Raw genomic sequence first — 72,089 nt, 5'->3', positions numbered from 1 at the left:
TGGATTTATAGAAGTACTAGCAAGAAAAATCAGGAGAAACAAAAATTGATTATGAGGTGAATGAACTGAAAATAATTATAGTTTTTGTAATTTTTTGTTGAAAGAATTGCTTATTTTTAAACATTTTGTTTTCATACATAACGAAACTTATTTTCTTCAAGCAATTTGGTAAATTATATCTTTTTCTCCCTACCTGATCAAAATTATATGTTTTTCTCTCTATCTTATCCCTCCAGAATTTGGCAATTCTTAATGAGTAATGTAATGGCAACACATTTCTTCTCACAGCAGTGGCACCGGATTGCAACAACAATATTCACCTGTGGAGCCCTGCTGAATATATTGCTTTACCATTTTTGTCATGCCAATAATGGTAGGCTCCCTTAATGTAGAAGTGACCCAGCTAGCCTATAGCATGGGAAAGCCCTGAATGCCACTTCCAGGGCTAAACATGGTATAAATCAAGACTTGAACCAGAACAGGGAGGCACACTTTCAAAGAATCATGCAGCAGCGGTTTATTTGCTATTGAAGCATGACCACAGAAGTGAGGAATTCAAAGGAATGTACTGCTTTAATCTTTCTGACAATTCTCAATTGATAGAAAACAACATTCAACAAATTAGAGAAACCATCTCCAAGCTAATACAATAAGAAGGATTTTTTTTTGGATTTTTACTTATTCAAGTTAACCTCTTGGCTACCCAGCCTGTCTAGGTTGCAGGAATTCTTTTAAATTTTTATCCTATTTATTTCTTTTTAAAATATATTTTTATTGATTTCAGAGAGGAAGGGAGAGAGAGAGAGGGAGAGAGAGAGAGAGAGAGATGATGAGAAAGAAGCATTGATTGGCTGCCTCCTGCATGCCCCCTGCTGGGGATCAAGCCCACAACCCGGGCATGTGCCCTTGACTGGAATCGAACCTGGGACCCTTCAGTCCACAGGCTGATGCTCTATCCACTGAGCCAAACCAGCTAGGGTGTCCTATTTGTTTTTTTGTAATCTGATTGCTTGCTGCTGTACTTAATGTATTCCTCTTTTTAGATCCTGCATTCTCTGTATTCTATCCCTGTGAATCGCTTTCAAGGCAGAAGCAAAGGCAGTCTAGCAGGATGAGACTTTTCACCTAAAATTAATCTCACAGATACGAGATGACAGAAATAGCAGTTGGGAATGTTAGGGGCAGAAATAGAATAGTGGGGACTAGCTAATAGTTATAAGAAATGTTAATCGTGATTGCTCTGTTCTGATTGGATAAAGCACATTCTAACCTGGCTGAGAGTTGTATGCCCTGGGACATGGGAGTTAACCTCAGAATGCGGTCCATTCTCCTTTTCCAAGAACTGCCTATCATCATACAAAAATTAACAACCTTGTTACCGAAACAACCTGGTCCCAGATGTGCCCACCCTGAGTGCCTGCATTGCCAGTAACCTGTAACCATTATACCTTACCTACTTCCCCATGCCTGTAATTCTTACTTTCTCATGTAATCTTTGTCCTTCTACCCAATATAGGCAGCTGGCTTATCAAGCAGATTTTCATAGATAACCTGCTGCTCTCCCATATGCCAGAATTATTGGAATAAGCGCTCATATATGATTCAACACTGCCTCTGCTTAATTGTCTCAAGTAGTGACAGGCAGCCCGAACCCATTCATTGTCCAGTTTCAATGTGACATGTCTTCGTCTTTGCATGGCTTGCTCTCTTACACAGCTTCCAGGCATTATCTCAGTGCTTTGGGTCTGGGAAAGATGTGTAAGAGCAAGCCTCAATTAACCAAATGATAAAGGTATTATGTACCATATGGAAGTCACCAGGAACAAAATGCCTTTCAATCCAATATGTCACATAATGTAATAGCTGTTCAATATCCTTTTGACCATATAGGTTAGGTATGTTTTTTAAAGAAGTCCAAACAGTTTTGTGATCTGATCCTATCAGGTAAAAATAACTTAGTCTGGATTAGGTAAAGGCAGCATAAAAAACATGTAGTAGAAGAAAAAAATCAGTTACTCAAACCAGCTGTTCAGAGAGGCTCTTCATCAACCCTCACTCTTTCAGGCAACAGCTTGAATCTCAGGGCTGAGCCTCTGGTACATAATGTCATTAACATTTTGAAGTTGGAGGTAGATGATCTAGATCTTGATAAATTGGATCTAAGTCTGGATCTCAGTAAAATCCTGATTTATCAGTTCCCCAAGGCCTTCTACATGACTCTCTATTGCAAACATTCTCCCCCACTTACTTTCATGTCTTCCATTTAAGCATCTGACATTGCTTCTTGTATGCTGGCCTATTTTCAAAATGTCAGCCCCAAGAGAATTCTCTGCTACTCATTACCGCCCTATGTTAGAGCAAAAACAAGAGTAAAGGAGTCTTACTGGTAATGTGCACAGCATTAAATAAAATGTCATTCACTTCTTTGAATTGGCCATTGGCTTTAAATTAATCACTGAGGATGGTACAGTACCTCCCCCTGGGACAGAGAGAAGGGGGCAGGCTAGAGGGGCTCAATGGGGAGAAAAAAGGAAATACATGTAATACTTCCAACAATAAAGGTATTTCTTAAAGTCTGTAGAATAGAAATAAAAATACAGTAGTATATCAATCATAACACCGCCCAAGCAAAAAAAAAAAAAATTTAATTAGATTATTTATTTATTTATTCATGTTTTCATTTATTTTAAAGTGAAAGGAAGGGAGAGGGAGAGAGAGGTACTGATGAGTGAGAAATATCTATCAGCTGCCTTCTGCATGCCCCCTGCTGGGGATTGAGCCAGAAACCAGGGCCTGTACCCTGACTGGGAATCGAACCTATGACCTCTTGGTTCATGGGCTGATGCTCAACCATTGAGCCACACCGGCGAGGCTTCTTTTCTTTTTTTTTTTATCAGCAATCTTAATTTTTTACCACATTAAAACAAAAGACTCCATAATGCTCTCTCCCAGATACAAAAGAAAAAATATTTTCTTCTATCTCTTGTATTATTCTCTACTGTAAATAGGAAGGATACTGTTTGGTGAACTAATACTGTCAAGAAGCCTTGAAAATCATTTTTCTAATCATCCTTGAAATGCATCGTTGACTTCTAGGAATATTTCCCAGTCTGAATGGCTCATCCCTCCTCCACACCCAGCTCCCAACTGCCAATTTGTAGTTCCTCATTACTTGTGGATATCTTGTTTCCAAAGCCTTCAGAGAAGAAAAATTGATAAATTGATAAACCTAAGGAAAATCACTAAGCAAAGCAATCAGCCTTAACTTACTGCCCCTATTTGTTTTTTCTCTAAAAAAAAATCATAAATAGCAAGGATTACCTGGTGTCAAAACTCATTTATTTTTAATTTTGTATTTTTTTAAATTACAGTTCACATTTAATATTATTTTATACTAGAGGCCCGGTGCACAACATTCGTGCATTGGGTGGGGGAGGTCCCTCACCCTGGCCTGCGCTCTCTCGCAATCTGGGACCCCTTGGGGGATGTCCAACTGCTGGCTTAGACCCGCTCCCCGGGGTCCTAGTGGCTGCTGACTGCCAAGTGGGTACTCCCTTCTTCCTGCAACCTGCAACCTGCCACCACCACCACCACCACCGCCACCACCGCCACCAGCCGGGACCTCCCTCCCTCTGGCCAGCTTGCCCCCTGGAAGAACTCTGGTCGAGGGAACAATTTGCATACTATGCTTTTATTATATAGGATTATTGACAGTCTTATGGGAGCTCTCTTACAGGTAACTAACTGCTTTCTCTTGCTGTAGTTACATTCTTTCTTTGTCTTTAACCTTTGCCATTTTAATTGTGATGTGTCCTGGTTGGGCCTCTTTGGATTCATCTTGTTTGGGACTCTCTGTGCTTCTTGGATTTGTATGTCCTTTTCTTTTTCCAGGTTAGAGAAGTTTTCAGTCATATTTCTGCAAATAGGTTTTCAATTCCTTTCTCTCTCTTCTACTTCTAGTAGCCCTGTGATGCGAATGTTGTTATACTTGATATTGTCACAAAGGTCCCTTAAACTATTGTCATTTTTTATATATATATTTTATTGATTTTTTACAGAGAGAAAGGAGAGGGATAGAGAGTTATAAACAACGATGAGAGAGAAACATCGATCAGCTGCCTCCTGAACATTCCCCACTGGGGATGTGCCTGCAACCAAGGTACATGCCCTTGACCGGAATCGAACCTGGGACCTTTCAGTCCGCAGGCCGACGCTCTATCCACTGAGCCAAAATGGTTAGGGCAAACTATTCTCATTTTTAAAAATTCTTTTTTCTTTTTGTTGTTTTGATTGAATGTTTTCTGCTACCTTGCCTTCCAAATAGCTGTTTCAATCCTCTGCTTCATCTACTAGTAATCTGCTAGTTGATTCTTTCTAGTATATTCTCCATTTAAATTATTGTTTTCTTCATTTCTGACAGATTTGTTTTTATGATTTCTATGTCCTTTTTTTATATTTACTATCTCTTTGTTGAAGTTCTCACTCTCACTGAGTTCGTCTATTTTTTTCCTAAGTCCCTTGAACATGCTTATAACCAATGTTTTAAACTCTCTATTTGGTAGATTGCTAGCCTATGTTAGGCAGGAAGCTAGACATGAGCGGCTGAGGTGGGGCCTGCCCTGGGGTCCTGAACAGGGGTTGGACCAACATTGCCTTAAGACTGCCTCTATATGGGAGGTCCAGCAGCCAGCAGACTGCCAGCGGTCAGGTTCGGAACCAACCAGTAACCTAGCCTCCCCTAGCATATCACTGGTCATGCAGTTTGGACCCCTTATCTTTCATATTGCTGGTCAGGTGATTTAGATCCCCCTGACCTTTTCCTTCCTAAAGATAACATCTAGGCCTCAGTTGTATTTCATCTCCAGGCCCAGAAAAGCAGCAAACCAGACAAGTGACACTACACCTGCCTCAGGACCAGCTACATTGACTAATGACTCCCTGCCCTGGCACCAACCAATCAGTGGAGACCATGACCCCAAAAAAGCACACCTCAAAAGCTGATGAATATTCTGTTAAGATTCTCCCTGATAGCTCCCCTAAGATTTCCCACAACCTCTAAGGGACCCCACAAGACTTGCAACTAGGGGAGCCATGGGCAGTGGCAGCTCATCCTGGGCTTTCCCCCTGAACCTGTCTGCAAGGCCACCTGTTCTCTGACTTCCCAGTAAGTTAAAGCAGCCCAGCCTTTCTCTCTCTCTCTCTCTCTCTCTCTCTCTCGACTGGCCTGCTCCTCATTTGCAGTGTATCTTCAATAACCCTAATTTGCTTTACTTTCATTTTCATTGACCTTAAAATCTATTCTGAGTCGACAAAAAGAACTGAAGTCTCAGCCAATAACCCAATCAGTAACACCTCCATTTCATTTAGTTATTTTTCTGAATATTTGTTCTGTTCTTTCACTTGGGATTGTTTCTTTGTCTCCCTATTTTTGCTACTTCGTTGTGTTTATTTCTATGCATTAGGTAGATTTGTTATATCTCCCAGTCTTAGCAGGGTTGCCTTATGTAGTATGTGTCCTGGCGGCTCTCTGGTTTAGCCTCTCAGATCCACTGACTTAAGTGCTCCAGCAGTGTCTTTTGTGTGGGCTGTGTGCGCCCTCCTATTGTAGCTGAGCCTTGATTGCTACTGGCACATCAGTGGTTAGGGTTGTCCCTCAGGCTAGCTAGCTGTGAGAATTTTCCATGACCACAGCATATGAGCTGCTGAGTAGGGGTTGACCCCACAGAATGGAATTTGCCCAGCAGGCTCTGGTGCCTTCTGAGACCTCCCTTTGAGTGGGCTGCTTATGGAGCTAATTAGCTGGTGCTCCGTTACGGTTTGAAGCTCGCCACCGGATGTATTGGTTCTGGGGCCTCTTGGGAGAGGTTTCAGTCCAGGCCAAGGTTAGTTGCTGCCTGGCGCTACCTGGTAGGAGCTACAAAATGAATTGCAATTGGTGGCTGCCTGTGATAGGCCTGGAGGCATATGGGAAAGGTAACACTGTGAACCAATGTGCCAGCTACCACCAATATCAGTCCTGGGACTGCTGAGCAAAAGGGATCCCTGAGTCCTAGCTGGTTTTTCTCAGTGGATAGAGCATCAGCCCATGGGCTGAAGGGTCTCAGGTTCGATTCGAGTCAAGGGCATGTACCTCGATTGCAGGCTGGATCCCCAGTCTGGTTGGGCCACATGTGGAGGTAACCAATCGATGTGTCTCTCTCACATTGATGTTTCTCTCTCTGTCTCTCACTCTCCCTTCTTCTCTCTCTAAAAATCAATGAAAAAGTATCCTTAGGTGAGGATTAACCAAAACAAAACAAAACAAAAGGATCCCTGAGGCCTGCCACCACCTGCTGGTTTTCCATAAGGCTCAGCCGCTAAAAAAGCCTTAGGCAATACTCAAGTGATGCTCACTAGGCAAATGCAGATTCAGGTTTGGCTGTGTCAGGGGAGGGTTCAGATAATGGCAGCTGTTCATCCAGCTCTTGCCTTGAAGCTATAAAACTCAGTTCCCCTCCACCCCACCCCCCGCCCCCGTGTGTCTCTGGCACACCCCCTAGCTGCTATCCCTTCAATGGAGCCCAAGGTGAATAACTGTGAGCAAGTGAATCTGTGCATGAGGCCATTAAGGGGACCCTTGGGTTTCCAACAGCTATCTTATACAGATAGACAGAATCTTTGCTGATTTATCAGCCAGATGTTGTAAGGGCCCTCTTTCTAACACTGGTGCTTCATGGTGTGGAGCCTGGTATTGGACTGAGTCCCCTCACTACTCAGGGGAGACCTCTACAGTTGAGATATTACCTTCTGATTCTCAACCACCACACATGGGTGCAGGGCCAGCCAGATAAGCATCTTCTGCCAGTCTCCATGTGGCTTCTTTTTTATATTCTTAGTGATAAGACTTCTGTTAAGCTAGTCTTCATATAATTCTCCAGGTTGATTTTTCTATAATTTAGCTGTAATTTTGAGCACCACTTCAATATTATCATTTTTACACTTTTGTGAAAACCCGCCTTGTGTCCCCATTCTTATTTTAAAGCAAGGTTTGATATTTCAAAGTATGAAACACAGGCTAGATTTCATTGGCAGGGAAGGCAAGCACAGGCCGATCAGCTCAAGTCAGCTTTTCCTCCTTAGCCATCAATCAAAAGAACTGGTAGCAAACACATTCTCTTCCACCTCATCCTTGTCAGAAAGCAACAACAAGGAACTCTTTTCTCCACTACAGATGGTCCAAAATAGACTAAAACTTTGTCACACTACTTTTAAAATGGCCAGGATAGAGTCAAGACATTACAATACTCAATATAGTCATTGGAATGCAACTGGATTCCAAAAAGAATATTCAAGATTCTGAACTACCCAAATAACATTATTCATACTGTCAATCAGTAAAAAATATTGAGCAGTTACTATTTATTAGACATTATGTGAGGTGATACAAAGACTAATAAGATGGCTACCTCTCTCTAGGTAGCTCACAGTCTAGCAAAAAAAAAAAAAAAGATATGTAAACAAATACCATGCAATACACTAGAAATATGCACAAACAGCTGGATATCAGAGAGAAATCAACAACATGAAAGCAATCTGTGAAGACCTTTGTTGCATGAAGCTTGACATTAGGCACCTCAGGAGTTACAAAGATGAACAACACACTGGCTTTGAAGGATTACAGTAAAATCTAAAAATGGAAATAGACGTATATCTTAAACATACTTTTTCGTACTAAATAAATGAAGCAAAAGTTACTAGGGAGGGAGATATAAGCTACATGTTATGGGAGATGCTCATTCCAACTAAAATAATCAGGAGAGACTTCCAGATATAAAAGACATTTGAACAGGACCTGGAAGGCCAAGTAGCATTTTGATAAACTGAGGATGGGGAAGGGCATTTCAGAGACAGTACCTTAACAAAAGCTGTATGGGCATTAGAAGGAGGGCAATCAGGACCCATGATCCCAGGTCATGGATCATGATAGGAGGTGAAGCTAGAAAGGTTGCAGATCTCAAATGGTAACTCAAATACCAATTAAAATGCTAAGGGTTTTGCATTTTGTTCTGTACACAAACTAATGGGACATGAAGGCACAGTCAAAGCCACGCGTTGAGAATCATTATTGCAGAAATGTCGAAGGTGGGTGGATAGCAGCAACTGGGAAGAGCAAAGGTGGCTATTAAAACAGTCCAAGTGGATAACAGTGTAAGTTAGGGAATGGTAGTAAGTCTGGGAATAGGTAACAGATATGAGAGACACAGCAGCTTCTAAGATTGTTACCTGATCATAGGTAGAGGAGGGACAGGAGAGCTCATAGTGACTCCATATCTTCAAGGATAGATAGTGATGTCAACACCAGAACTAGGGGAATCATGAGAGGCTGCATTTTACTTTCTTTTCCATCGGAATCTGCTTTGCCATCAAGATCATCTACCATCACCCCTGAGATTCAGCTGCTCATGGCCTTCCTCACTGATCAGTCAAGACACAGTCTAGCTAGCCAGTAAAGCAGAAGTCACTTTAGGCATTTGCAAAAGAGGAAATTTAATGCAAGGAACTGATTGAGATTGGCATCAGCAAGAGGCAACTACCATACACAAAAGGAGTTAGCAGTGCTCTAGGAGATAGTGAGGAAACCCCTTATATCCATCCCCTTCCTTCTCTCCACTCCCACTCTCCTTCCCTCTGATTAAATATCCTTATGACTGAATACAGCTAAAAGCCAGCTGACCAGGGAGTCTGAGAAAGCAGCTTGAAGGGTCAGTTTTCTGAGATAGAGTAGATCAGGGCAAGGAGGAATGCATCTCAGGACGAACACACCCAAGATTTAGCCAACTTCTTATATATCCTAATTGTTGAGGTAGAACTGCTAGTTAGACTCCCTGAATTATATGAGATACTATCCTCACAAATAATATTAGATACCAGCTGAGAGGACATGGGAGCCATGTTCACCTCACTGGGGAGAAGGGGCAGAGAGAAGGTAATAAGTGGCCAATCACATCTGTATCCACTCACCCCTCATCTTTATCATCCTTGAGCTGGTCCTCAGAATTCCTAAGGTGGAACTATTCTCAAAGACCTGAAAGCAAAGTTCATCTCACTTAAACAGTGGACAGAAAAGGAAAGAGAAAACCATATCCTTCTCTCTTAGCTGCTTATCTCTCATTCCTCCTCTTCCTTCTTATATTTGTCATTCTCTTCTATTCATTACCCTCTTTTGCTCTACCTCCATTACATTTCTCCAATCTCTTTCTACATTTCCAATTCCTTCCATTGCCTGTCTACATCTCCGCCCTCCACCTCCAACTCATTCCTCCTGAGGAACTGCATGAGTTAACAAGTTGCTTGTTAGACATATTTTTAATCCTAAATCTCATGTCTCTTGAAGCTAGGTATTAGTTCCTTAGCAGAATAAACATTCAACAAAGCAGGTGTCAATTCAATAAAATAATATATTCTGCATCATTAAACTATTTATTTCTTTTTTGTTTTATATGGTGAGATTCTGAGTAGTTTCTAAAATGGCCTTTATAACATCAGTTAAGGAATATGATAAGGAAAGGAATTATCAAATGGGAAATCAAGTTGCATGACACCAGAAAACTTGAACATTATGTCAAACTTGTATTTTCCCATGAGCCATTAAAATAAAGCATAGCTCTTATAGCAGCTTCATATATGCCCATAAATGAATTAATATCAGCTTGTAAGTAGAGCATCTTTACTCAGCTTCGCTGAGTAATAGTTCCTTGAAGAATGAAGAGAGAAAATAGTCTTTAGAAACATAAATTTCTGTCCTTCCAAGTTTCCTTTATGATATGAAGCAGGTATTATTCGCTATGAAGAGGAGGCTCTTCTCTGACCTCATTTGAGAATGGAACTTTTAACCAAAATGGTGTCACCCCGACACGCCAACGTAAGTGACCACAGAAGGATCAAAGTCCTATAAAAAGAGAGAAGATAGTGTAACACTTCATCCATCTCACAGCAGGCACAAGCTCATCCATCTCCAGTGAATCAAGAGAATCTACAATGGCTTCTGTGAGAACTTCCTCCATGGTGAGTCCTGCACTAACGTGCAATGCTCTTATTGATTTGGATCAGATGATACTTCTGGACCTTGGGCATGAAATTCTGGATTCTGACTATGGAGATCATGTAGAATAGGAAATGAAAGCTTTGGTAGATACTTGTCATTGTGTAGCATGTTCAAGAACTGGTACTCATCAGTTTGAAAGATGAGATTAAAACTGAAAGATAGCTATATTGGGGCTAAATTACGCAAAGAAGTGTCATATAATGCCGTGCAATAAGAAAGAATGTTTATTGAAAATCTACTCTTCTGAGTACAAGTGATTTAATATAATTCTCCCACAGCATTTTTCTTTAATCCAAAATAAAATGGATCACAATCTTTGAGGATTTAATTACTTGTGGCAATAATTTTCTTTCCATTATCCTATTATCATACTACAGTCTTGGTTCACCAAACCCATTTATTATCATCAGATACAGTATAATTGTGGTTTAGAGTAAATGGTTTTTATATTCTTAAAATATCTCTTTTGAAATGTAATTTGATTATAGAATCAATATATGTAAATTTAGAAAACTGTAAAATATACCTAAGAAAACATAAGGAAAATCCAGTTTTTGGTTGGATGTTTGCCAATGGTACTAACAGCATTTCTAATACGAATACTGATACCACCTGGATTTTCTATGGCCCTTTCTTAAGGGCACATTTGCCTTCACATAGGGTTTCACACAATGATAAGACAGAGCACAATGGCGCAGGGAGACATTTCCCCCTAAAAATCAAGGTCAATATTATCCCAATGACCTGGCAGTGATGCATGTACTGACAGTATGATGACTTGTCATTTTTACTAAAATTAGCGCCAGCCAATAAATAATGTGCCTTTCCTAATTTAAAAGATGAATGTTTAGAACTGGTAAAAACTCTGTGGTCTTAATATTATTTTAGTCACCTAGCCAGGTTTTTATTTAACTGATCTGAAAATTTAGAATAGATTGGCCTGCCCTAACCGGTTTGGCTCAGTGGATAGAGCATCAGCCTGCGGACTCAAGGGTCCCAGGTTCGATTCCCCTCAAGGGCATGTACCTTGGTTGCAGGCACATCCCCAGTAGGAGGTGTGCAGGAGGCAGCTGATCGATGTTTCTCTCTCATCGATGTTTCTAACTCTCTACCCCTTTCCCTTCCTCTCTGTAAAAAATCAATAAAATATATTTAAAAAAAAAAAGAATAGATTGGCCTGGAATATAGTATGTTGTCTATGATTAGCAATACAATTGTTATCACAATTTGTTAACAAAAGCCATTTACTAATTCAATCTCCCACCTCTCTCTCTCCTTTCCCATTCAGTTCCAGTCACTGCTACTGCTGCTGAGTCTGGTGGCTATAGTGAAGGCAGCAATAGTAATTCCACAAAATCCAAAATGCCCAAATACTGAGGACAAGAACTTCCCTCAGAGCGTGAGAGTCAACCTAAACATCCTTAATCCGAATGCAAATTCTAGAAGGTCCTCAGATTACTACAACCGGTCCACCTCACCTTGGAATCTCCAGTACGTAAAGGCCCTAGATAAAACCTGTTTTCTTCTACATTTTATGCATCAGACTGCCAGTTAAATCACTTTAAGGGAAAATTTTACTCACTCAGAATCATCAGTCAAACCTGGAAGGGCCATTGTGCAAAACAATGGTTCTCAAACTTTCATTCTACAAACTTATTTGCTAGAGCACAAGACAACCCCACCCCCAATACCCATCCTATTAGATTTCGTTGTCACTGACACCAAAAACTCACCCAATTTGTGTTGTCTACATTTTAATATTTATGATACCCCAAGTCTATTTTTTATTTAATCTTAGGGATTAATGCTTGAATTCTCTTTCTTTACAAGGGCCTCCATTGAGAAGATTTCTTGTAAATTACTAGTAATTAATGGGTATTTTTATGCACTTTTTTGTCTTATTAGAACTTGGAAAATATAGCTTGAATCTCAGTGGAGGAAGAAGTATCATCTTGGGTACTGCCACCCCTTTTTAGGTTAGATAGCCTTGGTCTACATCCCAACAGATCTATATTTGATGTGTCCTTAGTACATCTAGTATTTAGACCCCCATGAAGAATTAAATTTAAAAACATATTCTGATAATTTGATTTTATGCAAATAAGCCTCAATTATTTCATTCACCTGACTGTGGAGTTTTTTCTCCTCTTCCAATTACTAAGAATAGTTTAAGTACATCAATTAAAATTCAAAGCAGCCAGCTTGGTATGGCTTAGTTGTTCAGGGTGGACCATGAACCAAGAGGTCACTGATTTGATTCCTTGTCAGGGCACACGTAGGGGTTTCAGGCTCGATCCCCAGTAGGGGGTGTGTAGGAGGCAGCCAATTGATGCTTCTTTCTCATTAATGTTTTTATCTCTTTATCTCTCTCCCTTCCTCTATCTCTAAAATCAATAAAACCCTATTTTAAAAAATAAATTTAAAAAAATCAGAGGAAGTCATTAACTCAGCTGGAGGAGAGGGAATTAAGGGTTATAGAGTGGCTTAAACTTTTGTTTCTAGCCCTTCTAATCAGCTCTGGGCTCTGTTCCAGGAATGTGTTGTCAGATAAAATTTTGATGCATTCCATGTTCAAACTTCATTAAGTCAGATTAACAACTATTTTATTCCTAGATGATTCCCTTAGTCTTTATTCATCTATCCAATGTACCCTAATAAAAGTATCCTCATGTCAAACTTAAATCCCTTCTATAATCTCAGTCATCTTTGTTCATTTTTCAAAGAGATTTGAAGATCATTGCCTTTTCTCCATAATATTTCATGTGCTTAAAAATCCACCCCTGGTTTTCCTGAAACTACTTCTTTTTCAGACTAACAGCCCTTAGAGAATTTGCAATGACTATAGTTTGTCACCCTTTGAATTTGTCTTCCTTCAATTATTCCTGTTTGATTTCCTTCCTGCTTTACCAGGAATTCACTTTCTTCCTGGCTTTTTTCTCTCCCTTTAGCCGCAATGAGGACCCTGAGAGATATCCCTCTGTGATCTGGGAGGCTAAGTGCCGCCACTTGTTCTGCGTCAATCCTGAAGGGAAGATCGACCACCACCTGAACTCCGTCCCCATCAAGCAGGAGATCCTGGTCTTGCGCAGGGAGCCTCGGCACTGCCCCCCCTCCTTCCGGCTGGAGAAGATACTCGTGACTGTGGGCTGCACCTGTGTCACCCCCATTGTCAACCGCGTGGCTTAAGAGTTTCCAGTCTGATCCCAGCTCTCTGAATCTGTTACGCTTTCTGGGAAGAAGACCTAGCCCCATTTCTGACCAACTCTCTAGGGTTCTTAAATGAGTTCATTCAACTGAAATTTCATAGGTAACACTTGGGTTCAGAGATTGACTCTGAATCATCTTTCCTTCTCCCCAAGAAGGAAGGTTTAAACTGAGTACAATTTTGCTTCTTACTTGCTTTTCTAAGGGCTTTAAGTTATTTATGTATTTAAAAGGCCCTGAGACAATTTTGGGGTGTAAGATTCTATTTTAATGAGTTACAGGCCTCATTTTATTTTATTTTTTTTTAAGAAGACAGTATTCCATACTTGGGAATTTTATTATTTAAAAGGTAAAACCTATATTTATATGGCTATTTATGGATCTATTTATGTTTGTTAAGTCTTTAGAGAAAGGTGAAATAGTGTGATTGTTCTACCTAGAAAAATCCTAAACAGAAATAAATGGCAGGTGAAAATTTCTGAGTTTGTACTACATATAGATACAGGATTTTCTCCTCTTTGTTTCTTTGGAGTGCATAACATGGCTGGGGGGGAAAAGATTATACCTAATTTCATATTTGTTAATTTAATTTTTTAAAATGTTGAGGTTTCACAAGAGACAGCAAGTCTAATTCTCTGCTCTGTTAAACACTTATAATAAAAACAATTTATAATAATAAAGTTTTGGAAGAAAATTTGTTTTCTTATTCTTTCTCATTAAAAGTACTTGGGCTAGCTCTTCCATATTTGAAAAAGAATGCAAATTTGAGAGCAAAACAAAGTATGCCTTTGAGTAACAATACCCTGGACCCAAACAAGTCTAAGTTCTCAGTTTTACATGCCTTTGAGACATTAAGGGACCAGCCTCTCATAGTATTAACCAATGCTGCAAACACAAGCATTCCAAAATGAATTAAGCAAATAAAATGATGGCCCTGGGAAAATGGCATGTTGTTATTAAAAATCATACAGGAAAAAGAAGGAACCCTCCCAAAAATGGGCCCTGAGGTTTAACAGGAAGGGGAACGTTCTGGGAGAAGATATAGTATTCAGACTAGAATAGTCAGTCTCTCCTCAAACTCAGGCTTCTTTTGAAGATAAATGCCAACCAGAGATCTAGAAACATTCTTCTCTTCCTCTGACCACATCCCTAGGATGACCGCTCCTTTTCTGGGCCTCTGTTCCAATGCATCCCAGAACACAGAGAAGAGCCATTGAGGCAAAACGAACTTGAAGTATGAGAAAAGTTCAGTCCAAGTAAAATAAAAACTGAATCACATTCAATTCCAGACTAGTTTCAAGTTTCGAGTCAACCATTTTTTCCATGCTGTAGCCCAACATGCTGTCTTGCCCTACTTCTCAGGCCCCTGGAAGTCCTCAGGCTGGTTCCACAGGCTCCCTGATTCTTTGAGCAACCACTTTCTGCACATGTTCATTCTCCTGCATGCTCCAGCCTCACTCAGAGGCTATGACTTTTCTCTGCTTCTTCTCCAATTCCAAACCCAGGGTCCACTTCTTCAGCCGCTCTGCTTTCATTGTCATTTGTGTGCTTTCATCTTGATTCTCATGATAATCTCCTGTCACAGTCTTTCAACAAGATTTTCATAGGCAGTTTCTTACAGCCTCCATGCTTCAAACCTCTCACTAAAATCCTGCCACTCAGTTCCCAATTTTCCCTGAGTGGTGGTGGTGGTGAAAATAAAAATTGAATTTTGTTTTGAGATGGAGGGCAAAAGAGGGCATATATATCCATAGTTCTGAATCATTACTTCCCACTAAATTGTATATCTGGGAATTTTGTGGTGGGAAGAGACCGTTGCCTTCCATGTCTCCCCTCCTTTTATATGCATTGTTTTTATTCTATCTTTATTTTCCCTAGTCAGCACCATTATCCACCAGGCATCTATTCTAGATATCTCTGAGGCATCCCTGACTCTTTCCTCTTTCTCTTCCTCACTCCTAACACCTACACATCCCCAAACTCATTAATTTTCACTCCCTGAAAGTTCTCAAATTAACCCCCTCCCTGTCCAAGTTTGGGACTTCATCTTTTCTCATTTCTCTGCTCAGTTACAGCGACAGGGTGCTACCAGTAGTACACTTAGCATGCATTTTACCTAGGTACAGAGCATGAACAATCTATTAGAGACAGGCAGGATATAAGAGAGTAGGGAGATTGTGAAAAAATATTCAAAATATTTTGAGAAAGTTGGAGCACTGAAACACTGAAATGCTTGTTTTTCATTCTGGCTCCTTAGTTCTGGGGATTTAGATATTTTCATGTTTTAAAAAAACTGAGATATAATTGACATATACATTATATTAGTTTTAGGCATATAACATGATTTTATATATGTATCCTATATAATAAAAGTATAATATGCAAATTGACCGAACAGCTGAACAGCAGGACAACCATCCGGACAACCACCAGGGACCACGCTATAACACCCACTGGCACCAGGCCAGCCAAGGCAGGTGGGATGCAATTGGTTGGGGGCCGGGCCATCGCCCCATGATCGCCCTGCAGAGGGAGACCCAGGCCACTGTCCAGTGGGCTGCGGCAGGTGGGCGGGGCCTCCCTCTGCGAGGGAAGTCTGGGTCCTGAGTGCCAGTGGCCGGAGGGAAGGAAGGCCTACTCTTGCATGAATTTCGTGCATCGGGCCTCTAATATATTACAAAATGATTAGCACAATAAACTTCATTAACATCCATTACCTCACATAGTTATAACTTTCTTTTCTTACGATGAGAACTTTTAAGATAGACTCTCTTAGCAACTTTCAAATATTCAATTGTTAACTATCATCGCCATGCTGTACCTTGCATCCCCAGGACTTTTTATAGTGAAACCTCAGTTCTCGACCAAGTTGTTCCCAGAAAAAATGTCTCTGTTTTTAAACAAAATGTCAGTTCTTTACCTGACAACCCTTTCAGCATGACAAAAACTGTCTCTCAGGCCACAAAGGAGAAAATGCAAGTCAGTTCACCGCTAAACCTCACATCATATACATCTCAGGAAATCCTGCTGTGAAGATTTTCAGGTTTTGGGGGGGTTTATTTTTGTTGCTGGTAAAATGAACAATTAGCACAATTTTAAAATATAAAGAGGCCATCAAGAGTACTGATGTTGCTAAGGGTTTGAAAGAAAGGATGATCACAGACAAATGAAGAAGTAGAAAAACTGTAGTTGATTTGGATGAATGAAAAGCAGTTAGCCAGGGACAGCATTTTGGAGGCAATGATGTTATAAAAAAGCGAAGATGCTGCATACTGACCTCCTGAAAGACTTCTCCTGAAATGAGTGCTGAAAGTAATTCGTTTAAGGCTAGTGGGGAGTGGGTCAATAAATTTAAGAAAAGAAATGTTTGTTTATAGATTAAACCTCTCACAAAGCTCCAAACCACATTAGGGACTTGGCCTATGCTTCTTGTTTACCTGGAATTTCCTCTCGGTCTCCCCAGTTCTCATTTCCCTTAAATGAGTGTAAATACCCCTGGAGAGCAGTAACAAGCTCAGTGAGTGACTGTGGTGCATTCTGTCTGACAACCACAGACAGAGCTCTTGGAGAGGACTAACTTGAGATGTTCTCTGGAATGCAGATGAAGAGTAGCAAAGAAATAAATGGATGGTAAGTATAAGCTGATAGTAGATATAAAAGATAGGGAGCAGAGATGAAATATGTGGAAGACAGAAAATTCAAATAAGAAACCTGAATACATTCAAGGGATACAATAAAGTTGTAATAGGAAAAGGAAAAAAGATTCCTGGTTTGGGGAAATTATATTTTGTAAGTGAATGTGAAAACTAGGTTTAGACCAAACTAATTTTAAAAGACCATATTTAAATAAATTGACCCTTTTATAACAATAAAGAAAATATAAGGAAAACATGTTTTCCTCCCAGAAGGAAAACATAAAACACTAAATCAGGAACCAAAATTATACTGATGTAAGACTTTTCCACCAGAAAGTTAAAAAAAAAAAAAAAAAAAAAAGGCACTGAAGAGAAAGTACAGGTCAGACACCACCTGCTCAAGCAAATCATCTTGACCAACAATTTGACATTTGTTAAGTTGCATTGAGTTGTGCGCTTAGGGGTTGCACATTTCCTTGTATGTATGTAATGGCTCAACACAAATTTTGCTTAAGAGAAAACAGCAATGTTTAACACATGTAGGTTCTCAATATTTGTTGAATGAAACAATAAATGATTCACCAAAAATTCCCTGTCCCATAACATTCTGTAAAGTCAACAGAAAGACTTTCCCAAGCATGTGAGAAAGGAGAAAATGCTATGTGGGTACCCTTCTTTGTAAAAACAATATTCAGAGATATACTTTAGCTGACTGAGAAATGAATCAAAGCTGAGAATTCAATACTGGGCACCTTATTCCTTATACACCAATATTTACCTTATTTCCTGGAACTTCTGTGAGAATTGAAACTTGGTATACATGGAACTATATTTAAATAATGGCTATAAATGCCTTTTAAATAAACACAAAAACTGCTCTAACTGGTTTGGCTCAGTGGATAGAGCATCGGCCTGAGGACTAAAGGGTCTCGGGTTTAATTCCTGGTCAAGGGCACATTCCTCAGTTGCAGGTTCAGCAACCAATCGATTTGTCTCTCTCACATTGATGTTTCTCTCTCACCCCCTCCCTTCCACTCTCTAAAAATCAACGGAAAAAAATATCCTCAGGTGATGATTAATAAAAAAATAAAGAAATAAAGAAAAGCAAAAACTAAAAGAAATTGTGAAAAAAGGGAGATATCAAAAAATGAGCCAATAATACAATAATAATCAGCATTGAGGGAATGAGCATCCAAAATTAGATGATCTAGCTAATCATCATTATGTATACATGCAATCCAAGATTCAATAAGCCAAGTAGAAAGACACAAAATTCCTCAGCTTTATTAAAGTAAAGTCAAAGTTGTCACTCTATTCTTGGCTTTGATAAGTAGATAATTTAAAGGTCACCTAATGTGGTAAACAGGCTAAAATTTAAAGGTAAATATCAATAGATGTAAAACAATATATAAGCCTTTTAAGACTCTGCAAAAGATAAAAGACAAACCAGTTCAGGTTAAGATAAAAGGAGTAGGTACACAGTGCTGTCCTACTCCCATGACCACCCCAAAATTATGACTAAATTAAAAAAACAATCAACCTGGAGAACCATTTGGAGAGTACCTGAACAGAAGTTCTATAAATAAGGATATAAAGAAGAAACCACCACAAGACTGGAGGAGGGGCAGAGACGTGAAACAGGCCGGCCCCACACCCACATGTGGTGGCTGAGAATCCAGAGGGATATCTCAGCTGTGTAGGACTGCCAGGAGAGTGACGGGGTCTCAGCCCCACACCAGGCTCCCCACCACAGAGCACCAGTGCCAGGAAGAAGAGCCACCATAACCTCTGGCTGTGAAAATCAGTGGGGATTCGGTGTATCTGGGTGAAATGGAAGGCGTCTGGAAACCCAGGCACCCTCTTTAAGGGCCCACACACAGGCTCACTACCTCACAGGCATTCACCCTGTTCTCCAGCGGAAGGACAGCAGTTTGAGGGGCACCAGAGACATACAGGGAGAAACTGAGTTGTATGACTTCAGGGTGAGGGCCAGAGAAACAGCTGCCATTGTCTCTGGGTCGAGAACCCCTCAACCCCCAACAAAGCACTCAGGCAGGCACCCTCTTTGCTGGGTTGAGGCCTCCCTCCACACAGCCAAATCTGAATCAGCATTAGCCTGGTGAACACCACTACACCAGTAGCCCCACCATGGCAAATCCCTGAGACCTCCCCGCAGCCAACTCACATATTGCCCAAGGCTCTTGTAGTGGCTACGACTTAGGGGTACCCAGCAGGCAGTGGCAGGCCTCTGGGTACCCTCTTGCTGAACAGTCCCTGGCCAAATGCGGGGCTTCTCCACACTCTTCCAGACCTAGCACAGCAGCTACCAATCGCCAATCACTTTGTAGCTCTTACCAGGTAGTAAAGGACAGTCACGGGAAGCAGCAGAGAGTGCCAAACAAGATGAACCCAAAGAGGCTCACACCAAGACATATCACAGTAAAAATGTCAAAAGTTAAAGATAAAAAAGGGAGTGGGCAAAGGAGAGATCAGGTTATTCACAAAATGCAACTTTAAAGTAGAAGACAAGGCAAAAATACATGATTTATGAAAATAAAAGTAATGATTTAAACAGAGGTAACAATATTATCCTTAATTTTCATACATGAGCATCATATAACTAGAAAACCCAAGAGAATCATCTAAAATATTATTGGAATTTCTCTAAGAGGACAGGAGAGTAGTTGAATTCAAGATAACATTTTAATTTTCCTGAACATCCAGCAATGAGCTCGAAAATATAATGAAAAGGCCACAAACAATTTAAAATAATATAAGTCACTCAATAATTCCAAAATTAACATGTAAAAATCTATATAAAAATGACAAAATAGCCAATAAAAAAGAAAAGTGAAAATATAAAAATATCAACTGTTCCTAAGGAGCTCATAGCATTAATGTAATTACAGTAATAATTTCAGTAAAAGGTGCGTTTTTTTCTTTTAAACCTGGCAAAGTTAATTTAAAATTTAACAAGAAGAACAAATGTGTAAGAAGGACTAAAGTACTTTTGAAGAGAGTTGAGGGGAAGTTGCTTTGCTAGGTATTAAAATTTATTTGCAAATGGCCATAATTCAACAGTGTGATATTTCCACAAGAATGAAAAATAAATGAAACCTAACAGAGTAACCTGAGACAGACATGTGTGTGCTTATGTGTATGTATATGTGTGATGTATAAAAAATTAATAATAAAATTAATAAAGGTAGTAAAATAAAAAGACAAAGAGAGAATCTTAAAAGAGCAAGAGAAAGGTAGTTAGTTACCTACAAGGGAGCTCCCATAAAACTGTCAGCTGATTTCTCAATAGCAACTTTACAGGCCAGAAGGAAATGGCACGAAATATTTAAAGTGATAAAAAGTAAGGACCTACAACTAACATTACTCTACCCAGCAAGGCTATCCTTTAGAATTGAGGAAAGATAAAGATAAAGACAAGAAAATGTTAAAGGAATTAATCACCACAAATCAGTATTATAAGAAATTTTAAAGGGACTTCTTTAAGAAGTATAAGGGGGGAAATAACCTAAGTATGAATAATAAAGTGGCAATAATTACTTACCTTTCAATAATCACCTTAAATGTAAATGGATTCAACACTCCAATAAAAAGAAAATGGATAAGAAAATAAGACTCATACATATGCTGTACACTTTAGATCAAAAGACACACACAGACTGAAAGTAAAGAGATGGAAAAATATATTTTATGCAAATGGAGAAAAATGGTGGGGTAGCAATACTTATATCAGACAAAAAAAAAAAAAACAACCTCTGAAACAAAGGCTATAAGAGACAATATAATGTCTTTATAATGGTAAAAGGATCAATCCAACAGGAAGATATAATCCTTGTAAACATTTATGGACCCAACATAGGGGCACCTAAACAGATAAAGCAAATATTGGTGGACCTAAAGGGAGAGACTGACAGTAATGCAGTCATAAAAGGAGACTTTAACACCTTATTGATATCAATGGATAGATCTTCCAGACAGAAAATCAGCAAGGAAACAGTAGCCTTAAATGATACATTAGACCAGATAAATTTATTTCATATTTTTGGAACATTTCATTCTAAAGCAGCAGGATATATATTGTTTTCAAGTATGCATGGAACCAGCATTATTTATAACTCAATGCACGAGAGGCTTGGTGCACGAGATTCGTGCACTTGACTGGGTTCTCAGCCTGGCCTGCGCCCTCTCGCAGTCCAGGAGCCCTCAGGGAGCAGGGCTAAGCCGTCAGTCGGACATCCTTAGCGCTGCCTCGGAGGTGGGAGAGGCTCCCGCCGCCACCACTGCGCTGGCCAGCCATAAGCCCTGAGCCCAGCTTCTGGCTGAGCAGCGCTCCCCCGGTGTAGCTGCCCCTGGTGGTCAGTGTGCGTCCTAGCGACCAGTTGTCTGCCATTCGGTTGATTTGCAATATTACCCTTTTATTATATAGGATTGCCAAGATATGAAACAAACTATGTGCTCATCAATGGATTATGGGACAAAGATGTGTTAAATATATACAATGGAATGTTACTTGGCCATAAAAAAGAATGAAATCTTACCATTTGGGACAACATGGATGGACCTAGAGGGTATAATGCTAAGTGAAATAAGTCAGAGAAAGATAGATAGCATATGATTTTGCTTATATGTGGAATCCTAAGAACAAAATAAATGAACAAACAAAACAGAAATAGAATCACAGATACAGACAACAGACTGATCACCAGATAGAGGGGTGGGGGGATGCTGTGTGAAAAAGGTAAAGAGATTAAGAAGTGAAAATTGGTAGTTACAAAATAGTCATGGCAATGTAAAGTAAAGCCAGGAAAAATAGTCAATAATATTATAATAACTATGTATCTTGCCAGGTGGGAACTAGAACTATCAAGGGGATCACTTCATAAATTATATAAATGTCCAACCGTTATGCTATACACCTGAAACTAATATTAAATAATATAAAATATCAATTGTAATTAAAAAATAAAATTAAAATAAAATAAAAAAGACTAAATACTGATTCAAAAGCAAAATTCAAAAGCAAGAGAAACAGGAAATTATCAGGAAAAAACACATGCTGAGACACTATTATTTAATATTGTCTGTGCAGCAATGAAACAAATGTTGGAGAAGAAAACACAAAATCCTTATTTGTAGAGGGTAAATTACATACCAAAGAAAAAAAAACCAAATCAATAGGAAACCCATTAGCTGTAATAAGAATGCTCAGAAACTGGCCAGCTACACAATACATATTTTAAAAATAGATGTCCCATTTATTGGCAATTAGTCTAAAATAATAAAAAAAATTCTGAAGGAAAATAATTTCTGACACAAAACTTCAGCGTGAAGGTGTGTTATGAAGGAAGAAAAAAAGACATTACCAGATATGCAAGACCTCAAATAATATGCCTCCCATGCAATCTTTCTCAAGAAACTATTTAAAGGTGTGCTCCATCAAAAAAGGAGAGTACACCAAGACACAGGAAGATATGGAGTACGGAAAATAAGGAGTCACAAGGGAAAGACACATTCCTGGCAGGATGTGAAAGGAGATCCCAGGATGATGGCTGTGCACCAGGGCTAGAGGGTGCACCTAGTCTAGGTTGGAGCCATATGATTCAAGAGACAGACACAGTGAAGATGGTTATCAGAAACATCTCCACTACCACTGAGCTCTCTTTCAATAATCAGGGCAGATTCTTACTTGTATTTGGCCTCTCTTGGCTATGAGCTAATGAATTTTCTCATCTCCTTGCCATGCTTCCTGAATTCGTTTAAGAAACCTATTTCCAGAGTGTCTGTTTTGGCCTGCCTTTGAAAACTGGAAATTGGACATACCAGACTGAGAAACAAAAAATACAGAGCAGCTTATTCACCTTGACTATATTTCTGCAGGATATCAAGAACTTGCAGTATCAGTTAAGCTAGGCTAAATAGCTGAAGAATAGATCCAAAATGCATAATGGCAGAACAGAAGTTTATTTTTCACTCACATGCTATAGATTGAATGAAACAAAAATTTAAATGAAGGAAAAAAAAATTTAAACCTAATTCCTAGTGTGACAATATTTGGAAGTGGAAACTTTGGGAGGTGTTAAGGTCATGAGGGGAGCTCTCATGGGATTAACGCCCTTGTAAAAGATGCCCCAGAGAGTTCACGTACCCTTTCTGCCATGTGAGGACACAGCAAGAAAGTAACTGCCTATGAACCAGGAACTAGTCCTCTGCCACACCTTGATCTTGGTCTTCCCAAGCTCCAGAGTTGTAAGAAACTTCTGTTGTTTATAAGCCACCTAGTCTCTGGTATCTATATATATAAAAGCCTAAGTGATCGAACAACTGAACGACCGAATGACCAGTCGACCAGTCGCTACGATGTGCAGACGCTCAATGCAGGAGCTGCCCCCTGGTGATCAGTGTGCTCCCACAGCCAATCTCCTGCTGCCGACCAACCTTCCACAGTCTCTCCAGCTGGCTGGCCTGATAGGGCCGGCTGGCCAACCTCCTGTGGCCCCGATCAGCCCCAATTGTCGGCCAGGCTGAGGGACCCTACCCATGCACAAATTCATGCACCAGGCCTCTAGTTCTATTATAACAGCCCAGACTAAAACATCACAAAACATTTCAAATAAGGTGTTCCTGGTCAGTGGGAATGTCTCCTCTATGTGGAGATTCAGGAAACTTGTCCCCTTTTCAACTCATATATGTAAGGGGTGCTAGGAAATGAGATCTCTGGATGAGTAGATGCATTGCAAATACAGATCTGCACCAGATTCTAGGGGCAGCCAGCCCCACCGCACACCTCTCAGGTTTCCCAGGTCTCACTCCTGCCCTCCCCAGGTGCACTTGCAAACTCTCAGGGAAGCTGAATGCAGACTGTGACAGAGATAAAGGATTCAACTGGGCTCCTGGGGCCTCCCCAAGCAATTGGAGTGTTGCTCCTCCTTATCATCGAGGTTTGTGTTTACCACTCGGTTTCTCAAAACTAAGTAATATACCATTTAAGGGTACAAATGTAAGTGTGATACAACTATAGAGAAAAGCAAGAGGAGGATGAACACTGAAGTCAGGATAGCGGTCCCTTCTAGAGGGGAGGGAGGAGCACCAGGCTTAGAGTCCCAGCAGTGTTTCACTTCTTAACTTGGTAGCCCGGTTTTGGGTGTTTGGACTTCATTTTAATTTAATTCTTTAAATTGTACGCATACATTTTATTCATTCTTTTGCACATATGATACATTTCACAATTAAAAGTTTTTAAAAGATACAGGGGAAAAAACACAAAAGAAAAAAGTAATAGATTCACCTACAGAAAATTGTAAATCCTCTGTATGTTAAAATATTTAACCAAAGGGCAAACAACTGAGAAAATATGTGTCACAAATACTGGAAGAGTCTAATACCTAGATTACTAACCTGAATACTAGACACAGTCCCACCTCCGGGCCTTTGCCCTTACTGTTCCATCCACCTGCTACACTCTTCCACTGTAGATAGCCTCAGGAACTTCCCTCCCTTATTTGAGTCTTTGGGCAAGTGTCACCTTCTCCGTGAAGGCTTCTCTGACCACCCTGGTACTCCCTCTTCAACTTCCTTGATTTATTTTACTCCCTGGCATTCATCCCCTTCTCATATACTATTTCACTTACTTATTCTGTTTTTGTCTATATATCCTCACTAGAACGAAAGCTTCTTCTGGGTAGGAATTGGTCTGTGTTGTTCACTGCTCTATCCCCAGTGCCTAGAACAATGTCTGGCACCTTGTAGGTGCTCAATAGACATTTGTTGACTGAATGAATATGAAAGGCTGATGTTAATGATAAGACAAGCATTAAGAACATCTGCTCAAAGGACAGAAGATATAAACTAACAGTGTAATAAGACATCAAAATGTCTTTGAAACACAAGCAAACATATTTACTATACTAATAAATTCATATTAAATAATTATCTACATTTGGCCTATCAAATTAGAAGTTTGCTTTTTTAACTATAATAGAAAGTGTTGGAAAGAATGTGCTAAATTGAGTAATTATTCACTGCTAATAAATATTAATGGGCACAATATTCTGACAATTTTATAATTTAATTCAAGAACCTTAAAAACATTCATGCTCTTTGGACTAGTAATTACACTTTCAGAAAGTTATCAGAGCCAAATAATGCAAAAGTATATAAACAAAACTCTGTGTACAAAACTACTATAGCTTATCATAAAATACTAGTGGCCCAGTGCATGAAATTCATGGACATTAAAAGGGAATTAATTAGAGGAAATATTTTAATATTGCTATTTGCCCTTTATAATAGAAGTGTCAGAGATGAAAAAAAAATTAGTAAAATGTGTATGAAAATCTTCCTCCTGTCAGAGTCTGGAGCACACCATGGGACCCAGAGTCAAGTCCCAGCCCACCCGTGTGCACCTCAATATTGCGCGAGATCCAGACCCAGCCAGCCCCACCCCCATTGGGCTAGATCCAGACCTGGCCGGCCCCACCCCCATCAAGCCCCGCCAGGTGGGGGATGCAGCCTCAGGTCCCCCAGCCCAACGTCAGGTAGGAGGCACAGCCTCAGGTCCCCTGATGCACCCTCAGGTCCCCCGGCTTGGCGCCAGGGCAGGGGTGCAGGTTGAGGTCCCCCACCCTGGCGCCAGGGCAAGGGGCATGGCCTCAGGTCCCCCAGCCCAGCTGGGGTTGGGGGGTGCAGCCTGAGGTCCCCCAGCCTGGCACTGGAGCAGGGGGCACAGCCTGAGCTTCCCCGGCCCGGCGCCGAGGCAGGGGGCGCGCCCTGAGGTCCCCTGTGAAGCCCCACCTGGCAGGGGGCATGACCTGAGATCCCCTGTGAAGCCCCACCAGGCGGGAGGTGCAGCCTCAGGTCCCCCGTCCCGGCCCAGTGCCACGTAGCTTCAGGTCCCTACTGATCACTCATTAAGGCTCGTTATGGGAACCCCACCTCCACTGTGAGCGCAGCCATATTGTGTTATGGGAACCCTGCCTCCATTGTGGGCACAGCCATCTTGTGACGGCATGACGGAGTGAGCGTCAATTTGCATATTACCTCTTTATTATACAGGATTATGAAACCTTTTTAAATGCTTAAAATGTAGTAGAAATACTTAGGTAAAAATCAGATGAGGAAGAGAAAACAATTAAACTTTTTGAAATAAGGCATTTCCAAATAGGAAGAAAGTACATAAAAATAGTAACAGGAATTACTTTGGGTCGTGGGGAGGGGATAATTTTAATGTTTTCTTTATAATTTCTGATTTTAATGAACATCTATTTCATTTTAAATGGGTGCCTTTATGATTTGAAAATTGGCAGCTTTAAAAATAATGGTTGTTTACAGTGCCAGATAGGAGGGGGTTTGGGGAGCTGTTTCAGAAAGGTGAAGGGATTAAGAAGTATAAATTGGTAGTTATAGAATAGTAATGGGGATATAGAGTACAGCATAGGAAATACAGTCAATAATATTATAAGAACTACACATGGTGTCAGATGGGTACTAGATTTATTGGGGTGATCACTTCTTAAGTGATATAAATGTCTAATCACTAGGTTGTATACCTGAAACTAATACAATATTATATATCAACTATAATATGAAAATTAAAAATTATTGAAAAAAACACAAACACAAACAAATGGTTGTTTGCTAATTTGAAAAAGTCATATATATATATATATTTTTTTTTTTTTACTGATTTCAGAGTGGAAGGGAGAGAGACAGAGAAACAGAAACATCAATGATGAGAGAGAATCACTGATCAGCTGCCTCCTGCATGCCCCCCACTGGGGATCAGCCCACAACCCTGGCATGTGCCCTGACCTGGAATTGAACCATGCCCTCCAGGTTCATAGGTCAATGCTCAACCACTGAGCATGCTGACCAGGCTATTTATATTTTTAATGAAGTATGTAATGAATTAATAATATGAGGTTAAATGAAAATGGCTCTAAGAAAGAGCCAATATCTGAAAACCCGGAACCTGAGGCTAAAAGAAAAGTTCAGGCCACGATGGTTCTGGCTTATTGCACCCTCTTGTGGCAGCATGTACAAGCAGAGAAACAGTAAGGTAAGAATCCACTCAAGCTGGGAAAAACTACAAAATCTAGCAAATAATTCACTCTAAAACAAAGCTTCATATTCAAACCATCAGAAAAAATATCTCACCCACAAAAAGAAATACTGAAATAAACATGCTTTCATCCTTATATTGTATCAGTACCCTAGGATTAAGACCTGCAGCCATATATTGTGTCTATACCAGCACAGGAGCCATTCATGATGAAGGGCTCAATTAGCCTACTTTGGGGCATAAATTATCCCAATGGACTATTTATCCTGATCAAGTCAGGTCATCACTGCCACATCTCCATCAATGGCATCTCTGGTAAAAAATAAATTCAACAGATTAAAAACAAGTGATGATGGCCATTTAGGCAGAGGTAGGGAAACAGGAGAAGACTGGTTTCAGAATCTTTCAAATATCAAAATGTCACAAATTGAAATGCTAAGATAGTAATAATAGTTTTCCACCTCTCACATTGGGAAATACTTTAAAATATTACACACTCTTATCAAGGCTCTCCCCCGACCCAAAACATTTCCTGTCACCAACACTGTTGCCAAGTTCCAATGCTATTTCTCAGTCTTCATCTTAGTCCACCTATCAGCGACATTTGCTAGATCTGAACATTTTCTCCTCCTGTGTCTTTTTCTCCAGCTCCCATTCCAGGCTGACCTTCCTGCAAGTAAGTTTTCTTCAGGTGTAAAAGCACTATGACTACAACATAAAGGTCACGTGGAAAGATAAAGTAACACAGTCCCACATCCATATGCCCCTTCTATGTGCCAGGCAAGTGCCAAGGTTGCTCCTTGAGTTCGCACATTTAGTTCTCACAACTGCCCTTCCTCCATCTTCACTGTCAAGAAATTCGTCTTTGCTGTGGATACTTGAGTTATGGACCTAGCCAACCTTGCCCTCAGACTTCCACTTTAGGCTGCACTGTTGAGCTCCTTATAGTGCTAGTCTGAGCTAATTTCTCAGAAGGGAAGCAAAGCTCCCACTTTGAACCTAGTCCCACAAATCTAGGAAAATTCATACACCCCACATTCCTGTGTCTTAGAAGCTTTCCTGCACTCCACCCTACCTTCAAAGGTGGCTCATAATCTCACCTGTTAACCCGGGGCACTGGCTGGACCTCCTGTTGGAAGGAACACCTGCATTCCTGGAGTGTGTGTTGTTAGGTATCTTGGGCTCTTAAAGGTGCTCCAAGTGTCTACCAAGAAGCCGTTTGTAGACCAACAGCTGGCCTGCCCTGGACAAAATTGTGAATGAGATGAAATCTGGTTTTCCCTCGGTCTGTTCATGATCCGTTTCCCCAGCTGCTTTAGAATAGGCTCCAACTGCAGTTCCCTGTGCGGACTGTGACCGCATTTCCAAAGGGAAAATACATCAAGACATGAGGTCTCAAAATGGATCTGTGTGCCACTTATGTGTGGAAGAAGAACTTGGGATGAAAAAGTGTAAACTTCAATGTGTTGACATTTTCAGGATAGATTTCATGACTTGGGGAGCAATGGGAAGAATATTTAAAATTCAGACTGAGACAAATGAAGGCTCTTTCTATGTTCAAAAGTATCCACTTGTTTCCCCTCTCCTCAACAAATCTATTTTCTCTCTATCCTTTTCTGAGCAGCCTTCTAAGAGGAGTTTCTAACCCATACTGAAATAGGAGTGATACACATTGTGTGGACATTCCATGCACATTTTATTTCATCTCCCTATTAATGCAAAAGGATTGGGCAAATGGTGGGACTCAGGCTGTGCAGCAAGTGCAGCAAAGAAGCCTTTCTCACTCACCAAAAACCAGAGAGAGCAGAGCATCCGATTATAAGCATGGACTTGCTTTTGACAGCTCTGCTTGGCACCTGGCCTCAGCTTTAGTAATTGTCACTTCAATCAATTTTTTGGATGTCCCTACACCTTGATTTTACATCTGGGAAATGAGGGTAATAATGGAAACAACCTGCATGCTTGTTTCGAGTGTTAAATGAGATCGTGCTCACTATGCTATTAGCACGGCAATGGTGCCTGCATGTAGGAAAGCTTCAATAAACTTGTGTTTGTTATTGTGCTAGGCAACTGGCTATACTACGTATAAACATGGCCAAGAGGAAATCCTGAGTCACTACTAAGCCACCACTAACAGCATGGTGGATGGAGCAGGAGCAGAGAGAGGACCAAACTAAGAGAGAGCCGAGTCATCATGGGCCGCCTACGTTTGCTCTTGTTACCGGGGAGGGTTTTCCTCTTTTGCTGCAAAGGCCTCTCCACCCTTCTGCTTGGATTCAGATGGATAAATGAATGGCATTCTCAGCATGAAGGAAGATATACTTTTCCTGAGAGAGAATAAGTAATGGCAGTAGAAATGGTGAGAGGAGGATAAATTTGAGAAATATTAACAATAAAATCAATAAGACTTGATGGGGAAGTAATGGGGGAAGTAAACAGAAGTGGAGAAAAGCAAGGATGGCTTCCATATTTCAGACTTGGTTAATAGGATAGATGGCAATGTCCTTCAGTATGGTAAGAAATGGAAGAAAGAAAAATACAGTGGACTCTTGGTTCTCAAACCTAATTTGTTCTGGAGGACTATTCAAGAAGCAATTTGTTTGAAAACTGAATCATTTTTTCCCATTAGAAATAATGTAAATTGAATTAATCCGTTCCAGACCCCTCCCCAATGATTCCCTGTTTTAACCTTTCTTACATATGGTATATGTCTAATGTACTGTTTAATCTATAAATAAACACCTCTTTTCTTAAATTTATCAAACCACCTGTACTAGCCTTACACTAATTTTTCATGTATCACTGCCTCCAAAATGCTATCACCTGCTAACTGCTTGTTGTTTATCCAATCAACAACAGTTTTTCTACCTATTCAATTGCCTGTGATTGTTTTGTGAGCACTTTCAGACCCTTAGCAACATGATCACTCTTTTTTTTTTTAAGTGAGCTGTGTGTTGCTCATTTTTTAAAATATATATTTTTTATTGATTTCAGAGAGGAAGAGAGAGTGAGAGAAAGATAGAAACATCAATGACAGGAGAGAGTCATTGATTGGCTGCCTCCTGAACGCCCCCTACTGGGGACTGAGTCTGCAACGCAGGCATGTGCCCTTGACCGGAATCGAACCAGGGACCCTTCAGTCTGCAGGCAAACACTCTATCCACTGAGCCAAACCAGCTAGGGCAACCATTAGCACTCTTGATGACCTATCTGTTTTTAAAATTGTGCTAATCCTCCATTTCACCAGCAACGAAAGACTCTCTTTTTTGTTGGTTGCCTGAGAGACAGTTTTTGTTATGTTGAAGTATCAGCATGAAAGGGTTGTTAGGTCAAAAACTGAAGTTTTGGTCAATAACTGAATTGTTCCAGATGGGAGACGTGGGAGAAACGAGGTGTGACTATATTAGATTAGTGGCCAATGAGAGTGGTGAATTAACTTTGAGCATATTGAACTTCAGGTATCTGTAGGACATCACATGGAGATGCTCAGTGGAAAAAGGAGAAGTGAGCTCAGCAAAGATATGAGTTTGGGGAAATTGTAGAGCAAAGCCCCTCAGGCAAAAGCAGGTGAGATCCAAAACACAGCATGGGTTATGTGTGTGATTATCAGAAGCCATTATCACTGGTGTCTCCTAAAGAAAAGTTGCAGCATGAAAGGATCCAGCAGCTGAAGGTTGAACCTTGCAGAACACTCACTGATGTCTAAGGAGCAAGAAGTAGAGTCCATGAAGGAGTCTAAGAAAGAGCAGCCCCAGAGTACAAAGGAAAATCGGAAGGGGAAGCCAACAGAATAAAGAACTAAAAGTTGAGGAAGTGGTCAACAGAATCAAATGCCAAAATGCCAGTCAAATGCCAAATGTCAAGGAAGTGTGACCTGAAACTGAGCTTCAAATGGACATGCTTCTCTGGAATGGTGGAGGCAAAATCAGATTAGAATAAATTGAGGAGTTAATGGAAGGGGAGGAAGTGGAAGACACAAGAAAAGGCTCTTTTCAAAGTAGCTTTGAAGGTGATAGGGTAATTGCCATGGGAACCTGTGATTTGTTTGTAGCTTTATTTGTTTTTTGAGTGTTTTTTTTAAGACTAAAAAATTTTGAGCATAATAAACAGAGAAAAAAATGGACAGAGGATGAAAACAGAGGAGTGAGTTCAAGAGAATAATGTTCCTCAGGCAAAGGCAGATAAAACCTAAAGCTCAGAAAGATGGACCTCTTCTGCTATTGAGAGGAGCCATGGATGGCTGAGATGGAGGTATGTTTGTGCCTGCCATGCTTACTGAAAGATACATCTGTTCTTGCCCTAGCCGGTTTGTCTCACTGGATAGAGCATCGGCCTGCGGACTGAAAGGTCCCAGGTTCGATTCCAGCCAAGGGTACATGCCCGGGTTGTGGGCTCGATCCCTAGTAGGGGCTGAGCAGGAGGCAGCCAATCAATGATTCTCTCTCATCATTGATGTTTCTATCTCTCTCTCCCTCTCCCTTCCTCTCTTAAAAATCAATAAAGATATATATATATATATATTCTAAAAAAGATACATCTGTTCTTGTTTTCTCCACTTTCTCACTACCTAATTCTATGCATTCTGGCTCTGACTCTACTGCTTTGCGAAAACTGCACTTTCCAAAGTCTCAAATAATCTCTCAATTTCAAATTCAGTGACATCTTCTCAGTTGTCTCCTTCTAAGCTACCGTGCAGCATTAACCCTATTGAACACCCTCCCTTTCCTAAACTCTCTCTTGCCTTGGTTTCTGTGACATTGTGACATCCTACCTCATCTACATCCTACCTCTTTGTCTTGTGCCCTAAATGTGGACATGTTCCCAAGATCTGTGGCTTTAACTCTCATCTAGATAAAGATGGCATTCAATGTTATATTCTAACTAGAGGCCCAGGGCACAAAAATTTGTGCACTCAGGGGGGCCCCTCAGCCCGGCCTGCGCCCATTCACAGTCCAGGACCCCTTGAGGGATGTCCACCTGTCGACTTAGGCCCACTCCCAGGGGAATCAGGCCTAAGCTTGCAGTTAGACATCCTTCTGGCAGCCAGGGAGCCCTCGGGGGATGTCTGACTAAAGGCTTAGGCCCCCAAGGGATCAGGTCTAAACAATTAGTTGGACATTCTTAGTGCTGCCATGGAGGTGGGAGAGGCTCCTGCCACCACCTCTGTGCTGGCCAGCCATGAGCCAGCTTCTGGCTGAGTGGCACTCCCCATATGGAAGTGCACTGACCACCAGGGGGCAGCTCCTGCATTGAGCGTCTGCCTGCTGGTGGCCAGTGCGCATCATAGCAACCGGTCATTCTGCCGTTCAGTCAATGTGCATATTAGCCTTTTATTATTATTATATAGGATGTCCTTATTTCCCCCCTTTTGCCCCCTCTACCCAGCTCTTGCCTCCCACTTCTCTCTGGCCATCACCATACTGTTGTCTGTGTCCATGGGTTGTGCATATATTTTCTTTGGCTAATCCCTTCTTTAAATTCACTTCTTTAAATTTTTATTTTCAGATAAGTGCTTATAACTGCACTATTACGTATTTTCTATTATATCATTTAGAATTAAGATATTTTTAATTGTACCCTTATAAATTTTAGCACAATAAATTATGCTAGAAGCAACCGGAGATTTTTCATGTAATGCAGACACATTTCAATTAATATTTTATTAATTTTTAATATTTTAATATTTTAATTTGAAATAATCTCATATATGTAAAAAAAAACTATAAAATACTACAGCATATTATATGTAGCCTTCACCCAATTTCTTAGGTGTTAATAATTTAAATATAACCATTATACAACTAACAAAATTTGAAATATATTTTTCTTATAATCTCTTTAATGTTACTTAATCCATTTACTTTGTTTTTGTTAATCTTCATGCAAGGATATTTTTCCATTGAATTTTAGAGAGAGTGAAGGGAAAAGGAGAGACACATTGATTGGTTGCCTCCTGCACATGCTTTGATAGGAACTGGGGATCAGGTCAGCAACTGAGGTACATGCCCTTGACTGGAATCAAACCTGGGACCCTTCAGTCCACGGGCTAATGCTCTATCCACTGAGCAAAACAGGCTGCGGTTTAATTCATTTACTTTTAATCTATATGTGTCTTTATATTTAAAGTGGGTTTTGTTTTTGATTCACCCTCATAATCTGTCTTTTAATTGGTGCATTTATGCCACTGACTTTCAGAGTGCTTACTGACAGAGTTACTACCATATCAGGCGGCTGCTGGGGCGGGCATGCCTTGCCGCCCCGGGACCCGCCCATCTCGGGCGGCAAGGCACAGCCGGCTGCTGGGGCTTTCTGGAGTGCATTGGCAGTTGGCACTGTCCTGCCCTGCCTGTAGTATGCATATTAGTCGCCATCTTTGTTGGCGGTTAATTTGCATATCATGCTGATTAGCCAATGGGAGGCATAGTGAAGGTACGGTCAATTACCATGTTTGTCTATTATTAGATAGGATCCCTGTGATATGATTTCAGTTGTCCAGGACTCTGTTGTTCAGGCCTCCATCCTAAGATATTTGTTTAAAATGGAGCAGGTTAATCAGAATCACTGGGCATTGTGTATAGCACCAAATAAGTAAGAGGAATCAGTGATAAATGACCAAAGTTTTCAATAAATGACTACAGTGGAGTGACTGTGGTACAAACATGAAAGCCAACAAAACCCAGTATCACTTGGCATGAATTCAAAATACAGATGAGCCCTAGCTGGTTTGTCTCAGTGGTTAGAGGATCTTCCTGAGGACTGAAAGGTCCCAGGTTCAATTCCAGTCAAGGGCACATATCCGGGTTGCAGGCTCGATCCCCTGTGGGGCCATGCAGGAGGCAGCCAATCAGTGATTCTCTCTCATCATTGATGTTTCTGTCTCTCTCTCCCTCTCCCTTCCTCTCTGAAATCAATAAAAATATATTTAAGAAAAAAAAAAGAATAGAGATGCATGTCAATCTACCAGGAGATGAAGAAAGGTAAAATGTGGACTCATACCAATGAAAGATAACTGGAACCAGATTACTCATTAAAGGACACATGACAAGATACCATATATTCTGTGAAGAGAGGCTCAAAGGAACCCCCACAAGATCAGGACAAGTTGGCATAAAAAGACAGGTGAAAACCAACTTTTCAGATAAAGCATGGCTGATCCATGGGACTGGCCACTTGAACATGAAGACTTCAAATAGTAACAACTAAACGAAGGGACAGAGCTTTTTGGTTCACAAATGTTTAAATCAATATAATAGGACATGCAAATTAAAAGCACATTGAGACCAGTGATTCCACTTCTGGGAATATATCCTAAGAAGCCCGAAAATCCAATATATATATATCCCTATGTTTATAGCAACATTATTTACAAGAGCTAACATCTGGAAATAGCCCAAGTGACCAGCAGTAGATGAGTGGATAAAGAAATTGTAGTACATTTACACCATGGAATACTATGCAGCTATAAGAAGGAAGGATCTCTTACCTTTTGAGACAGCATGCATAGACCTGAAAATTATTATGCTAAGCAAAATAAGCTAGTCAGAGAAAGACAAATATCACATGATCTCACTTATATGTGGAATCTAATGAACAAAATAAACTGACAAACAAAATAGGTGCAGAGAGATGAAAGCATAGAACAGACTGACAGATCTGAGAGAGAAGGGGGAAGGGGAGGCAGGAAGAGATTAAGGAAAGAACTTATATATATACTAGAGGCCCAATGCACGAAATTTGTGCAAGAGTAGGCCTTCCTTCCCCTGGCTGCCGGCACTGGCTTCCTTCTGGCACCTGGGACCAGGGCTTCCCTCTAGCCCCCAGCAGACATTCAGGACCTGGGCTTCCCTCCGCCGCAGCCCAGTGGTTGGTCGCAGCTGTGGCAGCTTGACATGGCCCTCACAGCCACAACAGCTTGCCTCAACCCTCACAGTACCAGCTTCATCTGGAAGGTCGTCTGGAAGGATGTCTGGAAGGTTGTTCGGCTGTCCAATCTAATTAGCATATTACACTTTTATTATTATAGATATGCACAACCCATGGACACAGGTAACAGTGAGGTGAAGGCCTGGGATGAGATGAGATTGGATGGGAGCCAGGTGGAAGTAGGCAAAGGGGGGAAGGAGGGGAGATCTGTAATACTCTCAACAATAAAAATAAATTTTTTAGCCATAGCTGGTTTGGCTTAGTGGATAGAGCATCAGCCTGCGGACTGAAGGGTCCCTGGTTCAATTCCAGTCAAGGGCCCATGCCTGGGTTGCGGGCTCAATTCCTGGTGGGGGACGTGCAGGAGACAGCCAATCAATGATTCTCTCTCATCATTGATCTTTCCACCTCTCTCTCCCTCTCCCTTCCTCTCTGAAATCAATAAAAATATATTTTAAAAATTATCATAAAATAGAAATAAATAAATTTTTTTAAAAAGCACATTGAGATACTTTTCTTCACCCACTAGAGCAGTGGTTCTCAACCTTCCTAATGCCGCGACCCTTTAATACAGTTCCTCATGTTGTGGTGACCCCCAACCATAAAATTATTTTCGTTGCTACTTCATAACTGTAATTTTTCTACTGTTATGAATCGTAATGTAAATATCTGATATGCAGGATGGTCTTAGGCAACCCCTGTGAAAGGGTCGTTCGACCCCCAAAGCGGTCGCGACCCACAGGTTGAGAACCGCTGCACTGGAGTGACTAAAATTTAAAAACAGGCAATACCAAGAGCTAGCAAAGATGTGAGAGCAACTAGAATTCCCATATGTCTCTGATGGGAATGCAAAATGACATGCTCACTTTGGAAAATAGTTTGGCAGTTAAATGTACACTTATTATAAGCCCAAGCCATTCTGCCCCTAGGTGTTTACCCAAGAGAAACAAAAACATATATCCACACAAAAACCTCTACATAAATTTCTAGTCACAATAGCCCAAAACTGCAAAGAATTCAAATGCCCATAAACTGGCATAGGAATAAATTAATTTTAGCACATCTGTGCAACTATCCTATATAATAAAAGCCTAATATGCAAATTTTCCCCTTGACTGGGAGTTCGACCAGGGACCGGGGCCAGCTGGCCAACTGCAAGAAAGGAGGCCCTGGCCAGCGGCACCAGCAGGCAGCTGAGAGAAGGGAGGCCCTGGCTGGCAGCCGGCAGATGCTAGGAACCCTACCCATGCACATATTTTGTGCACTGGGCCTCTAGTTTAACAATAAAAAGGAACAGACCACTGACACCCAACAACATGAGTGAATCTTAAAAGCATTATACTAACATGAAAGAAGCCAATTGCTAGAGAATATAACCTCAAACTACCTGCTTCTCAAAAAGAAACTTAGAAATTGAACAATTTTTATGTAACCAACCCACAGATCAAGATATAGAACATTTTTAGCATCCTTAAACACTTCCTCATGCCCCTTTTCAGTCAAACCTATCCTTTTCAAAAAAAAATTGTAAATTTTTAAAATATTTTAATTATAGTTTACATACAATATTATATTAGTTTCCTTGTACAACCCAGTGAATAGACATTTATATAACATATGATATGATCACCCCAATAAATCTAGTACCCATCTGACACCATACATAGTTATTATAATACTAGAGGCCCAGTACATGAATTCATGCACCAGTCCCTCAGCCTGGCCTATGAGATACAGTGGAAATGGCTCTCTGACATCCCCCAAGGGGTCCCGGATTGCAAAAGGGTGCAGGCCAGGCCAAGGGACCCCATCAGTGCACAACTGGGGCCAGGGAGGGATGCAGGAGGACTCCAGGGCATGTCCAGCCCATCTCACTCAGTCCTGATCGGCTGGACTCCAGCAGCAAGCTAACCTACCAGTTGGAGCGTCTGCCCCCTGGTGGTCAGTGCACATCATAGCGAGCAGTTGAGCAGCCTCAGCATATCACTAGCATAATATGCTTTGATTGGTTGAAGGGATAACCGGATGACCGAACACTTAGCATATTAGGCTTTTATTATATAAGATTATTGGCTATATTCCCCATGCTGTACTTTACATCCCCATGAGTATCATGGAATTACCAATTTGTACTTCTTAATCCCTTCACCTTTCACTCACCTTCCCTCCCAACTACCCTTCCACCTGGCAACCATTAAAATGTTCTCTGTTTCTATGAGTCTGTTTCTGTTCTGCTTATTTGTTTTTATATTCCACATATAAATGAAATAATCTAGCATTTGTCTTTCTCTGTCTGACTTATTTCACTCAGCATAATACCCTCTAGATCCATCCATGTTGTTGCAAATGTCCATATTTCATTCTTTTTTATGGCTAAGTCATATATGCACCATTGTATATATGCACCACATCTTCTTTATCCATTCATCTATTGATAGACACTTATGTTACTTCCATATCTTGGTCATCTACACTAATAAAAGACAAACATGTAAACTGACAGTACCTTCGCTATGCCTTAAGCCATGCCCACCAGCCAATCAGAGCAACTATATGCAAATTAACCCAACCAAGATGGCGGTCAGCAGCCACGGAGCTGGAGTGAGCAGGAGCCTTGGTTGCCCCAATGATGGAGGAAGCCAAGCTTCCCAGCTGCCACGGTGGCTCTGAGCTCCACTCAAAGCAACAAAGTTTCAATTATAGAAGGTAAATAAGCCCCAGAATAAAAAGAAAAAGAAAAAAAGGAGAGGCTGGGAGCTTCTGTCGCCGGGGGGCTTGGCCAGCCTGAAAATGGCCCTCAGCCCCTCACCCAGACTGGCCAGGCAACCCAGGTGGGACCCCCCACCCTAAAGGGGGTGTGGCCAGCCTGAAAACAGCCATCAGCCCCTCATCGAGGCTGGCCAAACCTCCATGGGGTGAGGGTCCTCACTGGGGGTGCTTGACCAGCCTGCAAACAGCCATCAGCCCCTCATCCAGGCTGGCCAGGCACCCCAGTGGGGATCCCCACCCTGAAGGGGGTGTGACCAGACTGCAAACAGCCATCAGCCCCTAACCCAGGCAGGCCAGGCACCCCAGCAGGACCCCCACCCTGATCCGGGGCACCTTCAGGGCAAACCAGCCGGGCCCCACCCGTGCACCAGGCCTCTATCCTACATAATAAAAGAGTAATATGCAAACTGACCCTAACAGCAGAACGACTAGGAGTGACTGGTCACTATGACACACACTGACTACCAGGGGGCAGACGCTCTGTACAGGAGCTGCGCCCTGGTGGTCAGTGCGCTCCTACAGGGGGAGCTCTGCTCAGCCACAAGCCAGGCTGATGGCTGCTAGTACAGCAGTGGTGGTGGGAGCCTCTCCCACCTCCTCAGCAGCACTAAGGATGTCCAACTGCAGCTTAGGCCTGCTCCCTGCTGGCAAGTGGATATCCCCCGAGGGCTGCCATGTTGCCAGAGGGATGTCTGACTGCCAGCTTGGGCCCAATCCCCCAGGGAGCGGGCCTAAGCCAGCAGGTGGACATCCTCCGAGGGGTCCCAGACTGTAAGAGGGCATAGGCCGGGCTGAGGGACCCCCCCCCCCCCCAGTGCACAAATTTTTGTGCACCAGGCCTCTAGTTGTACATAATGTTGCAATGAACATATGGATGCATAATAATTTGGTGTTTGGAGTTTCTTTGGATAAATACCCAGAAGTACAATTCCTGCTGCTCAAATTTAACAAAACCTTTGTTATAAGAAATTATATTTATAATTGAAAACAATACATTCATTCTACCATGTCATGATATCAGTGTGATGAGCAAATAATTTTGCCCAAGGGAAAGTTCCAGAAAAAAGAACAAATGTACTTGCAGGCTACAATTAATTTTAGTATACCCTATGTTTATATGTTTCTATCAGGAGGTTGCGTATTTGCAACTTGGGTATAAGCATTTGTTTAATATTTCTTTAATGAGGGATTTCAGGTTATTTGCCAAAGTTTTTGAAATGACAGAGGAGCACATAATACAGTAGCTTATTTTAACTTTTGCTCTTGAATAGATGTTGTTGTTGAGTAGAGTATTCATGAAGCTCATCACTGTCCCAGATAGCCTAGCCTCTATCTCTGTGTCACATCCAACTTAACTTCCACAAACCCTCTCTTCTCTAGACTTTAAGCAAGCCATGTGGTTAACCAGACTGTCTGCAGCCTCTCAACTAATTGATGGCTCATCATGGTGATGCTTACAGCAAAAATGTAATAACCCTGTCTCTCAGATCCAGAGAGAAAAAAGGAAGAAAAGAACTAATGTGCTTTTCATTGCAATGAAGGAGAAATTCTGATTTGAATAATAAAATGAGTGAATTCAGTACAAGTAGAAAGAGAGCTACTCCAAAGCCATTTTCTTTGGAGATTCTTCCCCTTCCTTCTAAGGCCCTCTGTGGGCCCTCAGCATCAGCTTCAAGATCAGGACTAAAGAAACATTAAGCAGAGCAAACGTTTCTCTATTTACAGAAAGAGTAAAATATTCAAGGCAGTCATGGCTCAATCTGAAATGCTCCTGAGTTGTTGCTGTGGTTGTAATTTTCCTAAATTTGTTCAAACCCTGACAGATCAGCAAGTGCAAATAAGTTGTAAGAAGGAAGGAAGGGGGGAAAGAAGGAGGCAAGGAAGGAAGGGAGGGAGGGGGGGAGGGGAGGGGAGGGGATGGGAGGGAGGGAAAGAAAGAAAGAGAGAGAAAGAAAGAAGGGAGGAAAGGGAGGAAGGGAGAGAGGGAAGGAAGGGGAAAGGAGAGAATGGAGGGAGAGAAAAGAGAAGGAAAAAGAATTCTATGGAGAAACTGCTGCTCAGCAAACATGATATTTCTAAATGTTCGTTTTGAGTTACTCCTGCTGAATACTCATATGTGAATAAAAGAATTAATGAGTTCAATCATCTATGTTTACCTCAATAGCACATATCTACGTCACACTCATCCATCATAAATGTGAGTGTAACTTGGCCACAATGTCCTTCCACTCTCTCATTTCTATTCAGATCAGTAGTAATCTATATATATAAATGGCTAAGCAACTGTCAGACTGTTCAACCGGTAGCTATTATGCACAATGACCACCAGGGGGCAGACGCTTTGACCAGTAGCTATGACGCACACTGACCACCATGGGGCAGACACTCAACGTAGGAGCTGCAGAGCTGAGGTGACTTGGCAGTGGTGGTTCTCAGATGACACGCCCTGGAACCAGAGAGGAGGGAGCCCAATTCTGTGGTGTGTCACCTGAGAACTGCCCTCTCACAATCCAGGACCCCTAGGGCAGTGGTCGGCAAACTGCGGCCCCTTGAGTGTGGCTCTTCCACAAAATACCACATGCGGGTGTGCACGTATAGTGTGATTGAAACTTCGCGGCCACACTCAAGGGGCCAAAGAGCCGCATGTGGCTTGTGAGCCGCAGTTTGCCGACCACTGCCCTAGGGAGATGTCGGAGAGCCAGTTTGGGCTCAATCCCTGCAGGCCAGGCCGAGGGACCCCACCTGCCAGAGGGACCCCACTCACTTCACAGACACCCTTTGAGCCACAGTGCTGCCCCAGGTGTGGCCCACCAGGGAGGGACCGTGGGAGGTTGGCTCCAGGGCATGTCTGGCCTGTCTCGCCCAGTCCCACCCCACCGGCCACCTTCTAATTAATTTCCTTTCAATGTGCATGAATCTGTGCACTGGGGCACTAATCAAATATAAAGGGCAAATCTCATGCCTCATCTTACAGAGTGATTTTTAATGGACAAGTGCAAATGATTGTATGTTGTTTTTATACCACCTAAATTAAACCAAACATAGTACCTAAACAATGTAAACTTAAAATGGGATTTCTAGGGCACTTTATCTACTAAATTTCCATAGACAAAGACCCGGGCTGACAAGAGTAATATTGGCTGGCTTTTTTCTGTCTCCCCTTCTAGTTCATGAACATCACAGTGGAGAGAATAGTGCCTTATTGATCTTTGATTCCCCTGCTGACACAGTGTTTTCGGAGAATCTCTGGAAAATTGAATCCACTTCACCAACTCAATGTGTCAACCCCCTGGAGCTGTGCATTTTCCCCAAAAGCCCTGAAAAGTGACATTTCAAAGAGAAGATTTCAGCAAAGTACAAAGATATACCTCAGGGGCAGAGTTCCTTCCCAGTGCCCTGCAAACCCTATCGCATAGAAAATGGTCTGTTTTGCTGAGCTTGAGGCCCAGCCATAGCGGACTTCCTGGAAGAATCCCAAGTGAGGATGGCCACAAAGAGTGAAAGGCCCCAGAAGTGAAGGAGGCAGCTTTTCCTAGAAAACAGAACGCCTACAAAGAAAAACAATCACCTGCTCAACTTTTTGCCTTATTGCCTTTAATATATCAAATCCAAAGAATTTGATGAAGACAAAGGTTTTCAAACACACTGTACATCAAATAGGACTGCCGTACGATGTTTACTTTTATGCATTTAACCTTGAACTGCTGGGAGTAAATAAAGGTCATTTTGGAGGCTGAAAATGTAGGTCAGACATCTCGTTTAAGTTCGTGGAAGGAGCACTCCACCAACACTGACTTCCTTCCCCTGAGGTTACTGTAAGAAGTTGCCTGTTTTGGTCAGATGATGAGAAGCCAGCTTTGGGTCCCACAATGCTCTTTGTATGTCTCCCACACAAGGCACACCACAGTCAAACTGAAACAGCATCCTTCTGCTCCTGTCAGACCCACCAGAGGGGTGAGTCAGAGCATTTCCCAGCCCGCACTCCTGCTGTCACCAGAGATGTTCTTCCACTGGGCTGGTCACCAGATAAAGCAAATTGTCCCCAAGGATAGAAAGGGGGCCTGAAAATAGACCGAAATTACTGTTCTGCAGCAGGGACAGTGGCCCAGAGGTTAGAAATGAGCAGATCATGCCTGATAATTCCTAGAGTGGATGCTCTTCCCAGGAGTACAATACTCAGGCTGATCCAATATCCAAGCTGATGAGGAGTTACCCATGCCAGATTTTCAAAAACAATCAGATACACACGCATTTGATTTTTTCCCTAACACAGCTATAACAGACTACCACAAATTGGTAACTTTAAACAGCATATGTGTATTCTCTTACAAGTTCACTGGGCCAAAGTCAAGGTGCAGGAAGAGTGTGCCCCCTCCAGAGGCTCAAGGGGAGAATGCGTCTTTGCTTTTCCAGCTCCTAGCGCTGCATTCCTTGCCTGGTGGCTCCTTCTTCTATCTCCAGGGCAGATTACTCCAACCTCCGCTTTCAGTCCTCACATCATGCTATCCTCTTCTGTCATCAAAGCTTGCCTCCCTCTTATAAAGACACGTGTGACTACATTTGGGGTCTACCATAATAGTCCAGGATAATCTCCCATCCTAATAGCCTTTGTTTAATCATATGGACAATAGCTCTTTGCCATTTAAGGTAACACTCACAGGTTCCAGGAATTAGGACCTAAATATCATTAAGGGTCATTATTCAGCCGACTACCCCACACAAGAAAGATTTTTAAAGAAGAAAACAATCAGACAGACTCTATAGCACTCTAAAAACAATGGGATGTTATATTCTCTTGATTACTGAGAAAAGAATTTCTGAGATCGTTCTCGTTTTGAACATCAGGTCATCGCCATTTTCTAGTAGCACAGAGTGTTTATGAACAAGAGCTCAGGCAAATAAGTGAAACCAGAGATTCAGCTCTATTCGACTTCAGAATAATTACAAGGCATGAGATCATTTTCATTCAGTAAGAGTGCCCAGAAATCTTTGAAACCTAATAGTAGAATTTTAAAATGTACATTTCCAAGAAGCATTTTTCTTGCCTTGCATTATATATCTTAAAATTCCCTACTTTTTTTTTCTGAGAAATGCACACAGTTGGGCCCTATAATTATATAAATGTAGGGGTGGGCAAAAGTAGGTTTACAATTGTGTGTATGTGAATCAGAGTTTATTTTTGTATTATTTATTTATTATTGTATTATTATTATTAAACTACTTTTTTGCCCACCCCTGTATAAAGTGGAGCAATTTGGGAAGCTGCAGTTCTTGGGGATTAAACTGCTTTGTAAAAGGTGATTTTAATGGTCATTTATACTGTAGGTAGAGTTGCATCTCTGCAGACAATGTCTTTATAGAAAAACTAGAGGCCTGGTGCACAATTTCATGCATGGGTGGGGTCTGGCTGGCCGTCCCAATGGGGGCCCATTGAGCCGGGCTGGCAGTGGGGAGGGGCCATGGGCAGTTGGTCAGCTGGCCCCGCCCCTGATTGGAGGGGGGGCGAGTGGGGGCAGGGCCAGCTCAGGGGAGGGGCCACAGGTGGTTGGCCACTGGCCCCGCCCCCAATCAAGGTGTTGGGGCCAATCAGGCCTGGATCGGGCTGGTTGGCTGCCACAGTGCGCGTCACAACCACTGGTCATTCCGGTCATTCTGGTCATTACATCGTTCCGGTCACTGGGCTTTCATATATATATATATATATATATATATATATATATATATGCCTTTCTTTTTTTTTTTTTTTTTTTTTTTAAATTAAATCTTTATTGTTCAGATTATTACATTTGTTCCTCTTTTTTCCCCCCATAACTCCCCTCCTTCCAGCTCCCACCCCACCCTCCACCCTCACTCCCCACCCACTGTGTTCATCCATAGGTGCATGATTTTTGTCCAGTCACTTCCCGCATCTCCCACACCCCTTTTTCCCCCAAGAATAGTCAGTCCATTCCCTTTCTATGTCCCTGATTCTATTATAATCACCAGTTCATTCTGTACATCAGGTTATTTATTCACTTGATTCTTAGATTCATTTGTTGATAGATGCATGTTTGTTGTTCATAATTTGTATCTTTACCTTTTTCTTCTTCTTCCTCTTCTTAAAGGATACCTTTCAGCATTTCATATAATACTGGTTTGGCGGTGATGAACTCCTTTAGCTTTTCCTTATCTGTGAAGCTCTTTATCTGACCTTCAATTCTGAATGATAGCTTTGCTGGATAAAGTAATCTTGGTTGTAGGTTCTTGGTATTCAGCACTTTGAAAATTTCTTGCCATTCCCTTCTGGCCTGCAAGGTTTCTGTTGAGAAATCAGCTGACAGTCGTATGGGTATTCCCTTGTAGGTAATTGAGCCTCTTTCTCTTGCTGCTTTTAAGATTTTCTCTTTGTCTTTTGCTCTTGGCATTTTAATGATGATGTGTCTTGGTGTGGTCCTCTTTGGATTCCTTTTGTTTGGGGTTCTCTGCGCTTCTTGGACCTGTAAGTCCATTTCTTTCACCAGGTGGGGGAAGTTTTCTGCCATTATTTCTTCAAATAGGTTTTCAATATCTTGCTGTCTCTCATCTTCTGGCACTCCAATGACTCTGATATTAGACCGCTTAAAGCTGTCCCAGAGGCTCCTTACACTATCTTCACACTTTCGGATTCTTTTTTCATTTTGCTTTTCCAATTGGGTGTTTTTTGTCAAATCTTTGGTTTGATTATTGTACTCCTCTGGTCTGCTATTGGGTATAATATTCTTTATTTCAGTCCGTGTATGCTTACTTTCTAATTTCTTTATCGTAGCATCGAGGGTCTCATTAGTTTTCGTGAGGTTCTGCACAAATTTATGGCAAGCCCTCAAAATTGCGATTCTTAGCTCCATATCCTCCATTTCTGTCATGTTTTTTTGTCTCCGCATCTTTTATGCTTTCTTGGTGCACCCCCTTGTGGTCTCTGTGCGCAGTCTTGTTCTAGCCAAGCCTTAATTGTTGTAGTTAACACTAGGGGGATTTGACCCTCAGGCCGGCTGGCTATAGGAATCAGCTGTGCGGAAAACTCTGTCTTCTGGGGAGGCGCTAATCCAGCCTTTGCCTGAGGCGATCAGCAAATGGCTGTGCGCAGGCTTTGGGCGGGGCGGGATCAACAGGGCGGGCGGAGGGAGCAGTTATGGCCACGCTCAGTCCCGTTCCCAGAGGCTCTGCTTCTCAGAACCCCGGCAGCCGCTGCAAACCTCGGAGAGAAAGCTGCCCTCAGGTTCCAACTGATGCCGGGTAATCCCGCTTCTCCCGTTTGAGTCTGGGTCCCTAGAGACTCGCCCGGATCTGGAGCCCAGAGTCTGAGACTCAGTCCCGACAGAAAACGACAACCGCGCCCTCAGCCACCAGCCCGCTTTCGCGCGCACCTCGGTACCTTTGTATTTTCCACACTGCGCCGCCTCTGAGCGTCGATTTGCTGTTCTCTTTCCTTCTAGTTGTAGAGTCTCTCTTCAGCCAGCCTTCCTGTGGTTCTGGGTGATGTCCGTTCAGTCTTTTAGTTGTATTTTTGAAATGGTTGTTTGCAGCAGCGGTCTCCGGTGTTTACCTACGCCGCCATCTTGGTCGACTCTATATATGCCTTTCTAACTCTCAAGGATATAGAGGCCTCTCAAAATATTAAACATAGAACTACCATATGACCCAGCAATTCCACTTCTGGGTATATCTGAAAGAAATGAAATTACTACCTAGAAGAGATACCTGTACACCCATGTTTGTTGTGCATTATTTACAATAGCCGAGACAAAGAAGCAATCTAATTGTTCATTGACAGATGAATAGATGCAGAAACTATGGTACATATATAATGGAATATTATTCATCCATAAGAAAAGAAGGAAACCCTGCCGTTAGTGACAAGATGGATTAATCTTAAGGGCATTATGCTAAATGAAATCAATCACAGAAAAATGAACTGCTGGTGGGAATGCAGACTGGTGCAGCCACTATGGAAGACAGTATGGAGTTTCCTCAAAAAACTGGAAATGGAACTCCCATTTGACCCTGTGATCCCACTTCTAGGAATATATCCCAAGAAACCAAAAACACCAATCAGAAAGGATATATGCACCCCTATGTTCATAGCAGCACAATTCACCATAGCTAAGATCTGGAAACAGCCTAAATGCCCATCAGTAGATGAATGGATTAGAAAACTGTGGTACATCTACACAATGGAATACTATGCTGCTGTAAAAAAGAAGGAACTCTTACAATTTGCAACGGCATGGATGGAGCTGGAGAGCATTATGCTAAGTGAAATAAGTCAGTCAATGAAGGAAAAATACCACATGATCTCACTCATTCATGGATAATAGAGACCATTATAAACTTTTGAACAATAATAGATACAGAGGCAGAGCTGCCTCACACAGATTGTCAAACTGCAGCGGGAAGGCCGGGGAGGGTTGGGGGGCAGGAGGGAGGGGGGTAAGAGATCAACTGAAGGACTTGTATGCATGCATATGAGCATAACCAATGGACATAAGACACTGGGGGGTAGGGGAAGCCGGGGTATTGTCAAGGGCGGGGAAAAAAAAGGACACATATGTAATACCCTTTGTAATGCTTTAAGCAATAAAAAAAATATGGGCAAAGGATCTAAATAGACACCTTTCAAAACAGGACATTCAGAAAGCAAAAAAAAACAAAAAAAAAAGAAAAATGAAAATACCATCTGGTCTCACATGTGGAACCTAAAAAAAATTTTTTTAATTAAAAACTTGAACTCATGGAGAATCGAAGATGGCGGCATAGTTAAACACCGGAGACTGCTGCCGCAAACAACCACTTCAAAAATACAACTAAAAGACAGAACGGACATCAACCAGAACCACAGGAAGGCTGGCTGAGGAGAGACTCTTCAACTAGAAGGAAAAACAACAGCATTACGAGGCTCAGAGGAGGCGCAGTGTGGAAAATTTAAAGGTACGGTGGTGCGCGCTCAAAGCGGGCTGGTGGCTGAGGGCGCGGTTGTTGTTTTCAATCAGGAGGGAGTCTCAGACTCTGGGCTACAGATCCGGGCGAGTCTCTAGGGACCCAGACTCAAACCGGAGAAGCGGGACTGTCTGGCTACAGTCCCTCTGAGGTTTGCAGCGGTTGCTGGGACAGAGAGGCGGAGCCCCTGGGGACGGACTGAGAGCAGCCATAGCTGCTCCCTCCACCCGCCCTGTTGATCCCGCCCCACCCAAGCCCTGCGCAGAGCCATTTGCCGGATTGCCTCAGGCAAAGGCTAGATTAGCACCGCCCCAGAGGACAGAAGTTTTCCACACAGCTGATTCTCACAGCCAGTCGACCTGGTGGTCAAATCCCTCTAGTATTAACTACAACAATTAAGGCTTAACTAGAACAAGACTGTGCCCAAAGGCCACAAGGGGGTGCACCAAGAAAGCATAAAAGATGCGGAGACAAAAAAACATGACAGAAATGGAGGATATGGAGCTAAAAATTGCAATTTTGAGGGCTTGCAATAAACTTGAGCAGAGCCTCACGAAAACTAATGAGACCCTCGATGCTATGATAAAGAAACTAGAAAGTAAGCATACATGGTCTGAAATAAAGAATATTATACCCAATAGCAGACCAGAGGAGCACAAGAATCAAGTCAAAGATTTGAAATGCGAAGAAGCAAAAAACACCCAACTGGAAAAGCAAAATGAAAAAAGAATCCGAAAGTGTGAAGATAGTGTAAGGAGCCTCTGGGACAGCTACAAGCGTACCAACATCAGAATAATAGGAGTGCCAGAAGATGAGAGACAGCAAGATATTGAAAACCTATTTGAAGAAATAATGGCAGAAAACTTCCCCCACCTGGTGAAAGAAATGGACTTACAGGTCCAAGAAGCGCAGAGAACCCCAAACAAAAGGAATCCAAAGAGGACCACACCAAGACACATCATCATTAAAATGCCAAGAGCAAAAGACAAAGAGAGAATCTTAAAAGCAGCAAGAGAAAGAGACTCAATTACCTACAAGGGAATACCCATACGACTGTCAGCTGATTTCTCAATAGAAACTTTGCAGGCCAGAAGGGAATGGCAAGAAATATTCAAAGTGCTGAATACCAAGAACCTACAACCAAGATTACTTTATCCAGCAAAGCTATCATTCAGAATTGAAGGTCAGATAAAGAGCTTCACAGATAAGGAAAAGCTAAAGGAGTTCATCACCACTAAACCAGTATTATACGAAATGCTGAATGGTATCCTTTAAGAAGAGGAAGAAGAAAAAGGTAAAGATACAAATTGTGAACAACAAACATGCATCTATCAACAAGTGAATCTAAGAATCAAGTGAATAAATAATCTGATGTACAGAATGAACTGGTGATTATAATGAATCAGGGACATAGAAAGGGAATGGACTGACTATTCTTGGGGGGGAAAGGGGAATGGGAGATGCGGGAAGAGACTGGACAAAAATCGTGCACCTATGGATGAGGACAGTGGGTGGGGAGTGAGGGCGGAGGGTGGGGCGGGAACTGGAAGGAGGGGAGTTATGGGGGGGGGGGGGAAGAGGAACAAATGTAATCTGAACAATAAAGATTTAATTAAAAAAAAAAAGTTAAAAAAAATAAAATAAAATAAAAAATCCCAAAAAAATAAAAAAATAAAATAAATAAAAATAAAATAAAAACTTGAACTCATAAAAGCAGAGAACAGATTGGTGGATGCCAGGGTGAGGTATGGGAGGAGGGGCAAAAGTACAAACTTCCAGTGATAAAATAAGTAAACTATGGGGATGTAATATGTCATGGTGACTATCCTATATAATAAAAGGGTAATATGCAAACTAACCCTATCAGGGGAACGACCGGTCACTATGATGCGCACTGACCACCAGGGGGCAGACACTCAATGCAGGAGCTGCCCCCTGGTGGTCAGTGCATTCCCACAGGGGGAGCTCTGCTCAGCCACAAGCCGGGCTGACGGCTGTGAGTGCAGCGGCGGTAGTGGGAGCCTCTCCCGCCTCCTTGGCAGCGCTAAGGATGTCCCTGAGGGCTCCTGGGCTGCCAGAGGGATGTCTGACTGCCAGCTTAGGCCCGATCCCCCAGGGAGCAGGCCTAAGCTGGCAGGTGAACACCCCTCAAGGGGTCCCATACTGTGAGAGGGTGCAGGCCGGACTGAGAGACCCCCCTGAGTGCATGAATTTTCATGCACCAGGCCTCTAGTCCTATATAATAAAAGGCCAATATGCAAAAAATCGACCGAACGACCAGTTGCTATGATGCGCACTGACCACCAGGGGACAGATGCTCAACGCAGGAGCTGCCCCCTGGTGGTCAGTGCTCTCTCACTGGGGGAGTGCTGCTCAGCCAGAAGCCAGGTTCATTGCTGGCGAGTGCAGTGGCGGTGGTGGGAGCCTCTCCCGCTTCCGTGGCAGCGCTAAGGATGTCCAACTGACGACTTAGGCCTGTGGGGAGCATCAGTCGGACATCCCTCGAGGGCTCCAGGACTGCGAGAGGGCGCAGGCTGAGCTGAGGGACTACCCCACCCCCCCAAGTGCACAACTTTCTTGCACCAGGCCTCTAGTTGTTAATAATTCTGTACTGCATATTTGAAAGTAGCTAGGAGAGTAAATCTTAGAAGTTCTCATCATAAAAAAAAATATTGTAGCTATGCATGGTGACAGATGGTAGCTAAAATTACTATGGTGATCACTTTGCAATATTTTTAAATACCAAATCATTATGTTGATGACTTGGTAACTAATACAGTGTTATATGTCAGTTATACCTCAATTTTTTAAAAAGGTACCAACCTCTAGTTATATAGATAGATAAGTTCTGGGGATCTAATGTACAGCATGGTGATTACAGTTAACAACACTGTATTATATATTTGAAAGTTGCTAAGACAGTAAATCTGAAAAATTCTTATGACAAGAAAAAAACTGTCACTTTATGAGGTGATGGGAGTTAACTAAACTTATTGTGGTAGTCACTTCACAATATACATATATCAAATCACTATGTTGTACACTTTACACCTATACAATTGTATATGTTAATAACATCTCAATAAAACTTGAAAAAAGTAAAACAACCATTTTATTTTTATCACAAAAAATGGGGAAAGGCTCAGCTGAGCAGTTCTCTCATGGGCTCTCTTAAGTGGGCTGGCTTCATGGGTGTACAACCTGGGCAGTCTCATAGGGCCCTGTGCTTAAATGGGTCCTATGCTTGACATTCTTAATAACTTTTGACAAGAAATTACACACTTTAATTTTTCACAAGGCCCCACAAATTATGTAGCCAATTTTGCTCTTGAGGTTGCATTCAGATATAGGTTAGGGCTACATTCAACTGAAGCCCCTACTAGGCTGAGTGTGCAGAATGTCTTCCTCACTTGGCGGTCGACGGGGAGCTCATCGAGAACTCCCAAGGAGAGCATCTACACATGGCCTTCCCAGCAGGGCAGTTGGCTTCCCCTAAGAGCACCCCAGTGAACCAGGTGGAAGCTGCATAACCTTTTGTAACCTAGCCTTGAAAATCATAGAGCCTGACAGAAGTTAGCAGGCCTCCACCTGCAGGTGGCTAAATGGAGCAGGGATTGGTTGTTCAAAACCAGGCAATTGCTCAGTGAATAGAATGCACTGACCACCGGTTTGGCTCAATGAATAGAGCGTCGGCCTGTGAACTAAAGGGTCCCGGGTTCGATTCTGGTTAAGGGCATGTACCTCAGTTGCAGGCTCCTCCATGGCCCTGGGGCCCTAGTCAGGGCTCATGCAGGAGGCAACCAATCGATGTGCTTCTCTGAAATAGATATTTCTCTCTGTCTTTCCCTCTCTCTTCCACTCTCTCTGAAAATCAATGGAAAAATATTCTCGGATGAGGATTCAAAAACAAAAACAACAAAAAAACACAGACTGCCCTAACTGGTTTGGCTCAGTGGATAGAGCATCGGCCTGCAAACTGAAAGGTCCCAGGTTCGATTCCGGTCAAGGGCATGTACCTTGGTTGCAGGCACATACCCAGTGGGGGGTGTGCAGGAGGCAGCTGATCCATGTTTCTCTCTCATCAATGTTTCTAACTCTCTATCCCTCTCCCTTCCTCTCTGTGAAAAAATCAATAAAATATATTAAAAACAAACAAAACACAGACAGTCGACCAAGGTAGTGAGCAACTTAGGAAAAATTGGAGGAAATTGAGTATGTTGCTCAGAGATTTCCAGAAACCTGTGGGTAACAGAGTCTGGTAAAGGACTGGACTTCTATACACAAGGCAAGGTTAAGGCCATTACAATCTGAGGTGTTTATGGAAGTGGTGAAGTCAATGACCTATTGGTTACATTTCCAATGAGCTTTTCATAAAACTTAAAATTATAATTGTAGAATTACGCAAATATCAAAGTTAATGTGCTCTCTCTGACCACTCACAGAGAGACTGATCCTTAGAGAAGATTCCATGGTTCAGAGATTCTAGTCCAGGCAAGTGACTCCTGACCGATCTCCATAGAGAGGCAATGTGGCTCGGTGATGAAAGGCAGGTTTCTACCACCAGATGACTATTGTAACCTCAAGAAAAGTACAAACTCAGTTTCACCCATACCATGACATGAATTAGCAGATCCTAAATCACAGAGATATATGACAACTGAATGACTGAATGCATGCAAGTCAGAAGACTGTCTACTGTGTTATAAACATTAAACAAGTACTGGCTTTCATTACAAAGGGTTCCAGCCTTAATTAAAATAATAGGAAATCCCTTGGTATTCACCTTTTGTACAATAGGAGTAATTAAATAATTTCTTTCCCTCGTAAACACATATGACAAGAACTTCAATTCAACTAAACTCTTAAACCCAAATCATAATACTTAGCAGATTTCAAAAGCTAAGCAACATAGTTCCAAAGTATATGTTTCTTTTATACTAAATTGCATTGTCTATGTGTTTTCAAATACACTAACCAGAAGTATGGCATCCCATACACACGTAGGGGACTGAGCCCACAAACTGGGCATATGACCTTGACCGGAATCAAACCTGGGACCCTTTAGTCCGCAGGCTGAAGCTCTATCCACTAAGCCAAACCAGCTAAGGTCAAACCTTGTTTTCTTAATGGAATCTCACTTGAGGTTTGAGATGACCGCAGAAGGAAATCAGGCACTTGACAAGTGGTCTGTGGGAGAGCTGGGGTTTTTCTCTTAGGTGTTGAAAAGTCAAGGAGTGTGGAATCAGCAGATGCCTAGGACCCCAGGAAACTCTTGTCCGATGGACTAGTATTTTTAAGATTTTTCTGTGAGCACCGTGTCCCATCTGGGGAGGCCAGTCACACTCAGATCCCACTCCAGCATTCAGCCCACGCAGCCTATCCAGAGCTGGGCCTCCCAGGTCTGGTTTCTGTCATTCATGAGACTGTGGTTGTGGGAAATGGTTACATGGCTTCTGCTGTTGTCACCACTATAAACAAGGTTGGTCCTGGCCTGTAGGCCATGCAAAGGGCTGTGATAGTTCCCTGCAGACAGCATGTAAGGAAACCACAGAGGTAAGCCAGGGGGGTAGGAAGTCTTCAAGTTTTGTGATAGCCACAACCCCAGAACAACTCATTAATCCATATTTGTCTGATGCATTGATTTACGTGACTTTGAAAACAAGAATTAGAAGGTGGAAGCATTTATCCATAGGCCCCATTTGAGGTGGCCTATGAAACTAGTGAGTAAGACTAGTAACAACTGGGCAGAACTTGGCACTGTTCTAATGCCTGACATTCATTATTTCTTTTAATCCGCACCACAACCCTTTGAGGGTAGTTGAAGAAACTGAGGGTCAGAGATACTAAGTATCTTATCCAAGATAGACTATAGATATGAAAACACACAGACAGAGAAGTTTAACATGGAAGGCAACTGTACATATATAGAGATAACCTCTTATTTACATTATATAGATCACAATAAAGTAATCAAAACCTCTATAAGAATTATCTACTTTTTATAAGTAGAGATAATTAAAGGTCCAAATATAAAGGAATAACTAAATAAATGCTGGTTCATCAACTTGAAAGGATAGTATCTAGTCACTAAAAATTATTGTGAACAGTATGTGGAAACACAGAATATTACATTAAATATAATGTTAAGTTAAAAAAATTACCAAATACAGATTGCATGTATGCTATGATTGCAGCCATATAAAGCATGTATCTATGAGACAGATGAGCAGAAGAGGAAGAAAAATAATAAGAAGTTATAGGATATTGTAAGGGGATAGTGAATGACTTTTCTGTTTTTTAATGAACTAAACAATACACTCACCATGTCGGGTGCTATTCTAAGCACCTTAGATACATTATCTTTTTCTAGCCCATCAAAAACTCTGTGAAGTAGGAACTACTGTCCTCCCCATTTAACCATAGAGAAAATGGAGGTTAGGTGACTTGCTTGTGATCATTAGTAACTGGTGCAGTTAGTAAGTGCCAGAGCTGGCATTTTAACTTGGCACCTGGCTCCCTCAGCCACATGCTTAGTGATCTCTGATAATGCTATGATGTTTGTACAGTTAAGAGAAGAGATAACCATTTTGTAGGCAACAACATCTTCATACTCAAATCTAAGTCACTTTTTTTTACCTTAGTTTCAAACTATTTACTCTTCACTACTGAGCAAAATTCTCAAAATCATGTCCACTAGTGAGCCAGCAGTAGGAGGTCACAATTTCTAAAGCACACACTTGACATAACCCCTATTATAAAATTACAAGACCAAGCACCTGGTTCTAGTAAATAGAGAGTGTTTCTGGAAGGGTAGTGAGTGGTGGGTTTCCAGTGCTCTTTGTAGATCTAGAGTTAATCCTGAGAACCTCCAGTGACTTATGTATGAAACATTTTAGTCATTCTTCATTTTCAGATAGGAAAATAGTCTGGTGAAGAAATATTAGATACCTCTCCAACTCTGTGCAAATGTACTCATTAGATAATCAAGCAATCGGGGGTCTGCCATCCACGAGACCAGAATTTAAACCTTAAAGCTAATATTTACTAGCTCTTGTGACTTTGGGCAAGTGATAAATCCTCATTTCCCTCATCTGTAATCCTATATAGTAAAAGGCTAATATGCAAATAGACGGAACAACCAGACAACCAGTCGCTATGACATGCGCTGACCACCAGGGGGCGTGCATGGAACATGTTGGGCATCGGCCGTGGAGGGATGGTGGAGCAGGTGAGCAGGAGCACCAGACCATGGCAGGATGCCAGTCGCTGTTATTGGGGCAAGCCTCTGGTGGTTACTAAAAAGTCTTTGCTCCTGCGCTCCGCAGTCCCACCTGGCATTTACACCACTGCCAGCACCCGGCGCCGTTCCCATTGCTTGGCACTGTCAGGGGGTGAGAGTGGCAGCTGATGGCCCCAATCGTCCCTCAGGAGCTTCTGCAGCGGGTGCAAGCCGTGGCTCTGGTGCCAGCTGCGGGTGCAAACAGAGCTGGTGCCGTCAGCACGTGGGAGCTGCGGAAGCAGGAGCAGGGCTGCTGGCAGAGAAGGGACTGGGGGGCCACGGCAGGAGGGGCCGGGCAGGGGAGCAGAGGATGGGCTGAGAGACCCACTCCTGTGCCCACCGCAGCCTCATGGCCCACAGTTCCTCTCAAGGTGCACTAATTCTTGCACTGGGCCCCTAGTATGGGGATAATAATATTTTCAAACTCATGGCATTTTTGTGAGAACTAAGATGCACATAAAAATAGCACAGTGCCTGACACACATAGCCAACACTCAATGTATATGAGCTGCTATTACTACTGTTATCATTTCTATTATTCAACCCTCAGTGGAATTGTTATTGAGTTTAGCTCCTTGGATCACATTAATACTCCAAGGTTCTGCTGCAAATGCAATTTAATTCTATTGCAAATATAAGAAGATGCAGAATTATAACTTGGGAAGTCATAACCTCCCTGATTATCAGAATCACAAATATAAGAAACATATAAAGGAAAAACCTTCCATACATAAAGGTTTCTTCCACTCCCCCACACTTGATCTCACTCATTGCCCAAAGAAATTCTGTTTTCCTGGGTACTCTTTTTAAAAAAAAAAAAAAGAATGTTTTTTTATAGTCTTTTTTTTATACTGGACATGCATAAGCAAGGGTTAGAGCTCATCTGCTTTGGAAGCTATCTTTTATCCAATGATTTTTTTTCCTTGGCACCAAACAGGTTGCCAAAAAATATATCTCAGTGTTTGAAAAAACGTTTGTGTTCCTTTTTACCCAAGGGGAATCCAACTGAACATGTACCATCTCTGTGATTTACTGAATTTAAAATTATTTTCTTCCCATTTACAGCAGTGAAATAGGCTACACTGTTTGGGGACCCAGAGGGATTTTTTTTTTTAATGTATTAAAGCTATAGTTTCCTTCACTCTTTTCAAATTAATTTAAAGTGATTTAAGCAAAATATCTACATAATAATAACATATCGACAATATATAGATCATTTATTTAAACTGCCTTAAATTCCAATAGTCCTCCCGCCCCCCCACACACCTTATCATGGGGGATATGGTCCAAGACCCCCAGCGGGTGCCTGAAACTGTGGATCGTACCAAATCCTAGGTGTACTACGTTTTTTTCCTATACACACATACTTATAATAAAGTTTAATGTATAAATCAGGCACAGTAGGAGATTAACAACAAACTAGTTTAAAAATAGAACACTTACAACAATATGCTCTAATGCAGAGGTTCTGAACCTGTGGGTCGCGACCCCTTTGGGGGTCAAACGACCCTTTCACAGGGGTCGCCTAAGACCATCGGAAAACACATATATAATTACATATTGTTTTGTGATTAATCACTATGCTTTAATTATGTTCAGTTTGTAACAATGAAATTGGGGGTCACCACAACATGAGGAACTGTATTAAAGGGCCGCGGCATTAGGAAGGTTGAGAACCACTGCTCTAATGAATGTGACTTCTGCTCTCTCAACATATTGTGTTGTACTGTCCTCACCTTTTCACTTAAAGGAAGCACCTTGCAGCTTCTCTTCGGCATATCCGCATCGCCAGCACCACGACTCTTGCACTTTGGGGCCATTATTAAGTAAAATAAGAGTTACTTGAACACAAGTCCTTCGGTACCTTGATGTTGACCTAGGAACACGGAGGACGACCAAGTGCCTGCGGGGCCAGAGCGTCTAAGCGTGGGGACGCTCCGCAAAGGGATGGCGCACCTCTCGCGAGGGACCGCGCGCGAGATTTCATCACGCTCTTCAGTGGCGCGCAATTTAAAACTTATGAGTTGTTTTCTTATGGAATTTTCCCTTTTAGTATTTTTGGACTGCAATTGACCCCAGGTAACTGAAAAGATGAAAAGCAAACCCACATATAAGGGGGCGAGAGAGTATATACATTTGTATGCAGAGATAAATGGTGAGTGTAAATTTCATAACCATGAGGAATATTACAGCTATAGTGTTTAAGCATAAAACTTGGTGGTGAGTTTCCTGGGGCCAAGCAAAATCGGACCCTTGAGATCTGTGCCTCTTGGGGCAATGACTACCAGCCACAAAGTGAATGTCATTTCCTGGCTACTGTATTAAGTCTTTCACATTTTTATTTCAATTACACACTACTCTTTTAAAATAGATATTATCCCCCATTTACATACAAGGAAGTCACGTTTCACTCAGAGGGACTAAATTGCCTAAATTCATAAAACCATAAAATGGTAGAACCAGAGTTCAAAGCCAAGAGCTCTCTAAATATTAAATGCCTTTTTGCAAGGGGAGGTGGGGGAAGTGTGGTTGGGGAGAGATTAACTGGGGAGCTTATATGCATATATACATAGCCCATGGACACAGACAATAGTGTGGTGAAGGCCTGGGAGGGGCGGGTGCAGGGTCAATGGGAAAAAACACACAAAGGGGACATCAGTAATACTTTCAACAATAGGTAAATTAAAAAATGCATTTTCTACCTCTCTTATTAGAAACAAAAAAAGTAAACCTATCTAATACCCATTTTTCTCACTGTAAATTACAAGTGAAAATTCTCTCATGAGATGTGGAAAGAGAGGACTAGGGTAGGGAGGGTGGGAGAGAGAGTAAGAATATGATTTTCCCCACAGCCAAGTCTTCATAAATAAGAACAGATATCAGAAGAGAAGGCTATGTGCTTTCAAGTTTCCATGTGGAAAGAGAAGTTCCTCTGTCCACACATTATGAAGGTGGTGTAATATTTGAACATGTGAACCACTCAACTTAGACCATTTCTCCTATAGGCAAAGCAAGGAACTGCTGAGTCCCAGAAAACTGAACTGAAAATAGCTTGCTCATTCAGCCGCAGCCGAGTCTTAAGTGGCTGCTGAAGAAGATAGATTCCCCATAAGGGAACTATTTGTAACCTTACGGGAACAAGTGGGCACAGTGTACCACGTTGTGAAGGGGAGAGTCTGCAATTCCTGAATAACAGCCAGCCCTCAGCTCAAGCTGGAGAAGGAAGCCATAACTCAGGGCCCCAGACTCTGGGGGAACCATGTACAATGCATTTGGAAATGTGGGATGTGTAGGTATGCTGCACCCCCACCCAGGGCCAGCCCTAAGCCACATAGAGCAGTGACTAAAATGGGTCTTTATTGAAAATAAAGTCAATATATATAAAAAGTCATGCACTTGAAGTCAGTGAACCTATTTCAACCACTAACTACCCAAGTGACCTTGAGCAAGTCACCTAATTCCTCTGGCCTCATCTGCCAATGAGCAAGATTGACCAGGTGATTGACAGGGGCCTATTCAGCTCTAACAATGTGTGATCATAGGGGAGAAGTTGTCTTCTCTCTTATCTTCTAACTGGCCTTCAGGTTTTCAACCCCTTTTGCATATCACCACCAAAAGTATCTTATGAACTACAACTGTGTTCTTATCACATCTGCAATAGTGCATACAGTACCATCCACAAGTGGGCCATTTGCCTCCTGACATGTTAATTCAATCATCATTTCAAGAAATATTACTTTTAAAAAATATTCTTTTATTGATTTCAGAGAGGAAGAAAGAGGGAGAGAGATAGAAACATCAGTGATGAGAGAGAATCATTGATTGGCTGCTTCCTGCACGCCCCCCATTGGGGATTGAGCCTGCAACCCAGGCATGTCCCCTAACCGGGAACCCAATGGTGACCTCCTGGTTCATAGGTCAACGCTCAATCAATGCTCAACCACTGTGCTATGCCGGTTGGGCAAGAAATATTTCTTATGTATCCCTCACTGTATTCATGTCCACGTTATCCCAGGCACGTGGAATGACTTGCTGCTCCCCTAACACACCAAGCTTTTTGGGGCCTCTGTTGCTTTTGCTTAGACTGTTCCCTTTGCTAGAAATGCCTTTCCCCCATTTTTCTCTAAAGCAATGCATATTCATCTCACTGCAAATGTCATCTCCTTTCTGAAATCTCCCTGTGAGCTATCATCCTCTATATCTTCTCAACATTTCAGACTTTGACTATACTACTTAGCACATTGTTTTGAAATTACACATGTACATGTGTAACAAGACAATATCTTGATACACTCAGAGGTGTAATTTTTTTCCTCTGCAATTTCCTTCATCTGTATACTTCTGCTACTCAGACAGGGGCTTTTCATATGTACTACCCTCCGGCCAGGGCTATTACTGCCAAAATGAACAGAGAAAGGAAGACACATCGCATAGTCTTGAGCATCTAAATGAACTTGGGAGATTCACGGCAAGCATGAAGGTGACAGCTATGAACGTTTTTTAAATTTCAAGAGCCTGAACATTTTAAGTATAAATACCAACGTTCATCCCATAAGCAAAATATTCTGAAGCAAAGAGATGAAGAGCCAATCTACCAAACTACTCCATACCCACCCTCACCAATAGATAAAAGTTCTCCACACTAAAGAATTAAAAGTGGGGCCAGGCTCCTGCCACTTGCCTATCCTCAAGCAGAGTTGCAGGTGGGGGTGAGAAGTTATGCCCTACTGCCTCTCTGGAACATGGAAGACAGCAGCAATGCAGATGTGCTCTGAGCCAGTGGTATGGCAGCAGTAAAGGAGAAAATGTGGTGTGCTATATCTGGGCAAGAGAGGGATAGGAGAACCTTCTGAATGTCATGGAGACCAGAATATGGAAGCTCCTGTGTCCCCAGGAAGCATTAGAGATGAATGAAAGACAACCAGTGACCCAAAAGAAGTCAGAACAAGGCAAATGCAATACTGTGGCCCTTCCATACGCATTCCTTACTTTTCTTTGTATTTCTGGTGGCTAGCACAGTAGCCAATAAATGCTCACTTTGTAAAATAATGTAGCTAGGAAGATGGACCAGTAAAGAGTTACCAGGGAACATGGTAACTGTACCATTTTCCCTATTTCTCCATATATACCTCAAGAACCATTAATAATAAAATAACTCTCCAATTCATAGAGACAAAGAGCAGATTGGTGGTTACCAGGAGCTGGGGAGGGGGGAAGTGGGGAGATGTTGGACAAAAGGTATCAGTTATAAGGTGAATGAATTCTGGGATGTAATGTATAGCATAGTGCTGTATTGTAGATTTGAAATTTGCTAAGAGTTCACCTTTAATGTTCTTATTATAGATAAAAAGGTAACTCTATGATGGAATGGAGGTGTTAACTAACCTTATTATGGTAATCATTTCATATCTACACTAATAAAAAAGAAACATGGTAATTAGCATACGACCGCTACTCTTTTCATTGGCTAATCAGTGTGTATATGCAAATTAACTGTCAGCCAAGATGGCAGCCGGCAGCCAGGCAGCTGGAAGCGAACATGAGGCTTGCTTGCTCCAGTGAAGGAGGACTCCAACGTTCCCCGCCTCACTTGCCAGCCTCTTAGCTGCAACTCTAAGCAACTATGTACTATGTTGCAAATAAGAAGCTAAACAAAACCCCAGAAACCAGCTTTCATTCAGCCGGGCTTCCGGACCTCAACATTGTATTGATGTTTTCAGCAGCGAGGCCTCAGAGCTAAAGCTGGCCCAGAATAAAAAAAGAAAAAAAAGAAAAAAAGGAGCGGTTGGGAGCTTCAGTCACCCACTTCCGGAAAACAGCCCTCAGCCCCTCATCCAGACTGGCCAGGCACCCCAGTGGGGACCCCCACCCTGATCCAGGACACCCTTCAGGGCAAACCAGCCGGCCCCCACCCGTGCACCAGGCCTCTATTCTATATAGTAAAAGGGTAATATGCCTCCTGGCACCGGGATCAGCGGAGCAGCGAGGCTCCCGGCACTGGGATCAGCGTGACAGGGGGCAGCGCCCAAACCGCCTGATCAGCCCTGCTCTGTGCCTGATGGGGGAAGCTCCCCAGTCCCCTGATTGCCCTGCGGCTCTGTGTTTGACAGGGTGTGGCCCACCAACCCCCTGATCGGCCCTGCTCTGTGTGTGACAGGGTAGAGCCATAACCTCTCCATCGGCCCTGCCCTGAGTGTGACAGTGGTGGCGCCCAACCCCCTGATCCTCCCTGCTCTGTGGGTGATAGAGGGTGGCGCCCCAACCCCCCTCCACGGGCCTTGCTCTGTGTGTGACAGGACAGAGCCATAACCTCCCCATTGGCCCTGCCCTGAGTGTGACAAGGTGCAGAGCCCCAACCCCTTGATCAGCCCTGCTCTGTGTGTGACAGGGGGCGGTGCCCCAGCTCCCCTATCAGCCCTACTCTATGAGTGACGAGGGGAGCTCCTCAACCCCCTGATCGGCCCTGCTCTGTGCGTGACATGGGGGAGCTCCCCAAACCCCTGATCGACCCTGCTCTGTGTGTGAAAGGGTATGGAGCCCCAATCCCCCTAATGGGCCCTGCTCTGTGAGTGACAGGGGGCAGTGCCCCAAACCCCTGATCGGCGCTGCTCTGTGAATGACAGGGGGTGGCGCCGCAACCTCCCCATCAACCCTGCCTTGAGTGTGACAGGGGGCGGTGCCCCAACCCCCCAATCGGCCCTACCCTGAGCGTGACTGAGGGTGGCATCGCAACCTCCCAATCCGCCCTGCTCTGTGCATGACGGGGTGGCGCCCCAACTCCCCAATCAGCCCTGCTCTTAGCCTGACCAGGGTCTGCACCTAGGGATTGGGTCTGCCCTCTGCCACCCGGGAGCAGGCCTAAGCCAGCAGGTTATTATCTCCCGAGGGGTCCCAGACTGCGAGAGGGCATAGGCCGGGCTGTGGGACCCCCCTTCCCCTCCGAGAGTGCACAAATTTTTGTGCACCGGGCCTCTAGTACTAGTATATTTGTGTATCAAATCATCACATTGTACACTTCAAACTTATATTCTGTTATTTATCAATTATATCTCCATAAAGCTGAAAAACTAATATCACCAAGCTTCCACATGCAAAATAATAATAATAAAATAATTCTAACACTAGTGCTCTGATGAGAAAATATGAAAAACAAATGACAGGTATATAGAATTTCAACATTTTTAGGACTACAAGGTCTATGAGTACAATGTGAAATGAACATCAAAAGTATTTTTAAACCATTAGTATTTTATTATATTAGTACTTGATATATTAATCTTTCTCCTAAAAGTTTATATAATCAATACATCATAAATACATGAACAATTTCCTTGCAAATATAAATATCAGGCCAACCTCATCTATATTTAGCAAATGCTCAATAAACATAGGTAGTAGATCCTTACCCCCATCCTTTCCACCCACCCCAGCCTGCACAGCTCCTCCCACACTCTTATGTTGTGGCTATATTTTCTGCGTTTTCATCCACATGGACAGAGGTCCATTTTACCAACAAAGCTCCCAGGGAATGGTGCCACATCCCAGCAACTGCATGGCTGGTCACCACACATGATCGTGTGGTAGTCATCCCAGCACTTGAACAGAGTGGACCAAGGGCTCCTTCGTTCGCCATTCATTTTCAGGAGTTTGGGACACTGGAACATCTCAGGATAATATTAGCATTCGGAAGCACCCCAGAAAGTTAACACTATATCTAATACAAAGCTTTGAGAATTACATGCAAACCACACTAAGAGAGAATCGGGGACCACTCAGGACTTGATGCAGGAGGAGGAGTGGCACTTCCACAGCTTCTTCAGCTAAGTTGAGGGGCAACTCTCAGGCCACGTGCATGGCGGACGATGGGGGTGACGCAAGTGCAGCCAACAGTCACCTTAATCTTCTCCAGCCGGAAGGAACGAGTGCAGCCCTGAGGCTCCCTCCGGAGGACCAGGACCTCTTGCTCGATGGGAACGGAGTTCAGAGAGCTGTCTTCCTTCCCCTCGGCATTGATGCAGCCCAAGTGCCTGCACTGGGCCTCTGCAATCTCGGAGGGGAACCGGTGAGGGTCCCTAGTGATGCTGCAGGAGGAGCAGGCAGATGCAGGTGGTGAGTCAGGGAGGGGACATGGACAAAGGATGCGAGCCCTGCAGCCCTGCATGCACCGCAGGGAGGTGGTTCTGAGTAACTGTACTGCAGCACAGGCTGTGGGTCAGACAGTCTGGATTCATACACAGCCCTCTGGCAGGTGCTTAACTCCCTAAGCCTCAGTTTCCTCAGCTTTGAAATGGGGATTCTCATATCTCTCTCTCATGGAATTGTTGAGAACATTCAGTGATACAAATGCATAGGAAGTGGCACACTGTAAATGTTGGCATTCACTACATGTTAGATCTTTTAGTTTATTTTTCTATACAGTGTTATTATAATAATTATTATTCATCCTTTGCTTAGAGACTAAAATCACCAGTAGGTCTCCCACTATACGGTCTACAAAGCCTACTGCTTGGAAAAGAAAACCAAAGGCTCTGAGATTTGTAAACTCAATGGCTTCTCTCAATTTCTCCCTCAACAGCCCCCTCAGCCAGGAGGATAAAGGCAGCCGCGCCAACCCAGCCAACTTGCCAGTTGTGTACATTCCCTCACGAGGAAGCAAGACAAGCAGCCCAGCAGCACGTCTCATTATCCCTGGAATTGGTTTTCATACTTAATAATGGGAGAATATAGAGGAGTGCTTGATATTGCAGGGCCCTGCACATCAGACAAAGTTACAAGACTGTCCCCTGAACATCCTGCCTAGGACCCCACTTCCCAAAAGGTTCCCCCCCCCGCCCCCACTGGGCTCTCTTCCCCACTCCTTGAAAACCAGTGTCTAATCTGAGTGGATCTCTTGAAACTTGACCTTTTTTGGTTCCCACTTATTCCTATGCAGAGATCATTGTGTGGGTTGCTTTAAAGAGACCTCTCTTCCAACACAGAAAGTTTGTCAGTCCAATCTATGGCCCCATGAAGCAGGAAAGGGCAGAATCAATGAAAAGTTGGAAACAAAATTGTAAGACTTTGGACCACTTAGAGTAGACCAAAACAGCAAGAAAACTGTGTGCTCCCAGGTAAAGTGGGATTCCTGTTTTTTTAAGAGTATATGTGAGGGGCCAGAACCGGTTTGGCTCAGTGGATAGAGCGTCAGCCTGCGGACTCAAGGGTCCCAGGTTCGATTCCGGTCAAGGGCATGTACCTTGGTTGCAGGCACATCCCCAGTGGGGGGCGTGCAGGAGGCAGCTGATATATGTTTCTCTCTCTCTCTCATTGATGTTTCTAGCTCTCTATCCCTCTCCCTTCCTTTCTCTAGAAAATCAATAAAACATATTTTTTAAAAAAAGAATATATGTGAGGGCTTTTAGTTTTTCTAAATTTTCTACTTTCTGATTAGAATAAATGCACATATAGTTCCAGAGCATGTGGAGATCTATCTCCTTTGCACTTACTTGTAATCCCAGGGGGAGCTCGAGCGGTTCTGCAAGTCATGTGAGATGGAAACAGCCCGGTTTTGATTGAGGATGCGAATGTCAACCCTCACACTGTTGTCCTCCAGAGGAGGACAAAGGGCAGTATCCCCTGCTTTGGGTTTTTTCTGAGCTGCCCCCTCCCTCAGGAGAGTGAGCCCCAACATCAACATCAGCAGACACTTGATCTGGAAAATAGAGGAGGTTGCAGTTGGTTAGGGACTGTGGTGACAGGAGACATCCCATGCTTTACCTGAACTCAGCATTCCTGATCGTCTATGAGATCAGGACTTCTCTCTGAACCTCAGAGCCTCACCTAGAAATAGGAACAGTCATACATGAAGACATCAGGGTACCAACTGAGAACTAAACTTGGTAGCCTGGTGACTGAGCCTCCATGGTGTGAGACAGAGAGACAACGAGATCTGGGACTGGGTGTAAATCTTGACCCAGCCTCCTCCTGAGCCTCTGATTTCTCTCCTTTCCAACTGGATTATTATACTGGCTTTATAACAGTATTCACAAGATTAATGTAATGTTCTATGTAAAGCTCCTGTCCATCTAACAAAAACAGAGGCTTACTAAATGATAGCTCTAGTTTTTCTTTCCAAGATCCCATAAACCTTCCACAACATCCTTCCTCCCAGCCATTCCTTCATCTAGAATACATTGCCCACCTCGATCTTTCCAATTCCTATTCTTCCATCAAGACCCCACTTGGGCATGGTCTCCTCCAGAAACTGTCCCTAAAGTAGTTCGATTAGGAGTATGTTAATTATCCTTAAATCATGAAGTTTTTACCATACACCATTCAAGCAGCATTTCTTTACTGAATGAAAATGTACTGCTTGTGTTCATGTCAGATCTATGCCTGTTAGACTGTAAATTCCTGCAGGAGAACGTGTCATACATAGAACAGGTGTTCCATAAATACTTTCTGGATGGACAAAAAGTGGGTGAGTGAATGGATAAACAAAAGAATACAGTTAAATTAACAATATAGTTAATTTCCTACAATCAATGAATTAAGAAAAATGCTAAAGCAAAGTTTCAAGTATCCATGCTCATTGAAAGAAGCAGGGACACTAATGATGCCCAACAACAGAGATATGGAAACTATTTCTTTTTAACCTTTCTATTGAAATATTGGTTTATCTGGTGTTGCAGGAATGCACAAAGAAAGAGGGTGCTCTGTGAAGACCTAACTATAAAAAAGAACTAAAAATCTCTCCAGCCTCTCTTTGTCACAAACATGCTTTGTTCACCTCACCATCACCACTGACCCTTACTGGGGATGGACAAAGCCCATCACCGACTCTCAACATGATGCAGAACAAGAGCTGAGGTTCAGTTGCTTTCATTCTCTGGGCTCAGTGTTGTCAGGCTCACACTTCCCATGAATTAAGGTAGGTAAGGCAACCAGACATGTTAGTTAGAAGGACCTCCGTTTTATATTTTGCAGGTAGTGGAGGCAAGAAATTATAAGAGTAAACAAAGAGGTTATGGTGCCAACGTGCTGTACCAAGGTAACTGATACTAAAAAGAAGTTGAAAGCGAGATTGACCTAGATAAGCCCGAATGAGGTTGATTTGCCTTCCGATAACCAGCAGCCATCTACTTTCATCTCCCACAATCATTCATTCATTCACCAACTTTTTTTTTGTCTCTATTGTGTGGTGATTCAGGACATGGGCTCTGGAATCAGATGTCCTGGGCCCATAACTCAGTTCCAAGACACTTACTCGCTATGACTCAATTTCCTCCACCACAAAATGTGAAGATTAAATGATATGGCCCATATAAGGCATGACAAGCACGGCCAGCACATGTAAATATTCAGCACAGGTGACTATTGTTAAGTCGACATTGTGCTGATGATACACAGTAGACAGGAAAGATGTGAAATTTGCCCTCAAAGTAAAAGGATGCCCGCTTTGATTGCTTCTCAGGCCCATCAGTAACTTCCTTAGATTTATTACATAAATTCCTCCTTTATGTTTTTTCTTCTGTAGCATACTTACTAAGTCACTTTTACATCTAATTATCAAGGCTTTAAAATAACTGTTCCTTGAGGTGATATGATTTAGCAAAAATTGCCATGCTTCTAATAAGTCATTATTATATTTGCTTATATTCTTTGAGTATTTTAGAAAACACTATTATATCTCTTTAAACATTGGATTCTCACAACTTTCTTATGGGGTCAGTAGAGCTAATATTAATTATCCTCATTAGACAGGTGAAGGAGTTGTGCCTGAGAGGCAACAAATAAACTTGGTTAGGTTCACCAACCTGTCAATGCCAGTCCGGGGACTCAACCCTAGCTGTCAGTGGCCAGTGCTATTGTTATTGAAGATCCTTATTACTGTCACCAACACGTAGCCACTCACCATCTCTCATCTTAGCTTTGTCCCACCCAAGTAGCCAAGCAGTTTAAGCACTGTGACAGCTGTGTCGGGAATACATGAGTGTTGTAAGTTACGTGGCCCTTTATCAGAAAATCAGATGCTGTCTGCAAATCCCTCTAGTTTGCTCCACAAAGCTGTGGTTCTGAAACTGTAGATTTTAGTGGTTATGCAGTTAAGAGCAGGAGCTCTAACAAGGCTCTTGCTGGTTCTTAAAAACGATGTCTACAACACTTCTTTAAGAGGTTCAAAATCTTGCATCTGAACCATTCAAGGAGAATACTGTACTTGGAGCCATTAAACCTAGATCCATGTCCCAGTTCTTGTGTGTATATTACTCCATGGTGTTAAATCACTTAACTTGAGCCATTGGTCACGTGTATAATGGGAAAAGTGGTTCCCTACCTACTTCATTGGGTCGATGAGAGTCTCAGAGGTAAAAGCAATATTATTAATATGAACACTTATTTAATGCTTTCTCTATCTTTATTGATTGTTGCATTTAAAATGGCCAGTTTAACTAAAAACTACGCATACAGCCCTAACCAGGTTGTCTCAGTGGATAGAGCATCGGCCTGCAGACTGAAAGGTCCCAGGTTCGATTCCGGTCAAAGGCATGTACCTTGGTTACAGGCACATCCCCAGTAGGGGGTGTGCAGGAGGCAGCTGGTCGATGTTTCTCTCTCATCAATGTTTCTAACTCTCTATCCCTCTCCCTTCCTCTCTGTAAAAAAAAATCAATAATATATATATATATTTTTAAAAGAAGCCATATCCCTGATGTTCCCCAGCATCTTTTAAAAAAATAAAAAACTACGCATACAAAGATACGCTATTTCAGAGTATAGCTTTAGTCATTTGCAATGACATCAATTAATCCCCCCAAAAATCCCACGAGGAAGATGCCATTATTATTGCCCTATACTGAAAAGAGAATAGCAATGCACAAGTGGTTAAAAACTTACCCCAAATCCCACACTGAGTAAGCAATGGAGCCAGGTCTGACTCCAGAGCCTATCCCCCAATGCTGCCTTTGCTGCATTTCTTGTCATCTCTAAACCAACATGTAAGTTTATTATAGTATTATCATCACCATATGCCATGCCGTTTTTATGAAACCCAAGCTTTTTTAAGTTGCATGGCTTATACACAAAGAACAAAAGAGATGATTTAAGCCAATAACATGGTGAGTGATTTCCCAAGCCCTATTTTCATGCTTTCCCCAGGTCTAACCTGACTGCTGCCAGGCAAGAGTCCAGGGGAGGTAAATTTCCATCACACTAACATCTCTCTCTCCTCAAAGAGGAATGAGAAGATGTAAAAAATAATCAGCCATCAGAGACATGGCAAATGTCCCTCCTCTAGGAGCTGTCCAAAGTTCATCCCTGGGTCATTCCACTTCCTCCATCCAGGGCACTCCTCCTCTACCTGTAGTCTTGGGGAGATCATTAAGCTCTTGGGACGCCAACTTCCTCAGTTAATAAAGATATATAGAACATATAAATGCTAAAGGGCTGGCTAAGCTCCCGCATGAAATTGGATTTTTAAGCCAGTTTAATTCTACAGTGGTGACTACAGGCGAGATAATGTAGTTCATGACCAAGAGCTAAGCAAGCTAACACCAACTACACAAAACCATCAAGTGAAGAGCTAGCTTACATCCCATTATAACTTCTAGTTATTTTTTCTTTTTCTCCACCAGACGTGGGTCAGAATTAAAGTCAGCTCTGTTTTTAAAAGAAATAACCCCAATTGAGCCTACTTCCTGAGAAATCTGCTTTTCTGAATTCCTAGGGCATGACTCTACCTAAACAAAAGTCATTATTATTACTCACCATGGCTGCGGGATGTCGGGTGGTCATTGTCCTTTTGCTCTGGTTGCCTGCTTCGTGCAGTAAGCTCTTTCTGTGCATGCCCTGTGTGTGCCTGTGTGTGTCAATGAGAGCACCTGTCGATTTTATAGCAATCAGATTGACCCGCTTACCATCTTAAGACGTGGTTGCCCCAGAGTGACTGACGAATGTAGTTTTTTTTTCCTATTCCACTTCCTGAAGGGGAATCAAAGGGGGATCCTCAAAAGGGATGACGAAAAAAGGACCAACCCTTCCTTTTCTTCTACCCCCATTTACCTCAAATCACAGCAAAATTCTTAACTAAGTTGCTACACAGACAAGCCAAGTTGCAATCTGCTGTCATGATCTTTTTATGGTCTTCCACTAACGGCTAAGGACTCTTGACACACATCGTATGTTCTATTTTCCAGTCATGCAATATGAACCATGATTTAAGTGGGAGATAAGTCACCCTCAGAGGAGCCCTGGTATTAAATGGCAGGCCTCTCTTGTGTTCCATTTTATGAATGGGAAAATAAAACCAAAGAAATGAGTGACATTAGTGAGAGATTCTGAAGTTACATCCCCAGGTAGTTTTGTGGTAACCTGAATTTATTCTATTTTAACCCTTACTGATACTTAATAAATAATCATTATTCATACAACATATAAACGACCACTATCTCGGCTATCTCTGATTGAGGATGGTTTTTTTTTTTAACCAAAATGGATTACTGTGGTGTGCAATTTTAAATAACCTGTGGAAAGTTAATTTATCTCAGTTAACTTCAGGTCAGCAAACATTTTTCTTTCTTTTTTTAAGAAGTACTATTGGTACTTACAAAATAGTCATGGGGAATTAAAGCACAGCATACGTAATATAGTCAATAATATTATGATAACTATGTATGGAGCCATGTGGGTACTGGAAATATCAGAGGGATCACTTTGTAAAGTATATGAGTGTCTAATCACTAAGCTGTACACCTAAAACTAATACAAAATAATATTAAATGTAAACTATAATTGAAAAATAAATTTTTAAAAAGAATTTTTATGTTCACTTAAAAAAAAGGTGAATCTAATCAAGATATGCTGCCATAACCTAAAGGTGTATATGTAGATACAGAAATTGATGCCTAGAAGTGAGTTGCTACCATATCAAAAGGCTAAAAGAGTGGCATTGTCAACAGAGGTCATGTGGCAGGCTGCGTATGACAATGAAATTATAGACTAGATAAATGATGACCCACACTATGCAATGGCAAAACATTTGGTAAAATTATTGCCTGCAATAACTTAAGAGGTAGATATAGCACCTAGCAGTACAGAAACTCAACAGGAAAAGACTGGAGAACAGGATGCTAGCTGTGTGTGTTGGATGCGATTGTCTGGATTTGGCAAGGTAATACTCTTTCTTGTATTACCTTGAGCTCAGGAAAGATTTGGCAAGTTTGCAAACAAAAAGGAGAGAATGAAGAGAGTCCAGAAATTCAGAGCTTGCAAGATTAAAACAACAACAAGTTATATCCCCCAAAAGTGAAAGATAAATTTAAAAAAACCTTTGAGGGAGAAATGCCCAGTAAAACCTTTCAACCAAATACATTTCCTATGGGCAAAAATCACAATGAAGCAGCTGGTACATCCTTTTAATTGAATAAAAAGACCCAGAATAAAAAGTGTAAATGTGCCCTAGCTGGTTTGGCTCACTGGATAGAGCATCAGCCTGGGGACTGAAGGGTCCCAGGTTTGATTCCGGTCAAGGGCATGTACCTTGGTTGCAAGCACATCCCCAGTACAGGGTGTGCAGGAGGCAGCTGATCGATGTTTCTCTCTCATCAATGTTTCTAACTCTCTATCCCTCTCCCTTCCTCTATATAAAAAATATATATATTTTAAAAGTGTAAATGTATAGTTCTAGTAAACAACCATCAAGGAGAGAGAGAGAGAGAGAGAGAGAGAGAGAGAGAGAGAGAGAAAGAGAGAATATTATGGAAATGAAAAGCTAGAAATAGAGATATTCTGGGAATTGTGCCACCATAAGAACCAATTTAAGTGAGAAGTTTACTAATTTTTGAGAGAGCTCTTGAAATTAATCATGAACCAACCCTCATTCCTCTTCAGTTTCTTCAGAGCAGGAACTAAGGCACCAAGGAAGGTCTATTTGCCGACACCATTTCAGACATGGCAAAGAGATTACTGGGGGAAAATTTCCTGCCAGGAGTTGGAGCCAGGGACCACAAAAAGTCCCCAGGAGTTGGGCACCTTTTGAAAAGCAAAATCTGGGTCTGATCAAAGAACATTCCATATGCCCTGGCTAAGACATCCCCATAATCAGCCAAGCAGGATTTCAAGTTGCCACAGACAAAACTACTGTGCTAAACCATTCTTTCTTTTTCCAAATGGAAGTATATATTGCTAGTTTCCTGCTCTATTCTACACATTCAGACCTTATGTAATGAACTATAGTATACCATTTACAAATTTGAGATGTTGAGCTATACTTCTGATAGGATGGGACTTTGGGGTGCTCTCCCTTAGTGAGGGGGTAAAGATACTATGTAGGCAAGGAGAGTGAACCAAGTATTTGGTGAGCAGAAGGGTGGACTGGTAGAAACAGTGATCACAAAAATCACTGTACTTCTCTACTGGAGATGACACTTCTTTGCCTCCTCGCTATGGGATTTGCTTTGGCCAAAGAAATGTGAGTGGAAGTGAAGTATTTCACTTCTAGGCAGAAAAATCTAATTTGTCATTCTCTGTGGCTTTTCCTCCCCTGCCTCAGATTTATGGTAACATGGGGGGAAATGATGGCATAGTAAGAGAATCTGGATCCCTGAGTGGGTACGGTGAGCTGAGCCTCCCTGCTGACCTACATTGGAACATGCAAGCACCATCAAAAAATAAGCCTTTGTTTTTGGAGACCATCGCAATTTAGAGATTGCTACTATGGTGTATCCTAGTCCAGTGGTCGGCAAACTCATTAGTCAACAGAGCCAAATATCAACAGTACAACGATTGAAATTTCTTTTGAGAGCCAAATTTTTTAAACTTAAACTATATAGGTAGGTACATTGTTATTAACTTAATTAGGGTACTCCTAAGGCTTAGGAAGAGACACACTCAAGGGGCCAAAGAGCCACATATGGCTCTCGAGCCGCAGTTTGACGACCACGGTCCTAGTCTAAACTCACTGATAGAGACATTAAATGATTTTATAGGCTTTTCTGTTTATTTTTACTTTTGATCAGAGCTCTGACTCCTCATTAAAATATCCAGTTAAACAGTATTTGGTTTGAAGGATATTTATAAGGTATTAAATGCAAAAAAAAAGACTGTCATTCACTATCAAAAGCTATCCTCTCTAATAAAAGAGAAACATGGTAATTAGCGTACGACCGCTACCTTTCCCATTGGCTAATCAGGGCGATATGCAAATTAACTGCCAGCCAAGATGGCGGCCGGCAGCCAGGCAGCTGGAAGCGAACATGAGGCTTGCTTGCTTCAATGAAGGAGGACTCCAACGTTCCCCGCCTGCCTTGCTGGCCTCTGAGCTGGCAGTTTGAAACATTGTAACAAATATAGAAGCTAAACAAAACCCCAGAAACCAGCTTTCAGCCGGCAGGGATCTCAGAGCTGGAGATGATACAGTGTTTCGATTATAGAACCGAAACAAACCAGATACCTGCTTTCAGCAGCAGAGGCCTTGGCCCAGAATTAAAAAAAGAAAAGAAAAAAAGGAGTGGTTGGGATCTTCAGTCACCTGCCAGCCTGAAAACGGCCCTCAGCCCCTCACCCAGACTGGCCAGGCACCCCAGTGGGGACCCCCACCCTGATCCAGGACACCCTTCAGGGCAAACCAGCCAGCCCCTACCCATGCACCAGGCCTCTATTCTATATAGTAAAAGGGTAATATGCCTCCCAGCACCAGGATTAGCGGAGCTGCGAGGCCTCCCGGCACCAGGATCAGCGTGACAGGGGGCAGCGCCAAAACACCCTGATCGCCCTGCAACTCTGTGTGTGACAGGGGGCGGGGCCACAACCTCCCTATCTGTCCTGCTCTGTTCGTGACAGGGGAAGGCGCCCCAACCCCCTGGTCAGCCCTTCTCTGTGCCTGATAGGGGGGAGCTCCCCAACCCCCTGATCGCCCTGCGGCTCTGTGTGTGACAGGGTGCGGTGCCCCAACCCCCCTCCCCCACGGGCCCTGCTCTGTGTGTGACAGGGTAGAGCCATAACCTCCCTATCGGCCCTACCCTGAGTGTGAGAGTGGCGGTGCCCCAACCCCCTGATCCGCCCTGCTCTGTGGATGATAGAGGGCGGTGCCTCAACCCCCTGATCTGCCCTGCTCTGTGTGTGATGGGGCGGTGCCCCAACTCCCCTATCGGCCCTACTCTGTGCGTGACAGGGGGGAGCTCCCCAACCCCCTGA

At 42.3% G+C, this 72,089-nt stretch overlaps 2 protein-coding genes across 3 annotated transcripts; one reads left to right on the top strand and one right to left on the bottom strand.

Moving 5' to 3' along the window:
* Positions 1 to 10,017: 10,017 nt before the first annotated feature.
* IL17A (interleukin 17A) lies at positions 10,018 to 13,270 on the top strand. 2 transcript variants are annotated; one of them, XM_070419350.1, is made up of 3 exons: positions 10,018 to 10,044; positions 11,379 to 11,575; positions 13,033 to 13,270. In XM_070419350.1, the coding sequence occupies exons 1-3, from the start codon at positions 10,018 to 10,020 to the stop codon at positions 13,268 to 13,270; spliced, it is 462 nt and encodes a 153-aa protein (XP_070275451.1). The 2 variants fall into 2 exon arrangements, with proteins under 2 accessions (XP_070275451.1, XP_070275450.1); XM_070419349.1 differs by having other exon boundaries at positions 11,373 to 11,575.
* Positions 13,271 to 61,737: 48,467 nt separating this feature from the next.
* IL17F (interleukin 17F) lies at positions 61,738 to 64,149 on the bottom strand. The gene is made up of 3 exons (XM_070419110.1): positions 64,102 to 64,149; positions 63,407 to 63,612; positions 61,738 to 62,002 (listed from the first exon to the last, which is right to left on the bottom strand). Exons 1-3 carry the CDS (start codon positions 64,147 to 64,149, stop codon positions 61,738 to 61,740), a joined length of 519 nt encoding a protein of 172 aa, XP_070275211.1.
* Between the last annotated feature and the right edge of the window lie 7,940 nt (positions 64,150 to 72,089).

Source organism: Myotis yumanensis, unplaced genomic scaffold, assembly GCF_028538775.1.
Source record: "Myotis yumanensis isolate MYYU_CA2020_CCGP unplaced genomic scaffold, mMyoYum1.0.hap1 SCAF_6, whole genome shotgun sequence".
Lineage (NCBI taxonomy): Eukaryota > Metazoa > Chordata > Mammalia > Chiroptera > Vespertilionidae > Myotis > Myotis yumanensis.
The sequence above is the reverse complement of the archived record's forward strand: the minus strand, read 5'-3'. Positions and strand labels throughout refer to the sequence as shown.

Excerpts from the sequence above, each read along its gene's own strand:
- IL17A (XM_070419349.1), top strand. The coding sequence starts at position 10,018 with ATGGCTTCTGTGAGAACTTCCTCCATG. Across the intron at positions 10,045-11,372 it reads CTGTGAGAACTTCCTCCATG|TTCCAGTCACTGCTACTGCT; the intron begins GTGAGTCCTGCA and ends TTTCCCATTCAG. Across the intron at positions 11,576-13,032 it reads ACCTCACCTTGGAATCTCCA|CCGCAATGAGGACCCTGAGA; the intron begins GTACGTAAAGGC and ends CTCTCCCTTTAG.
- IL17F (XM_070419110.1), bottom strand. The coding sequence starts at position 64,149 with ATGCCCAAGTGGGGTCTTGATGGAAGAATAGGAATTGGAAAGATCGAG. Across the intron at positions 63,613-64,101 it reads TAGGAATTGGAAAGATCGAG|ATCAAGTGTCTGCTGATGTT; the intron begins GTGGGCAATGTA and ends TCTATTTTCCAG. Across the intron at positions 62,003-63,406 it reads AGCTCCCCCTGGGATTACAA|CATCACTAGGGACCCTCACC; the intron begins GTAAGTGCAAAG and ends CTCCTCCTGCAG.